Genomic DNA, 72,089 nt, shown 5'->3' on the forward strand with positions numbered 1-72,089 from the left:
GTTCCGACTTATATACTACCTGCAAAAGATATAAGACTTTTGGGAAAGTTTCAGCCCGATATCTTTAAAACTGAGAGACTAGTTTGCGTAGAAACGGACGGACAGACGGACAGACGGACAGACGGACATGGCTAGATCGACTCGTCTAGTCATGCTGATCAAGAATATATATACTTTATGGGGTCGGAAACGTCTCCTTCACTGCGTTGCAAACTTCTGACTGAAATCAATATACCCTCTGCAAGGGTATAAAATGTTATTTCCAAGGAAAGGAGGTAATATGTTAAAAAACACCAAAGATATAATTTTTATACCCTTGAAGAGAGTATAATGATTTCAGTCAGAAGTTTGCAACGCAGTGAAGGAGACGTTTCCGACCCCATAAAGTATATATATTCTTGATCAGCATCACTAGACGAGTCGATCTAGCCATGTCCGTCTGTCCGTCTGTCCGTCCGTTTCTACGCAAACTAGTCTCTCAGTTTTAATGCTATCGGGCTGAAACTTTCCCAAAAGTCTTATATCTTTTGCAGGTAGTATATAAGTCGGAACCAGCCGGATCGGACGTCTATATCTTATAGCTCCCATAGGAATAATCGAAAAAAAAATGTTAAAAAATTATATCTCTGGTGTTTTTTAACTTATTACTTCCTTTCCTTGGAAATAACATTATTTAATTAGTTTTGAATTTCGAATTAAATTTTATCAAATTCGGAAGACTATATCATATAGCTGCCATAGGAACGATCGTAAAATTGGTGGGAAAATAATATGAAAAAAATTATAGCTTCGGTGTTCCTTAACATATAACCTCCTACGCTTGGAAATAACATTTTTTAATTAGTTCTGAATTTCGAATAAAATTTTATCAAAATTGGACGACTATATCACATAGCTGCCATAGGAACGATCATAAAATTGGTGGGAAAATAATATGAAACAAATTATAGCTTCGGCGTTCCCTAACATATAACCTCCTACGCTTGGAAATAACATTTTTTAATTAGTTCTGAATTTCGAATAAAATTTTATCAAAATTGGACGACTATATCACATAGCTGCATTGGAACGATCGTAGAATCGGTGGGAAAATAACATGAAACAAATTATAACTTTGGTGTTTTTTAACATATAACCTCCTACGCTTGGAAATAACATTTTTTAATTCATTCTGAATTTCGAATTTAATTTTATCAAAATCGGACGACTATATCATATAGCTGCCAAAGGAACGATCGTAAAATTGGAAATAAATTTATTAATTAATTCTGAATTTAATTTTATCATAATCGGACGACTGTATCATATAGCTGCCATAGGGACGATTGGAAAATTGGTGGGAAAATAATATGAAACAAATTATAGCTTCAGTGTTTTTTTTTAACATAAAACCTCTTAAGCTTGGACATGACATTTTTTTTAATTAGTTTTGAATTTCGAATTAAGTTTTATCAAAATCGGACGACTACATCATAAAGCTGCTATAGGAACGATCGTAAAATTGGTGGGAAAATAATATGAAACAAATTATAGTATCGGTGTTCCTTAACATATAACCTCCTACGCTTGGAAATACATTTTTTTAATTAGTTCTGAATCTCGAATTAAATTTTATTAAAATCGGACGACTCTATCATACAGCTGCCATAGGAACGATCGTAAAATCGGTGGGAAAATAATATGAAACAAATTATAACTTCGGTGTTTTTTAACATATAACCTCCTACTCTTGGAAATAAAATTTTTTAATTCATTCTGAATTTCGAATTTAATTTTATCAAAATCGGACGACTATATCATATAGCTGCCATAGGGACGATCGGAAAATTGGTGGGAAAATAATAAGAAACAAATTATAGCTTCGGTGTTTTTTTATACCCTTGCAGAGGGTATAATGATTTCAGTCAGAAGTTTGCAACGCAGTGATGGAGACGTTTCCGACCCCATAAAGTATATATATTCTTGATCAGCATCACTAGACGAGTCGAACTAGCCATGTCCGTCTGTCCGTCTGTCCATCCGTTTCTACGCAAACTAGTCTCTCAGTTTTAAAGCTATCGGGCTGAAACTTTCCCAAAAGTCTTATATTTCTTGCAGGTAGTATATAAGTCGGAACCAGCCGGATCGGACAACTATATCTTATAGCTCCCATAGGAATAATCGGAAAAAAAATGTTAAAAAATTATATCTTTGGTGTTTTTTAACTTATTACCTCCTTTCCTTGGAAATAACATTTTTTAATTAGTTTTGAATTTCGAATTAAATTTTATCAAAATCGGATGACTATATCATATAGCTGCCATAGGAGCGATCGTAAAATTGGTAAGAAAATAATATGAAACAAATTATAGCTTCGGTGTTCCTTAACATACAACCTCCTACGCTTGGAAATAACATTTTTAATTAGTTCTGAATTTCGAATTAAATTTTATCAAAATCGGACGACTATATCATATAGCTGCCATAGGAACGATCGGAAAATTGGTAGGAAAATAATATGAAACAAATTATAGCTTCGGTGTTTTTTGACATATTATCTTATATGATTGGGAATATCATTTTTTGTGTTTTTAAATTTAATAAATATAGCTGCAAGGGTATATAAGCTTCGGCTTGCCGAAGCTAACTTCCTTTCTTGTTTTACATATTTTTTCCTATAAGATATAGTTGTCGGATCCGGCTGGTTCCGACTTATATACTACCTGCAAAAGATATAAGACTTTTGGGAAAGTTTCAGTCCGATAGCTTTAACACTGAGAGACTAGTTTGCGTAGAAACGGACGGACAGACGGACATGGCTAGATCGACTCGTCTAGTGATGCTGATCAGGAATATATATACTTTATGGGATCGGAAACGTCTCCTTCACTGCGTTGCAAACTTTTGACTGAAATCATTATACCCTCTGCAAGGGTATAAAATGTTATTTCCAAGCATAGGAGGTTATATGTTAAAAAACACCGAAGCTATAATTTGTTTCTTATTATTTTCCCACCAATTTTACGATCTTTCCTATGGCAGCTATATGATATAGTCTTCCGATTTTGATAAAATTGAATTCGAAATTCAAAACTAATTTGAGAATGTTATTTCCAAGCGTAGGAGGTTATATGTTAAGGAACACCGAAGCTATAATATGTTTCATATTATTTTCCCACCAATTTTTCGATCGTTCCTATGGCAGCTATATGATATAGTCTTCCAATTTTGATAAAATTTAATTCGAAATTCAAAACTAATTAAAAATTTTATTTCCAAGGAAAAGAGGTTAAAAAACCCCAAAGATATAATTTTTTAAATTCTTTTTTCCGATTATTCTTATGGGAACTATAAGATATAGTTGTCCGATCCGGCTGGTTCCGACTTATATACTACCTGCAAAAAAAATAAGACCTTTGGGAAAGTTTCAGCCCGATAGCATTAAAACTGAGAGACTGGTTTGCGTAGAAACTGACGGACAGACGGACAGACGGACGTGGCTAGATCGACTCGTTTAGTGATGCTGATCAAGAATATATATACTTTATACGTCTCCTTCACTGCGTTGCAAACTTCTGACTGAAATCATTATACCCTCTGCAAGGGTATAAAAACACCGAAGATATAATTTGTTTCATATTATTTTCCCACCAATTTTCCGATCGTTCCTATGGCAGCTAAATGATATAGTCGTCCGATTTTGATAAAATTAAATTCTAAACTCAGAATGAATTAAAAAATGTTATTTCCAAGGAAAAGAGGTTAAAAAACACCAAAGATATAATTTTTTAAATTTTTTTTTCCGATTATTCTTATGGGAACTATAAGATATAGTTGTCCGATCCGGCTGGTTCCGACTTATATTCTACCTGAAAAAAATATAAGACCTTTGGGAAAGTTTCAGCCCGATAGCATTAAAACTGACAGACTAGTTTGCGTAGAAACGGACGGACAGACGGACAGACGGACATGGCTAGATCGACTCGTCTAGTGATGCTGATCAAGAATATATATACTTTATGGGGTCGGAAACGGCTCCTTCACTGCGTTGCAAACTTCTGACTGAAATCATTATACCCTCTGCAAGGGTATAAAAAACCGAAGATATAATTTGTTCCATATTATTTTCCCACCAATTTTCCGATCGTTCCTATGGCAGCTAAATGATAAAGTCGTCCGATTTTGATAAAATTAAATTCGAAACTCAGAATGGATTAAAAAATGTTATTTCCAAGCGTAGGAGGTTGTATGTTAAGGAACACCGAAGCTATAATTTGTTTCATATTATTTTCCCACCAATTTTACGATCGTTCCTATGGCAGCTATATGATAAAGTCGTCCGATTTTGATAAAATTAAATTCGAAATTCAAAACTAATTAAAAAATGTTATTTCCAAGGAAAAGAGGTTAAAAAACACCAAAGATATAATTTTTTAAATTTTTTTTTCCGATTATTCTTATGGGAACTATAAGATATAGTTGTCCGATCCGGCTGGTTCCGACTTATATACTACCTGAAAAAAATATAAGACCTTTGGGAAAGTTTCAGCCCGATAGCATTAAAACTGAGAGACTAGTTTGCGTAGAAACGGACGGACAGACGGACAGACGGACATGGCTAGATCGACTCGTTTAGTGATGCTGATCAAGAATATATATACTTTATACGTCTCCTTCACTGCGTTGCAAACTTCTGACTGAAATCATTATACCCTCTGCAGGGGTATAAAACCACCGAAGATATAATTTGTTTCATATTATTTTCCCACCAATTTTCCGATCGTTCCTATGGCAGCTAAATGATATAGTCGTCCGATTTTGATAAAATTAAATTCGAAACTCAGAATGAATTAAAAAATGTTATTTCCAAGCGTAGGAGGTTGTATGTTAAGGAACACCGATGCTATAATTTGTTTCATATTATTTTCCCACCAATTTTACGATCGTTCCTATGGCAGCTATATGATAAAGTCGTCCGATTTTGATAAAATTAAATTCGAAATTCAAAACTAATTAAAAAATGTTATTTCCAAGAAAAGGGGGTAAAATGTTAAAAAAAAAAACACCAAAGAAATAATTTTTTTACATATTTTTTTCGATTATTCCCATGGGAGCTATAAGATATTGTTTTCCGATCCGGCTGGTTCCGACTTATATACTACCTGCAAAAGATATAAGACTTTTGGAAAAGTTTCAGCCCGATAGCTTTAAAACTGAGAGACTAGTTTGCGTAGAAACGGACGGACAGACGGACAGACGGACATGGCTAGATCGACTCGTCTAGTGATGCTGATCAAGAATATATATACTTTATGGGGTCGGAAACGTCTCCTTCACTGCGTTGCACACTTCTGACTGAAATCATTATACCCTCTGCAAGGGTATAAAATGTTATTTCCAAGCGTAGTAGGTTATATGTTAAAAAACACCGAAGCTATAATTTATTTCATATTATTTTCCCACCGATTTTACGATCGTTCCTATGGCAGCTATATGATATAGTCGTCCGATTTTGATAAAATTAAATTCAAAATTCAGAACTAAATAAAAATGTTATTTCCAAGCGTAGGAGGTTATATGTTAAGGAACACCGAAACTATAATGTGTTTCATATTATTTTTCCACCGATTTAACGATCGTTCCTATGGCAGCTATATGATATAGTCGTCCGATTTTGATAAAATGTAATTCGAAACTCAGAACTAATTACAAAATGTTATTTCCAGGCGTAGGAGGTTATGTGTTAAGGAACACCGAAGCTATAATTTGTTTCATATTATTTTCCCACCAATTTTACTATCGTTCCTATGGAAGCTATGTGATATAGTCGTCCAATTTTGATAAAATTTTATTCGAAATTCAGAACTAATTAACAAATGTTATTTCCAAGCGTAGGAGGTTATATGTTAAGGAACACCGAAGCTATAATTTGTTTCATATTATTTTCCCACCAATTTTACGATCGCTCCTATGGCAGCTATATGATATAGTCATCCGATTTTGATTAAATTAAATTCGAAATTCAGAACTAATTAACAAATGTTATTTCCAAGCGTAGGAGGTTATATGTTAAGGAACACCGAAGCTATAATTTATTTCATATTATTTTCCCACCGATTTTACGATCGTTCCTATGGCAGCTATATGATATAGTCGTCCGATTTTGATAAAATTAAATTCAAAATTCAGAACTAAATAAAAATTGTATTTCCAAGCGTAGGAGGTTATATGTTAAGGGACACCGAAGCTATAATGTGTTTCATATTATTTTTCCACCGATTTTACGATCGTTCCTATGGCAGCTACATGATATAGTCGTCCGATTTTGATAAAATGTAATTCGAAACTCAGAACTAATTAAAAAAAGTTATTTCCAGGCGTAGGAGGTTATATGTTAAGGAACACCGAAGCTATAATTTGTTTTATATTATTTTCCTATGGCAGCTATATGATATATTCGTCCGATTTTGATAAAATTAAATTCGAAATTCAGAACTGATTAAAAAATGTTATTTCCAAGCGTAGGAGGTTATATGTTAAGGAACACCGAAGCTATAATTTGTTTCATATTATTTTCCCACCGATTTTACGATCGTTCCTATATCAGCCATATGATATAGTCGTCCGATTTTGATAAAATTAAATTCAAAATTCAGAACTAATTAAAAAATGTTATTTCCAAGCGTAGGAGGTTATATGTTAAGGAACACCGAAGCTATAATGTGTTTCATATTATTTTCCCACCGATTTTACGATCGTTCCTATAGCAGCTATATGATATAGTCGTCCGATTTTGATAAAATTTTATTCGAAATTCAGAACTAATTAAAAATGTTATTTCCAAGCATAGGAGGTTATATGTTAAGGAACACCGAAGCTATAATTTGTTTCATAATATTTTCCCACCAATTTTACGATCGTTCCTATGGCAGCTATATGATATAGTCGTCCGATTTTGATAAAATTTAATTCGAAATTCAAAACTAATTAAAAAATGTTATTTCCAAGGAAAAGAGGTTAAAAAACAACAAGGATATAATTTTAAAAATTTTTTTTTCCGAATATTCCTATGGGAGCTATAAGATATAGTTGTCCGATCCGGCTGATTCCAACTTATATACTACCTGCAAAAGATATAAGACCTTTGGGAAAGTTTCAGCCCGATATCATTAAAACTGAGAGACAAGTTTGCGTAGAAACGGACGGACAGACGGACAGACGGACATGGCTAGATCGACTCGTCTAGTGATGCTGATCAAGAATATATATACTTTATGGGGTCGGGAACGTCTCCTTCACTGCGTTGCACACTTCTGACTGAAATCATTATACCCTCTGCAAGGGTATAAAATGTTATTTCCAAGCGTAGTAGGTTATATGTTAAAAAACACCGAAGCTATAATTTATTTCATATTATTTTCCCACCGACTTTACGATCGTTCCTATGGCAGCTATATGATATAGTCGTCCGATTTTGATAAAATTAAATTCAAAATTCAGAACTAAATAAAAATGTTATTTCCAAGCGTAGGAGGTTATATGTTAAGGAACACCGAAGCTATAGTGTGTTTCATATTATTTTTCCACCGATTTTACGATCGTTCCTATGGCAGCTACATGATATAGTCGTCCGATTTTGATAAAATGTAATTCGAAACTCAGAACTAATTAAAAAATGTTATTTCCAGGCGTAGGAGGTTATATGTTAAGGAACACCGAAGCTATAATTTGTTTTATATTATTTTCCTATGGCAGCTATATGATATATTCGTCCGATTTTGATAAAATTAAATTCGAAATTCAGAACTGATTAAAAAATGTTATTTCCAAGCGTAGGAGGTTATATGTTAAGGAACACCGAAGCTATAATTTGTTTCATATTATTTTCCCACCGATTTTACGATCGTTCCTATATCAGCCATATGATATAGTCGTCCGATTTTGATAAAATTAAATTCAAAATTCAGAACAAATTAAAAAATGTTATTTCCAAGCGTAGGAGGTTATATGTTAAGGAACACCGAAGCTATAATGTGTTTCATATTATTTTCCCACCGATTTTACGATCGTTCCTATAGCAGCTATATGATATAGTCGTCCGATTTTGATAAAATTTTATTCGAAATTCAGAACTAATTAAAAATGTTATTTCCAAGCATAGGAGGTTATATGTTAAGGAACACCGAAGCTATAATTTGTTTCATATTATTTTCCCACCAATTTTACGATCGCTCCTATGGCAGCTATATGATATAGTCATCCGATTTTGATAAAATTTAATTCGAAATTCAGAACTAATTAACAAATGTTATTTCCAAGCGTAGGAGGTTATATGTTAAGGAACACCGAAGCTATAATTTATTTCATATTATTTTCCCACCGATTTTACGATCGTTCCTATGGCAGCTATATGATATAGTCGTCCGATTTTGATAAAATTAAATTCAAAATTCAGAACTAAATAAAAATTGTATTTCCAAGCGTAGGAGGTTATATGTTAAGGGACACCGAAGCTATAATGTGTTTCATATTATTTTTCCACCGATTTTACGATCGTTCCTATGGCAGCTACATGATATAGTCGTCCGATTTTGATAAAATGTAATTCGAAACTCAGAACTTATTAAAAAAAGTTATTTCCAGGCGTAGGAGGTTATATGTTAAGGAACACCGAAGCTATAATTTGTTTTATATTATTTTCCTATGGCAGCTATATGATATATTCGTCCGATTTTGATAAAATTAAATTCGAAATTCAGAACTGATTAAAAAATGTTATTTCCAAGCGTAGGAGGTTATATGTTAAGGAACACCGAAGCTATAATTTGTTTCATATTATTTTCCCACCGATTTTACGATCGTTCCTATATCAGCCATATGATATAGTCGTCCGATTTTGATAAAATTAAATTCAAAATTCAGAACTAATTAAAAAATGTTATTTCCAAGCGTAGGAGGTTATATGTTAAGGAACACCGAAGCTATAATGTGTTTCATATTATTTTCCCACCGATTTTACGATCGTTCCTATAGCAGCTATATGATATAGTCGTCCGATTTTGATAAAATTTTATTCGAAATTCAGAACTAATTAAAAATGTTATTTCCAAGCATAGGAGGTTATATGTTAAGGAACACCGAAGCTATAATTTGTTTCATAATATTTTCCCACCAATTTTACGATCGTTCCTATGGCAGCTATATGATATAGTCGTCCGATTTTGATAAAATTTAATTCGAAATTCAAAACTAATTAAAAAATGTTATTTCCAAGGAAAAGAGGTTAAAAAACAACAAGGATATAATTTAAAAAATTTTTTTTTCCGATTATTCCTATGGGAGCTATAAGATATAGTTGTCCGATCCGGCTGATTCCAACTTATATACTACCTGCAAAAGATATAAGACCTTTGGGAAAGTTTCAGCCCGATATCATTAAAACTGAGAGACAAGTTTGCGTAGAAACGGACGGACAGACGGACAGACGGACATGGCTAGATCGACTCGTCTAGTGATGCTGATCAAGAATATATATACTTTATGGGGTCGGGAACGTCTCCTTCACTGCGTTGCACACTTCTGACTGAAATCATTATACCCTCTGCAAGGGTATAAAATGTTATTTCCAAGCGTAGTAGGTTATATGTTAAAAAACACCGAAGCTATAATTTATTTCATATTATTTTCCCACCGACTTTACGATCGTTCCTATGGCAGCTATATGATATAGTCGTCCGATTTTGATAAAATTAAATTCAAAATTCAGAACTAAATAAAAATGTTATTTCCAAGCGTAGGAGGTTATATGTTAAGGAACACCGAAGCTATAATGTGTTTCATATTATTTTTCCACCGATTTTACGATCGTTCCTATGGCAGCTACATGATGTAGTCGTCCGATTTTGATAAAATGTAATTCGAAACTCAGAACTAATTAAAAAATGTTATTTCCAGGCGTAGGAGGTTATATGTTAAGGAACACCGAAGCTATAATTTGTTTTATATTATTTTCCTATGGCAGCTATATGATATATTCGTCCGATTTTGATAAAATTAAATTCGAAATTCAGAACTGATTAAAAAATGTTATTTCCAAGCGTAGGAGGTTATATGTTAAGGAACACCGAAGCTATAATTTGTTTCATATTATTTTCCCACCGATTTTACGATCGTTCCTATATCAGCCATATGATATAGTCGTCCGATTTTGATAAAATTAAATTCAAAATTCAGAACTAATTAAAAAATGTTATTTCCAAGCGTAGGAGGTTATATGTTAAGAAACACCGAAGCTATAATGTGTTTCATATTATTTTCCCACCGATTTTACGATCGTTCCTATAGCAGCTATATGATATAGTCGTCCGATTTTGATAAAATTTTATTCGAAATTCAGAACTAATTAAAAATGTTATTTCCAAGCATAGGAGGTTATATGTTAAGGAACACCGAAGCTATAATTTGTTTCATAATATTTTCCCACCAATTTTACGATCGTTCCTATGGCAGCTATATGATATAGTCGTCCGATTTTGATAAAATTTAATTCGAAATTCAAAACTAATTAAAAAATGTTATTTCCAAGGAAAAGAGGTTAAAAAACAACAAGGATATAATTTAAAAAATTTTTTTTTCCGATTATTCCTATGGGAGCTATAAGATATAGTTGTCCGATCCGGCTGATTCCAACTTATATACTACCTGCAAAAGATATAAGACCTTTGGGAAAGTTTCAGCCCGATAGCATTAAAACTGAGAGACAAGTTTGCGTAGAAACGGACGGACAGACGGACAGACGGACATGGCTAGATCGACTCGTCTAGTGATGCTGATCAAGAATATATATACTTTATGGGGTCGGAAACGTCTCCTTCACTGCGTTGCACACTTCTGACTGAAATCATTATACCCTCTGCAAGGGTATAAAATGTTATTTCCAAGCGTAGTAGGTTATATGTTAAAAAACACCGAAGCTATAATTTATTTCATATTATTTTCCCACCGACTATGGCAGCTATATGATATAGTCATCCGATTTTGATTAAATTAAATTCGAAATTCAGAACTAATTAACAAATGTTATTTCCAAGCGTAGGAGGTTATATGTTAAGGAACACCGAAGCTATAATTTATTTCATATTATTTTCCCACCGATTTTACGATCGTTCCTATGGCAGCTATATGATATAGTCGTCCGATTTTGATAAAATTAAATTCAAAATTCAGAACTAAATAAAAATTTTATTTCCAAGCGTACGAGGTTATATGTTAAGGGACACCGAAGCTATAATGTGTTTCATATAATTTTTTCACCGATTTTACGATCGTTCCTATGGCAGCTATGTGATATAGTCGTCCAATTTTGATAAAATTTTATTCGAAATTCAGAACTAATTAACAAATGTTATTTCCAAGCGTAGGAGGTTATATGTTAAGGAACACCGAAGCTATAATTTATTTCATATTATTTTCCCACCGATTTTACGATCGTTCCTATGGCAGCTATATGATATAGTCGTCCGATTTTGATAAAATTAAATTCAAAATTCAGAACTAAATAAAAATTTTATTTCCAAGCGTAGGAGGTTATATGTTAAGGAACACCGAAGCTATAATGTGTTTCATATTATTTTTCCACCGATTTTACGATCGTTCCTATGGCAGCTATATGATATAGTCGTCCGATTTTGATAATATGTAATTCGAAACTCAGAACTAATTAAAAAATGTTATTTCCAGGCGTAGGAGGTTATATGTTAAGGAACACCGAAGCTATAATTTGTTTTATATTATTTTCCTATGGCAGCTATATGATATATTCGTCCGATTTTGATAAAATTAAATTCGAAATTCAGAACTGATTAAAAAATGTATTTCCAAGCGTAGGAGGTTATATGTTAAGGAACACCGAAGCTATAATTTGTTTCATAATATTTTCCCACCAATTTTACGATCGTTCCTATGGCAGCTATATGATATAGTCGTCCGATTTTAATAAAATTTAATTCGAAATTCAAAACTAATTAAAAAATGTTATTTCCAAGGAAAAGAGGTTAAAAAACAACAAGGATATAATTTTAAAAATTTTTTTTTCCGATTATTCCTATGGGAGCTATAAGATATAGTTGTCCGATCCGGCTGATTCCAACTTATATACTACCTGCAAAAGATATAAGACCTTTGGGAAAGTTTCAGCCCGATAGCATTAAAACTGAGAGACAAGTTTGCGTAGAAACGGACGGACAGACGGACAGACGGACATGGCTAGATCGACTCGTCTAGTGATGCTGATCAAGAATATATATACTTTATGGGGTCGGAAACGTCTCCTTCACTGCGTTGCACACTTCTGACTGAAATCATTATACCCTCTTCAAGGGTATAAAATGTTATTTCCAAGCGTAGTAGGTTATATGTTAAACAACACCGAAGCTATAATTTATTTCATATTATTTTCCCACCGACTTTACGATCGTTCCTATGGCAGCTATATGATATAGTCGTCCGATTTTGATAAAATTAAATTCAAAACTCAGAACTAAATAAAAATGTTATTTCCAAGCGTAGGAGGTTATATATTAAGGAACACCGAAGCTATAATGTGTTTCATATTATTTTTCCACCGATTTTACGATCGTTCCTATGGCAGCTTTATGATATAGTCGTCCGATTTTGATAAAATTTTATTCGAAATTCAGAACTAATTAAAAATGTTATTTCCAAGCATAGGAGGTTATATGTTAAGGAACACCGAAGCTATAATTTGTTTCATAATATTTTCCCACCAATTTTACGATCGTTCCTATGGCAGCTATATGATATAGTCGTCCGATTTTGATAAAATTTAATTCGAAATTCAAAACTAATTAAAAAATGTTATTTCCAAGGGAAAGAGGTTAAAAAACAACAAAGATATAATTTTTAAAATTTTTTTTCCGATTATTCCTATGGGAGCTATAAGATATAGTTGTCCGATCCGGCTGATTCCAACTTATATACTACCTGCAAAAGATATAAGACCTTTGGGAAAGTTTCAGCCCGATAGCATTAAAACTGAGAGACAAGTTTGCGTAGAAACGGACGGACAGACGGACATGGCTAGATCGACTCGTTTAGTGATGCTGATCAAGAATATATATACTTTATGGGGTCGGAAACGTCTCCTTCACTGCGTTGCAAACTTCTGACTGAAATCATTATACCCTCTGCAAGGGTATAAAATGTTATTTCCAAGCGTAGGAGGTTATATGTTAAAAAACACCGAAGTTATAATTTGTTTCATATTATTTTCCCACCGATTTTTCGATCGTTCCTATGGCAGCTATATGATATAGTCGTCCGATTTTGATAAAATTAAATTCGAAATTCAGAACTAAATAAAAATTTTATTTCCAAGCGTAGGAGGTTATATGTTAAGGAACACCGAAGCTATAATGTGTTTCATATTATTTTCCCACCGATTTTACGATCGTTCCTATGGCAGCTATATGATATAGTCGTCCGATTTTGATAAAATTTAATTCGAAACTCAGAACTAATCAAAAAATGTTATTTCCAAGCGTAGGAGGTTATATGTTAAGGAACACCGAAGCTATAATTTGTTTTATATTATTTTCCTATGGCAGCTATATGATATAGTCGTCCGATTTTGATAAAATTAAATTCGAAATTCAGAACTGATTAAAAAATGTTATTTCCAAGTGTAGGAGGTCATATGTTAAGGAACACCGAAGCTATAATTTGTTTCATAATATTTTCCCACCAATTTTACGATCGTTCGTATGGCAGCTATATGATATAGTCTTCTGATTTTGATAAAATTTAATTCGAAATTCAAAACTAGTTAAAAAATGTTATTTCCAAAGAAAGGAGGTAATATATTAAAAAACACCAAAGATATAATTTTTTTACATTTTTTTTCCTATGGCAGCTATATGATAAAGTCGTCCGATTTTGAAAAAATTAAATTCGAAATTCAAAACTAATTAAAAAAGGTTATTTCCAAGGAAAGGGGGTAATATGTTAAGAAACACCAAAGATATAGTTTTTTTTACATTTTTTTTTCGATTATTCCTATGGGAGCTATAAGATATAGTTTTCCGATCCGGCTGGTTCCGACTTATATACTTCCTGCAAAAGACATACGACTTTTGGGAAAGTTTAGCCCAATAGCTTTTAAACTGAGAGACTAGTTTGCGTAGAAACGGACGGACAGACAGACATGGCTAGATCGACTCGTCTAGTGATGCTGATCAAGAATATATGTACTTTATGGGGTCGGAAACGTCTCCTTCAGTGCGTTGCAAACTTCTGACTGAAATCATTATACATATTTCATATTATTTTCCCACCAATTTTCCGATCGTTCCTATGGCAGCTATATGATATAGTCTTCCGATTTTGATAAAATTTAATTCGAAATTCAAAACTAATTAAAAAATGTTATTTCCAAGCGTAGGAGGTTATATGTTAAGGAACACCGAAGCTATAATTTGATTTATATTATTTTCCTATGGCAGCTATATGATATAGTCGTCCGATTTTGATAAAGTTAAATTCGAAATTCAGAACTGATTAAAAAATGTTATTTCCAAGCGTAGGAGGTTATATGTTAAGGAACACCGAAGCTATAATTTGTTTCATATTATTTTCCCACCAATTTTACGATCGTTCTTTTCGCAGCTATATGATATAGTCGTCCGATTTTGATAAAATTAAATTCGAAATTCAGAACTAATTAAAAAATGTTATTTCCAAGCGTAGGAGGTTATATGTTAAGGAACACCGAAGCTATAATTTGTTTCATATTATTTTCCCACCAATTTTACGATCGTTCCTATGCACAATGGTCGGGCTTGTATGGAGCCGCGGCCATAAATACTTCTAGACGTGCTATCGGCATGAAACATATATATAAACATATTGTAAAAAATTGACCGGATCGTACCACTATATCTTGTCGCTTCCATAGCGCAGTGGTCGGGCATGTATGGAGCGAGCGGCCAAAAATACTTATAGTGTAGATAAAAATTTAAATTTTTTTCTAAAATTCTATAAAAATATAATAAATAAAACAAAAAAAAAACAAAACGTTTATATTCCACCAACTATTGAAGTTACACCCCCTGCTATAAATCAGCATATCAAAACTTTAGACAGAATAATAATTTTGCTATTATTGTATTATTCTAAAAGATCAAAAACATGTTTATTAAAAACAGACTTCGTTTTAGGTGGTAACTTTCGGTGTCCTGTTATAAACGGATCCGATGAAAGGAGTAGACGATTGAGTAGGTCTTCATTTGTTGCTTCTCGGGACGTTTTTCTTGCATGCTGCAGACGAAATTTTTTTATGTCATTATTTCTTGCTCCTATAAATTAAATAAAGTGTAATATAAATTTAAATTATAAATTTGTATAAAATATGAACTCAAATGAAATCACAAAACAACACAACAAAACGCACGAAGACGAAGACAGAGACAGAGATAGACGCCACAAAAAACACAGTTACACAAACGAAAAAAATGCTCGAAAACGGCGAGACCACGTGGTTCTTTTCAAGCTTACGCAGCGACTAGCAAAAACTAGCAGCTGAAATTTTCTCTAAATAATCTGTAAATATTCGTTTATATTTTATTATAAGTTTGATCATTAACTTCGATTAACTTCACAACTAAAAGTCTTAGTGAAACTTTAACTTACAAACAAATTTTATACAAAAGTTGACAAATATTAACTTAATTATTAAAAATAAACATAACAATCTTAGTACATGAATATAATTTAAAATAATAGTTAAAACCTCTATTTGAAATATTAAATACTTCCATTTTGCATCAAATTTTTTTTTAATTGTTTTTATTTATTGTTGCACAAGCTCACTTGAAACGTCGCGACGCGTCGCTCACACTGCAGCACAATAAAATGTTTTGCTCTATGTTTTACACTTATTATTGAAGAGGACAGATGGAGCAAATCAAAAATAAAAGCAGAGTAAACAATTTTGAGGTGTTATGAGACAGTACTGACCTTTTTTTAGCAGTAATATTATCTTTTGTTTTTCTATTTTTGGCCTATGGGGGCGACCACTGTGCTATGGCAGCTATATGATATAGTCGTCCAATTTTGATAAAATTTTATTCGAAATTCAGAACTAATTAAAAAATGTTTTTTCCAAGCGTAGGAGGTTATATGTTAAGGAACACCGAAGCTATAATTTGTTTCATATTATTTTCCCACCAATTTTACGATCGCTACTATGGCAGCTATATGATATAGTCATCCGATTTTGATAAACTTAAATTCGAAATTCAGAACTAATTAAAAAATGTTATTTCCAAGGAAAGGAGGTAATATGTTAAAAAACACCAAAGATATAATTTTTTTACATTTTTTTTCCCGATTATTCCTATGGGAGCTATAAGATATAGTTGTCCGATCCGGCTGGTTCCGACTTATATACTACCTGCAAGAGACATAAGACTTTTGGGAAAGTTTCAGCCCAATAGCTTTTAAACTGAGAGACTAGTTTGCGTAGAAACGGACGGACAGACGGACAGACGGACATGGCTAGATCGACTCGTGTAGTGATGCTGATCAAGAATATATATACTTTATGGGGTCGGAAACGTCTCCTTCAGTGCGTTGCAAACTTCTGACTGAAATCATTATACCCTCTGCAAGGGTATAAAAACAGCGAAGCTATAATTTGTTTCATATTATTTTCCCACCAATTTTCCGATCGTTCCTATGGCAGCTATATGATATAGTCTTCCGATTTTGATAAAATTTTATTCCAAATTCAAAACTAATTAAAAAATGTTATTTCCAAGCGTAGGAGGTTATATGTTAAGGAACACCGAAGCTATAATTTGTTTCATATTATGTTTCCACCAATTTTACGATCGTTCCTATGGCAGCTATATGATATAGTCACATTCACCGACTACCAGTCATCGAGTGCGGACGTCTTTATTCTTTCTCATCGTTGATCTTCTGAACCTGTGCTCATAATTTCCATTTCTGCGCTAAGAGATGGAAATCTATTGATGCTAGTTACCACCAAACCAGTGGCCGACAAATTCCTCCGTACCACCCACTTACCTGGCTTTTGCGACGTCGAATTCAATTACCACGAATCTCTTAACTTTGTGAAGGGAACAATATACGCACCATGCCTAAACAACATCCCAGAAGAAGAAATTGTGAAAGAGCTACGAGCCCAAAACGTGCATTCGGTATTCAAGTTTACCAAAACCATCGACAACGCCACCAAACCCTCGGGAGTGATTCTGGTCACTTTTGATCTCTACAATCTTCCCAGTACGCTGGACATCTCTTGGTACAGTGTCAAAGTAAGGGAATACATACCAAACCCAATGCGGTGCAAAAACTGCCAGAGGATCGGACATACAGCTAGACACTGTGATGATCCAACCATGTGCTCCACCTGCAATCTTGCCCCTCACCCACCCGCGCCCTGCTCACGCACCGAGTGCGCGAACTGCTCAGGCCAACACCCCGCCTCCTCACCTGCTTGCCCAGCGTATCAACAGCAAAGAGACCTACTAAAAATTAAAACAACAAAAAAATGCAGCATGCGTGAAGCTAGAATTATTCAAAAACAACAACTACAACAATCATCATCGACAATCATTCACTCGGCTTCCTTCGCGAAGGTTGCTTCCTCTCAACCGACTTCGGTAACGGCTTCGAAACCGAAGCAAGACTCTCTGCAAGCAGAAGACAACAACAAACCATCAACCAGCAAGCAAAGCACAACCAATGTAACACAAAAAGCAAATGTAACCCCCTCCCCCACCTCTCCTCCAACGCCCTTGCCGGGCTCCCCCCATTTCCCCCCACTACCCCAAATCACCACCGTCATCACGAACGCAAGATAAAAACCCCATGATCAAAGACCGACTAAAAAAATCTGGCGCTATCATTAACGAAGCGCAACGGTTTCTAAAAACTTTAGATTCGGACCACAGTAATTCTACAAATGAAAATATGTCCACAGACTCCGAGTTTAGCCAAGCAAAAAACCTTTCTGACTCTGAATCTCAAATGGAACAAGATCTCTAAAAGCGCCCCCAGTACCCTCCTTTTTTTTTTTTTTTTTTCTTATTTAAATAAATGCCTTTAAAAATCACCCAATGGAATATAAATGGATTTATAAACAATTACAACCAACTGTCTCTACTCATTAATGACAATTCGCCCGACTTTATATGCCTACAGGAAACCCATCTGCCTAACGATTCAAAAAGCTTTGTTTGCCCTAAGGCCTATTTAGCTTATTTCTGTAACCTTCCCCATAACACGTCAACCAAACAAGGTATTGGAGTGCTCATTAAAAGACACATCCCCCATACCCACAAACAGATTACATCAAACATATTATGCTCAGCACTCCAGCTTGATCTGGACCGGCCCATTACCATAATAAATATGTACATCCCACCTTGCCAGAGTTTCAGGAGTACCGACATTGTTGACTGTTTAAACCATATATCCGGACCCTTCATAGTGTTGGGCGACTTCAACTCTTGGAGCCCGCTATGGGGATCGCCAAAATCCAACTCCCGGGGGAAAGCCCTGGAGCGTACAATTGCTGACCTAAATTTAATCACACTTAATGACGGCTCCGCCACTCACCTCTCGACCCACAATACTCTTACTCACGTAGATATCTCCCTGATATCCCCACAACTTGCGCACATATGCGACTGGTCTATCGCTTCTAATTTGTATGGCAGCGATCACTTCCCAATCACTACGTTGGTATCAATCCGTTTCAGTGCTGATAAATCCCCACCGTTACCAAAGTACAAAACCGACTTGGCCAATTGGGAGAGTTTTAAAACAAAATGCACGAGTATCTCATTGACATGGAAAACTGGTAGCCTTAACAGCCAAATTGCCCAAATTACTAAATGTATAAGGGCGGCGGCAAACTGCAGCATCCCACAAACTAAAAGCATTCCACACAAGGCCAAAGTCCCCTGGTGGAACCACTCTCTCCAGGAGCTTAGGGACGAAAAACAAGATCTTTTTCACAAGTACAAATCGGACCTTACAATTCCGAATCTTTTACTCTACAAAAGAGCCAACGCTTGCTTTAGAAAAGCTGTACTAGCTGCCAAACGCACCTGCTTTCAAAATTTCACTTCCCGAATCTCACCTTTCACTACCCCCAAAAAGATATGGTCCGATGTCAAGCGCCTAGCTGGGGTACCCCCCACCCCCAGAAAATATTTAAAAACGGAAACTGGTCTTCTTACCTGTCCGAAGAAAATTGCAGAGCAATTTGGATATTGTTGGTCAAAGTACTCGGCCGACCACAACTTCTCTCAGCAGTACTGTCAATCTAAGCAAACCTATTTAAACCACACCTACCAACCCATTTCTACATCTCTTTCCGCGAGGCAACTTGACTTAAATTTTACAAAACTGGAATTAGAAATCGCAATTCAAACGGCAACGGCTTTGACAGAATTTCGGATCCCATCTTAAAAACCTACCACCAGCTGTTAAAGATAAACTTTTAGAGGTCCTTAACGCAATGCTCCAAACAGGATCCTATCCACATACCTGGAAGTCAGCCACGATAATCCCTATACCCAAACCAAACAAAACTAACCCAGAAATCAATAGCTTCCGTCCCATTTCACTTCTCTCTTGCCTAGGAAAAACAGTCGAGAAAATGATTGCACGCAGGCTCATGTGGTTTACCACCCAAAAAAGCCGTATCTCTCACTACCAGGTTGCATTCAAAAAGAGTCACAGTACTATGGATGCTCTCTTGAGATTCCAACACTTCGCGTCGAAGGCCCTTTCTACAAAAAATCACGTATCCATTCTGGCTACGGATTTTGAAAAGGCTTTCGATCGCGTGGGGTTACACTCAGTGTTATACCAACTCGTACTCTGGGGCGTTGGTCCAAGACTTTATAACCTTATAAAAGCCTTTATGACCAACAGAACTTTCAGGGTCCGAGTCAATAACTCAACATCAAATCTACATAAGCTCCACAATGGCATTCCTCAGGGTTCCCCTCTTTCGGTGGTACTCTTTATGATTGCTTTTGAGCAAATATCTTCAATTTTTAACAGACACAAAGACATTTCCATTTCATTGTATGCTGATGACGCATTTATTTACACCAACAAGAAAGATCTCAATTCCGTTAAAGATACCTTCTCAAAAATTCTGGACGAACTGGAACAGTGGGGCGCTTCATCTGGGGCATCTCTTTCCATTGGAAAATGTCAGGTCCTACTTATTTGCCGAAAACAAAATTGCAACTTTCCCGAAATTGTATTTAAAAACAAAGTCATTCAACAAACTAATCATTTAAAAATCTTAGGAATTACCTTCGACTCTAGGCTTACATTTAAAGAACACTGCCTAAGACTTAGAAAGCAGTTAGAATCTCGTCTCAATATAATTAAATTTTTAAGCTCAAAATACTCTCATGTACATATAAATACTTTAATTAACATAACAAGGGCATTAATACTCTCAAAAATAGATTACGGGCTCCCGATATTCGGCTGGATTGCAGCCTCCAATATCAAGAGTATTCAACCACCATACCACGCAGCTGTACGCAGATCTATCTACGCCTTTCCGACCTCTCCGACCAAGTGCACTCTAGCGGAGTCCGGACTACCCAGCATCACCAACAGGATAAAAGAAACTACAACCCGACTCATACCTAAATTATATACCACTCCAAATCGGTTATTAGCTGACGACTTCAAAAACATATTTAAAGAAAGAAGGAGATACAAATATCCTTCTACTCTCCGGATTTGCGCCAACTTTAGCAAGAAATTGGACCTACCCCCACCAAAACAGATTTAGATCGTCCGGGCCATCTCCACCCTGGTCTCGGAACCAACCTAACATCAACACCAAACTGCGTATCTCCACAAAAAGTCATACTCCCAGCTCAGTTCATCGCACCCGCTTTCAAAACGAAAAAGAACTCCTCGGTGAAAAACATTGGCTGTTTACCGACGGATCCAAAACTTTGGAATCAACCACTTTCGCAGTCATCGACGCTAACAACACCATCATAGCAGGAGGGGCGCTCCCCCTCTACAATTCAATATTCGTGGCAGAAGCTACGGCTATATTACTAGCCTGCCGCTTTGCCACCAGTAAAAACGGAGAGTTTGTTGTCTGCACTGACAGTCTGTCGTCACTCCTGGCAATAAATAACCCCGAGTATCGCGATCCCACCATAAGAGAGATACAAAGATTAACAAAAGAACATCCGAAAAAAATAACACTCTTTTGGGTCCCAAGCCATCAAGGCATAAAGGGTAACGAAGACGCGGACCAGGCAGCCCACAACATTGGCCTCTCACCAACATTCGTTTTCACTCCAATAAACAGCAAGGACATACACAAGCTAATAGATCGCAACTTGGAAAACCAAAAGATGGAGGAATGGTCCACTTTCACCCATAGATACTGCAAATTTAATCCCACTTGTACAAAAATACCTCTCCCAGCGGCAATCGGGAGACGACAATGCAGTACCTTTATCCGGCTTCGTATAGGACACACCAAACACACACACGAACACCTATTAAAAGGCATCAACAATCCGATCTGCAGTCTCTGGGGAGGAATCCCAAACACCGACCACCTTTTAGACAATTGCCCTGGACTGGCCAATATTAGAGCCCACCTGTTCGGCACACAGCCCCCTTCCCAAATCCTCGATTGCCCATCCGTAGAAAATATTAAAAAAAATTTACGAGTTTATAAGTAACTCAAAGCTAGCAATATAATAACAAACTAAGCCCATAAAAAAACCGCAAGTACAGATTTAAACGCAGCAGATTAGTTACAGTCAGAGTCGAAGGCCTCCGCAGCCAGTGCTCGGAAATTTAGTATTAAGTTTAACATTGTATGATAAGGGGAAAATAATATGAAACAAATTATAACTTCAGTGTTTTTTAACATATAACCTCCTACACTTGGAAATAACATTTTTTAATTCATTCTGAATTTCGAATTTAATTTTATCAAAATCGGACGACTATAGCATATAGCTGCCATAGGGACGATCGGAAAATTGGTGGGAAAATAATAAGAAACAAATTATAGCTTCGGTGTTTTTTTTTCAACATATAACCTCCAACGCTTGGAAATAACATTTAGTTAGTTCTGAATTTCGAATTTAATTTTATCAAAATCGGACGACTATATCATATAGCTGCCATAGGAACGATCGGAAAATTGGTAGGAAAATAATATGAAACAAATTATAGCTTCGGTGTTTTTTGACATATTATCTTATACCATTGGGAATATCATTTTTTGTGTTTTTAAATTTAATACATATAGTTGCAAGGGTATATAAGCTTCGGCTTGCCGAAGCTAACTTCCTTTCTTGTTTAACATATTTTTTCCCGATTATTCCTATGGGAGCTATAAGATATAGTTGTCGGATCCGGCTGGTTCCGACTTATATACTACCTGCAAAAGATATAAGACTTTTGGGAAAGTTTCAGTCCGATAGCTTTAACACTGAGAGACTAGTTTGCGTAGAAACGGACGGACAGACGGACATGGCTAGATCGACTCGTCTAGTGATGCTGATCAAGAATATATATACTTTATGGGATCGGAAACGTCTCCTTCACTGCGTTGCAAACTTCTGACTGAATTCATTATACCCTCTGCAAGGGTATAAAATGTTATTTCGAAGCGTAGGAGGTTATATGTTAAAAAACACCGAAGCTATAATTTGTTTCATATTATTTTCCCACCGATTTTACGATCGTTCCTATGGCAGCTATATGATATAGTCGTCCGATTTTGATAAAATTAAATTCGAAATTCAGAACTAATTAAAAAATGTTATTTCCAAGCGTAGGAGGTTATATGTTAAGGAACACCGAAGCTATAATGTGTTTCATATTATTTTCCCACCGATTTTACGATCGTTCCTATGGCAGCTATATGATATAGTCGTCCGATTTTGATAAAATGTAATTCGAAATTCAGAACTAATTAAAAAATGTTATTTCCAAGCGTAGGAGGTTATATGTTAAGGAACACCGAAGCTATAATTTGTTTCATATTATTTTCCCACCAATTTTACGATCGTTCCTATGGCAGCTATATGATATAGTCTTCCGATTTTGATAAAATTGAATTCGAAATTCAGAACTAATTTAAAAATGTTATTTCCAAGCGTAGGAGGTTATATGTTAAGGAACACCGTAGCTATAATATGTTTCATATTATTTTCCCACCAATTTTTCGATCGTTCCTATGGCAGCTATATGATATAGTCTTCCGATTTTGATAAAATTGAATCCGGCTGGTTCCGACTTATATACTACCTGCAAAAAATATAAGACCTTTGGGAAAGTTTCAGCCCGATAGCATTAAAACTGAGAGACTAGTTTGCGTAGAAACGGACGGACAGACGGACAGACGGACATGGCTAGATCGACTCGTTTAGTGATGCTGATCAAGAATATAAATACTTTATACGTCTCCTTCACTGCGTTGCAAACTTCTGACTGAAATCATTATACCCTCTGCAAGGGTATAAAAACACCGAAGATATAATTTGTTTCATATTATTTTCCCACCAATTTTCCGATCGTTCCTATGGCAGCTAAATGATAAAGTCGTCCGATTTTGATAAAATTAAATTCGAAACTCAGAATGAATTAAAAAATGTTATTTCCAAGCGTAGGAGGTTGTATGTTAAGGAACACCGAAGCTATAATTTGTTTCATATTATTTTCCCACCAATTTTACGATCGTTCCTATGGCAGCTATATGATAAAGTCGTCCGATTTTGATAAAATTAAATTCGAAATTCAAAACTAATTAAAAAATGTTATTTCCAAGGAAAGGGGGTGAAATGTTAAAAAACACCAGAGATATAATTTTCTTACATTTTTTTTTCGATTATTCCTATGGCAGCTATAAGATATAGTTTTCCGATCCGGCTGGTTCCGACTTATATACTACCTGCAAAAGATATAAGACTTTTGGAAAAGTTTCAGCCCGATAGCTTTAAAACTGAGAGACTAGTTTGCGTAGAAACGGACGGACAGACGGACATGGCTAGATCGACTCGTCTAGTGATGCTGATCAAGAATATATATACTTTATGGGGTCGGAAACGTCTTCTTCACTGCGTTGCAAACTTCTGACTGAAATCATTATACCCTCTGCAAGGGTATAAAATGTTATTTCCAAGCGTAGGAGGTTATATGTTAAAAAACACCGAAGCTATAATTTGTTTCATATTATTTTCCCACCGATTTTACGATCGTTCCAATGGCAGCTATATGATATAGTCGTCAGATTTTGATCAAATTAAATTCAAAATTCAGAACTAAATAAAAATTTTATTTCCAAGCGTAGAAGGTTATATGTTAAGGAACACCGAAGCTATAATGTGTTTCATATTATTTTTCCACCGATTTTACGATAGTTCCTATGGCAGCTATATGATATAGTCGTCCAATTTTGATAAAATGTAATTCGAAACTCAGAACTAATTAAAAAATGTTATTTCCAGGCGTTGGAGGTTATATGTTAAGGAACACCGAAGCTATAATTTGTTTTATATTATTTTCTTATGGCAGCTATATGATATAGTCGTCCGATTTTGATAAAATTAAATTCGAAATTCAGAACTGATTAAAAAATGTTATTTCCAAGCGTAGGAGGTTATATGTTAAGGAACACCGAAGCTATAATTTTTTTCATATTATTTTCCCACCGATTTTACGATCGTTCCTATATCAGCTATATGATATAGTCGTCCGATTTTGATAAAATTAAATTCAAAATTCAGAACTAATTAAAAAATGTTATTTCCAAGCGTAGGAGGTTATATGTTAAGGAACACCGAAGCTATAATGTGTTTCATATTATTTTCCCACCGATTTTACGATCGTTCCTATGGCAGCTATATGATATAGTCGTCCGATTTTGATAAAATTTTATTCGAAACTCAGAACTAATTAAAAAATGTTATTTCCAAGCGTAGGAGGTTATATGTTAAGGAACACCGAAGCTATAATTTGTTTCATATTATTTTCCCACCGATTTTACGATCGTTCCTATGGCAGCTATATGATATAGTCGTCCAATTTTGATAAAATTTTATTCGAAATTCAGAACTAATTAAAAAATGTTTTTTCCAAGCGTAGGAGGTTATATGTTAAGGAACACCGAAGCTATAATTTGTTTCATATTATTTTCCCACCAATTTTACGATCGCTCCTATGGCAGCTATATGATATAGTCATCCGATTTTGATAAACTTAAATTCGAAATTCAGAACTAATTAAAAAATGTTATTTCCAAGGAAAGGAGGTAATATGTTAAAAAACACCAAAGATATAATTTTTTTACATTTTTTTTCCCGATTATTCCTATGGGAGCTATAAGATATAGTTGTCCGATCCGGCTGATTCCGACTTATATACTACCTGCAAAAGACATAAGACTTTTGGGAAAGTTTCAGCCCAATAGCTTTTAAACTGAGAGACTAGTTTGCGTAGAAACGGACGGACAGACGGACATGGCTAGATCGACTCGTCTAGTGATGCTGATCAAGAATATATATACTTTATGGGGTCGGAAACGTCTCCTTCAGTGCGTTGCAAACTTCTGACTGAAATCATTATACCCTCTGCAAGGGTATAAAAACACCGAAGCTATAATTTGTTTCATATTATTTTCCCACCAATTTTCCGATCGTTCCTATGGCAGCTATATGATATAGTCTTCCGATTTTGATAAAATTTTATTCCAAATTCAAAACTAATTAAAAAATGTTATTTCCAAGCGTAGGAGGTTATATGTTAAGGAACACCGAAGCTATAATTTGTTTCATATTATGTTCCCACCAATTTTACGATCGTTCCTATGGCCACCAAACCAGTGGCCGACAAATTCCTCCGTACCACCCACTTACCGGGCTTTTGCGACGTCGAATTCAATTACCACGAATCTCTTAACTTTGTGAAGGGAACAATATACGCACCATGCCTAAACAACATCCCAGAAGAAGAAATTGTGAAAGAGCTACGAGCCCAAAACGTGCATTCGGTATTCAAGTTTACCAAAACCATCGACAACGCCACCAAACCCTCGGGAGTGATTCTGGTCACTTTTGATCTCTACAATCTTCCCAGTACGCTGGACATCTCTTGGTACAGTGTCAAAGTAAGGGAATACATACCAAACCCAATGCGGTGCAAAAACTGCCAGAGGATCGGACATACAGCTAGACACTGTGATGATCCAACCATGTGCTCCACCTGCAATCTTGCCCCTCACCCATCCGCGCCCTGCTCACGCACCGAGTGCGCGAACTGCTCAGGCCAACACCCCGCCTCCTCACCTGCTTGCCCAGCGTATCAACAGCAAAGAGACCTACTAAAAATTAAAACAACAAAAAAATGCAGCATGCGTGAAGCTAGAATTATTCAAAAACAACAACTACAACAATCATCATCGACAATCATTCACTCGGCTTCCTTCGCGAAGGTTGCTTCCTCTCAACCGACTTCGGTAACGGCTTCGAAACCGAAGCAAGACTCTCTGCAAGCAGAAGACAACAACAAACCATCAACCAGCAAGCAAAGCACAACCAATGTAACACAAAAAGCAAATGTAACCCCCTCCCCCACCTCTCCTCCAACGCCCTTGCCGGGCTCCCCCCATTTCCCCCTTTCCCCCCACTACCCCAAATCACCACCGTCACCACGAACGCAAGATAAAAACCCCATGATCAAAGACCGACTAAAAAAATCTCGCGCTATCATTAACGAAGCGCAACGGTTTCTAAAAACTTTAGATTCGGACCACAGTAATTCTACAAATGAAAATATGTCCACAGACTCCGAGTTTAGCCAAGCAAAAAACCTTTCTGACTCTGAATCTCAAATGGAACAATATCTCTAAAAGCGCCCCCAGTACCCTCCTTTTTTTTTTTTTTTTCTTATTTAAATAAATGCCTTTAAAAATCACCCAATGGAATATAAATGGATTTATAAACAATTACAACCAACTGTCTCTACTCATTAATGACAATTCGCCCGACTTTATATGCCTACAGGAAACCCATCTGCCTAACGATTCAAAAAGCTTTGTTTGCCCTAAGGCCTATTTAGCTTATTTCTGTAACCTTCCCCATAACACGTCAACCAAACAAGGTATTGGAGTGCTCATTAAAAGACACATCCCCCATACCCACAAACAGATTACATCAAACATATTATGCTCAGCACTCCAGCTTGATCTGGACCGGCCCATTACCATAATAAATATGTACATCCCACCTTGCCAGAGTTTCAGGAGTACCGACATTGTTGACTGTTTAAACCATATATCCGGACCCTTCATAGTGTTGGGCGACTTCAACTCTTGGAGCCCGCTATGGGGATCGCCAAAATCCAACTCCCGGGGGAAAGCCCTGGAGCGTACAATTGCTGACCTAAATTTAATCACACTTAATGACGGCTCCGCCACTCACCTCTCGACCCACAATACTCTTACTCACGTAGATATCTCCCTGATATCCCCACAACTTGCGCACATATGCGACTGGTCTATCGCTTCTAATTTGTATGGCAGCGATCACTTCCCAATCACTACGTTGGTATCAATCCGTTTCAGTGCTGATAAATCCCCACCGTTACCAAAGTACAAAACCGACTTGGCCAATTGGGAGAGTTTTAAAACAAAATGCACGAGTATCTCATTGACATGGAAAACTGGTAGCCTTAACAGTCAAATTGCCCAAATTACTAAATGTATAAGGGCGGCGGCAAACTGCAGCATTCCACACAAGGCCAAAGTCCCCTGGTGGAACCACTCTCTCCAGGAGCTTAGGGACGAAAAACAAGATCTTTTTCACAAGTACAAATCGGACCTTACAATTCCGAATCTTTTACTCTACAAAAGAGCCAACGCTTGCTTTAGAAAAGCTGTACTAGCTGCCAAACGCACCTGCTTTCAAAATTTCACTTCCCGAATCTCACCTTTCACTACCCCCAAAAAGATATGGTCCGATGGTAAGCGCCTAGCTGGGGTACCCCCCACCGCCATAAAATATTTAAAAACAGAAACTGGTCTTCTTACCTGTCCGAAGAAAATTGCAGAGCAATTTGGATATTGTTGGTCAAAGTACTCGGCCGACCACAACTTCTCTCAGCAGTACTGTCAATCTAAGCAAACCTATTTAAACCACACCTACCAACCCATTTCTACATCTCTTTTCGCGAGGCAACTTGACTTAAATTTTACAAAACTGGAATTAGAAATCGCAATTCAAACGGCAACGGCTTTGACAGAATTTCGTATCCCATCTTAAAAACCTACCACCAGCTGTTAAAGATAAACTTTTAGAGGTCCTTAACGCAATGCTCCAAACAGGGTCCTATCCACATACCTGGAAGTCAGCCACGATTATCCCTTTACCCAAACCAAACAAAACTAACCCAGAAATCAATAGCTTCCGTCCCATTTCACTTCTCTCTTGCCTAGGAAAAACAGTCGAGAAAATGATTGCACGCAGGCTCATGTGGTTTACCACCCAAAAAAGCCGTATCTCTCACTACCAGGTTGCATTCAAAAAGAGTCACAGTACTATGGATGCTCTCTTGAGATTCCAACACTTCGCGTCGAAGGCCCTTTCTACAAAAAATAACGTATCCATTCTGGCTACGGATTTTGAAAAGGCTTTCGATCGCGTGGGGTTACACTCAGTGTTATACCAACTCGTACTCTGGGGCGTTGGTCCAAGACTTTATAACCTTATAAAAGCCTTTATGACCAACAGAACTTTCAGGGTCCGAGTCAATAACTCAACATCAAATCTACATAAGCTCCACAATGGCATTCCTCAGGGTTCCCCTCTTTCGGTGGTACTCTTTATGATTGCTTTTGAGCAAATATCTTCAATTTTTAACAGACACAAAGACATTTCCATTTCATTGTATGCTGATGACGCATTTATTTACACCAACAAGAAAGATCTCAATTCCGTTAAAGATACCTTCTCAAAAATTCTGGACGAACTGGAACAGTGGGGCGCTTCATCTGGGGCATCTCTTTCCATTGGAAAATGTCAGGTCCTACATATTTGCCGAAAACAAAATTGCAACTTTCCCGAAATTGTATTTAAAAACAAAGTCATTCAACAAACTAATCATTTAAAAATCTTAGGAATTACCTTCGACTCTAGGCTTACATTTAAAGAACACTGCCTAAGACTTAGAAAGCAGTTAGAATCTCGTCTCAATATAATTAAATTTTTAAGCTCAAAATACTCTCATGTACATATAAATACTTTAATTAACATAACAAGGGCATTAATACTCTCAAAAATAGATTACGGGCTCCCGATATTCGGCTGGATTGCAGCCTCCAATATCAAGAGTATTTAACCACCATACCACACAGCTGTACGCAGATCTATCTACGCCTTTCCGACCTCTCCGACCAAGTGCACTCTAGCGGAGTCCGGACTACCCAGCATCACCAACAGGATAAAAGAAACTACAACCCGACTCATACCTAAATTATATACCACTCCAAATCGGTTATTAGCTGACGACTTCAAAAACATATTTAAAGAAAGAAGGAGATACAAATATCCTTCTACTCTCCGGATTTGCGCCAACTTTAGCAAGAAATTGGACCTACCCCCACCAAACAGATTTAGATCGTCCGGGCCATCTCCACCCTGGTCTCGGAACCAACCTAACATCAACACCAAACTGCGTATCTCCACAAAAAGTCATACTCCCAGCTCAGTTCATCGCACCCGCTTTCAAAACGAAAAAGAACTCCTCGGTGAAAAACATTGGCTGTTTACCGACGGATCCAAAACTTTGGAATCAACCACTTTCGCAGTCATCGACGCTAACAACACCATCATAGCGGGAGGGGCGCTCCCCCTCTACAATTCAATATTCGTGGCAGAAGCTACGGCTATATTACTAGCCTGCCGCTTTGCCACCAGTAAAAACGGAGAGTTTGTTGTCTGCACTGACAGTCTGTCGTCACTCCTGGCAATAAATAACCCCGAGTATCGCGATCCCACCATAAGAGAGATACAAAGATTAACAAAAGAACATCCGAAAAAAATAACACTCTTTTGGGTCCCAAGCCATCAAGGCATAAAGGGTAACGAAGACGCGGACCAGGCAGCCCACAACATTGGCCTCTCACCAACATTCGTTTTCACTCCAATAAACAGCAAGGACATACACAAGCTAATAGATCGCAACTTGGAAAACCAAAAGATGGAGGAATGGTCCACTTTCACCCATAGATACTGCAAATTTAATCCCACTTGTACAAAAATACCTCTCCCAGCGGCAATCGGGAGACGACAATGCAGTACCTTTATCCGGCTTCGTATAGGACACACCAAACACACACACGAACACCTATTAAAAGGCATCAACAATCCGATCTGCAGTCTCTGGGGAGGAATCCCAAACACCGACCACCTTTTAGACAATTGCCCTGGACTGGCCAATATTAGAGCCCACCTGTTCGGCACACAGCCCCCTTCCCAAATCCTCGATTGCCCATCCGTAGAAAATATTAAAAAAATTTACGAGTTTATAAGTAACTCAAAGCTAGCAATATAATAACAAACTAAGCCCATAAAAAAACCGCAAGTACAGATTTAAACGCAGCAGATTAGTTACAGTCAGAGTCGAAGGCCTCCGCAGCCAGTGCTCGGAAATTTAGTATTAAGTTTAACATTGTATGATAAGGGGAAAATAATATGAAACAAATTATAACTTCAGTGTTTTTTAACATATAACCTCCTACGCTTGGAAATAACATTTTTTAATTCATTCTGAATTTCGAATTTAATTTTATCAAAATCGGACGACTATAGCATATAGCTGCCATAGGGACGATCGGAAAATTGGTGGGAAAATAATAAGAAACAAATTATAGCTTCGGTGTTTTTTTTTTAACATAAAACCTCTTAAGCTTGGAAATTACATTTTTTTTAATTAGTTTTGAATTTCGAATTAAGTTTTATCAAAATCGGACGACTACATCATATAGCTGCTATAGGAACGATCGGAAAATTGGTGGAAAAATAATAGGAAACATATTATAGATTCGGTGTTTTTCAACATATAACCTCCAACGCTTGGAAATAATATTTTTTAGTTAGTTCTGAATTTCGAATTTAATTTTATCAAAATCGGACGACTATATCATATAGCTGCCATAGGAACGATCGGAAAATTGGTAGGAAAATAATATGAAACAAATTATAGCTTCGGTGTTTTTTTTACATATTATCTTATACCATTGGGAATATCATTTCTTGTGTTTTTAAATTTAATACATATAGTTGCAAGGGTATATAAGCTTCGGCTTGCCGAAGCTAACTTCCTTTCTTGTTTAACATATTTTTTCCCGATTATTCCTATGGGAGCTATAAGATATAGTTGTCGGATCCGGCTGGTTCCGACTTATATACTACCTGCAAAAGATATAAGACTTTTGGGAAAGTTTCAGTCCGATAGCTTTAACACTGAGAGACTAGTTTGCGTAGAAACGGACGGACAGACGGACATGGCTAGATCGACTCGTCTAGTGATGCTGATCAAGAATATATATACTTTATGGGATCGGAAACGTCTCCTTCACTGCGTTGCAAACTTCTGACTGAAATCATTATACCCTCTGCAAGGGTATAAAATGTTATTTCGAAGCGTAGGAGGTTATATGTTAAAAAACACCGAAGCTATAATTTGTTTCATATTATTTTCCTACCGATTTTACGATCGTTCCTATGGCAGCTATATGATATAGTCGTCCGATTTTGATAAAATGTAATTCGAAATTCAGAACTAATTAAAAAATGTGATTTCCAAGCGTAGGAGGTTATATGTGAAGGAACACCGAAGCTATAATTTGTTTCATATTATTTTCCCACCAATTTTACGATCGTTCCTATGGCAGCTATATGATATAGTCTTCCGATTTTGATAAAATTGAATTCGAAATTCAGAACTAATTTAAAAATGTTATTTCCAAGCGTAGGAGGTTATATGTTAAGGAACACCGTAGCTATAATTTGTTTCATATTATTTTCCCACCAATTTTTCGATCGTTCCTATGGCAGCTATATGATATAGTCTTCCGATTTTGATAAAATTGAATTCGAAATTCAAAACTAATTAAAAAATGTTATTTCCAAGGAAAAGAGGTTAAAAAACCCCAAAGATATAAGTTTTTAAATTTTTTTTCCGATTATTTTTATGGGAACTATAAGATATAGTTGTCCGATCCGGCTGGTTCCGACTTATATACTACCTGCAAAAAATATAAGACCTTTGGGAAAGTTTCAGCCCGATAGCATTAAAACTGAGAGACTAGTTTGCGTAGAAACGGACGGACAGACGGACATGGCTAGATCGACTCGTTTAGTGATGCTGATCAAGAATATATATACTTTATACGTCTCCTTCACTGCGTTGCAAACTTCTGACTGAAATCATTATACCCTCTGCAAGGGTATAAAAACACCGAAGATATAATTTGTTTCATATTATTTTCCCACCAATTTTCCGATCGTTCCTATGGCAGCTAAATGATATAGTCGTCCGATTTTGATAAAATTAAATTCGAAACTCAGAACTAATTAAAAAATGTAATTTCCAAGCGTAGTAGGTTGTATGTTAAGGAACACCGAAGCTATAATTTGTTTCATATTATTTTCCCACCAATTTTACGATCGTTCCTATGGCAGCTATATGATAAAGTCGTCCGATTTTGATAAAATTAAATTCCAAATTCAAAACTAATTAAAAAATGTTATTTCCAAGGAAAGGGGATGAAATGTTAAAAAACACCAAAGATATAATTTTCTTACATTTTTTTTTCGATTATTCCTATGGGAGCTATAAGATACAGTTTTCCGATCCGGCTGGTTCCGACTTATACAAGGGTGGTCAAAAGTATTTTCACAAAAAAAAAGTTAAATATGTTCATAATTTGAACTTACATCTTGTTAACTTTGGCATCAATGGAAAGGTAATTTAAATGCCGTTTGAATGATACAATACATTTTTTAACACATTCAGTACTTATTGAAAAGGACGAATTTGTGTGAAAATGTCCTTTTTGAACTTTTTTCCTCGATTTGAAAACTTAAATTTTTTAATGCAAAAAGTTTCTTCAAACAAAAATAATAGTAACTGCAAAAAGAATTTTTCAAAAATAATTTTGCTTATATTTGTTATGATTTTTTGAAAATGCTTAGAAACATGCATTTTGGCCATATTTTTCTCTTTTTCATACAAATTTTTTCCGACAGTGTCACCTTTAAAAAATCATAAAAAATATAAGCAAAATGATTTTTGAAAAATTCTTTTTGCAGTTACTATTATTTTTGTTTGAAGAAACTTTTTGCATCAAAAAATTTAAGTTTTCAAGTCGAGGAAAAAAGTTCAAAAAGGACATTTTCACACAAATTCGTCCTTTTCAATAAGTACTGAATGTGTTAAGAAATGTATTTTATCATTCAAACGGCATTTAAATTACCTTTCCATTGATGCCAAAGTTAACAAGATGTAAGTTCAAATTATGAATATATTTAACTTTTTTTTTGTGAAAATACTTTTGACCACCCTTGTATACTACCTGCACAAGATTTAAGACTTTTGGAAAAGTTTCAGCCCGATAGCTTTAAAACTGAGAGACTAGTTTGCGTAGAAACGGACGGACAGACGGACATGGCTAGATCGACTCGTCTAGTGATGCTGATCAAGAATATATATACTTTATGGGGTCGGAAACGTCTTCTTCACTGCGTTGCAAACTTCTGACTGAAATCATTATACCCTCTGCAAGGGTATAAAATGTTATTTCCAAGCGTAGGAGGTTATATGTTAAAAAACACCGAAGCTATAATTTGTTTCATATTATTTTCCCACCGATTTTACGATCGTTCCTATGGCAGCTATATGATATAGTCGTCCGATTTTGATAAAATTAAATTCAAAATTCAGAACTAAATAAAAATTTTATTTCCAAGCGTAGAAGGTTATATGTTAAGGAACACCGAAGCTATAATGTGTTTCATATTATTTTTCCACCGATTTTACGATCGTTCCTATGGCAGCTATATGATATAGTCGTCCAATTTTGATAAAATTTTATTCGAAATTCAGAACTAATTAAAAAATGTTATTTCCAAGCGTAGGAGGTTATATGTTAAGGAACACCGAAGCTATAATTTTTTTCATATTATTTTCCCACCGATTTTACGATCGTTCCTATATCAGCTATATGATATAGTCGTCCGATTTTGATAAAATTAAATTCAAAATTCAGAACTAATTAAAAAATGTTATTTCCAAGCGTAGGAGGTTATATGTTAAGGAACACCGAAGCTATAATGTGTTTCATATTATTTTCCCACCGATTTTACGATAGTTCCTATGGCAGCTATATGATATAGCCGTCCGATTTTGATAAAATTTTATTCGAAATTCAGAACTAATTAAAAAATGTTATTTCCAAGCGTAGGAGGTTATATGTTAAGGAACACCGAAGCTATAATTTGTTTCATATTATTTTCCCACCGATTTTACGATCGTTCCTATGGCAGCTATATGATATAGTCGTACGATTTTGATAAAATAAAATTCGAAATTCAGAACTAATTAAAAAATGTTATTTCCAAGCGTAGGAGGTTATATGTTAAGGAACACCGAAGCTATAATTTGTTTCATATTATTTTCCCACCAACTTTACGATCGTTCCTATGGCAGCTATATGATATAGTCTTCCGATTTTGATAAAATTTAATTCGAAATTCAAAACTAATTAAAAAATGTTATTTCCAAAGAATGGAGGTAATATGTTAAAAAACACCAATGATATTATTTTTTTTACATATTTTTCCCGATTATTCCTATGGGAGCTATAAGATATAGTTGTCCGATCCGGCTGGTTCCGACTTATATACTACCTGCAAGAGATATAAGACATTTGGGAAAGTTTCAGCCCGATAGCTTTAAAACTGAGAGACTAGTTTGCGTAGAAACGGACGGACAGACGGACATGGCTAGATCGACTCGTCTAGTGATGCTGATCAAGAATATATATACTTTATGGGATCGGAAACGTCTCCTTCACTGCGTTGCAAACTTCTGACTGAAATCATTATACCCTCTGCAAGGGTATAAAATGTTATTTCCAAGCGTAGGAGGTTATATGTTAAAAAACACCGAAGCTATAATTTGTTTCATATTATTTTCACACCGATTTTACGATCGTTCCTATATCAGCTATATGATATAGTCGTCCGATTTTGATAAAATTAAATTAAAAATTTAGAACTAATTAAAATATGTTATTTCCAAGCGTAGGAGGTTATATGTTAAGGGACACCGAAGCTATAATGTGTTTCATATTATTTTCCCACCGATTTTACGATCGTTCCTATGGCAGCTATATGATATAGTCGTCCGATTTTGATAAAATTTTATTCGAAACTCAGAACTAATTAAAAAAGTTTATTTCCAAGCGTAGGGGGTTATATGTTAAAAAACACCGAAGTTATAATTTGTTTCATATTATTTTCCCACCGATTTTACGATCGTTCCTATGGCAGCTATATGATATAGTCGTCCGATTTTGATAAAATTAAATTCGAAATTCAGAACTAAATAAAAATTGTATTTCCAAGCGTAGGAGGTTATATGTTAAGGAACACCGAAGCTATAATGTGTTTCATATTATTTTCCCACCGATTTTACGATCGTTCCTATGGCAGCTATATGATATAGTCGTCCGATTTTGATAAAATTTAATTCGAAACTCAGAACTAATTAAAAAATGTTATTTCCAAGCGTAGGAGGTTATATGTTAAGGAACACCGAAGCTATAATTTGTTTTATATTATTTTCCCACCGATTTTACGATAGTTCCTATGGCAGCTATATGATATAGCCGTCCGATTTTGATAAAATTTTATTCGAAATTCAGAACTAATTAAAAAATGTTATTTCCAAGCGTAGGAGGTTATATGTTAAGGAACACCGAAGCTATAATTTGTTTCATATTATTTTCCCACCGATTTTACGATCGTTCCTATGGCAGCTATATGATATAGTCGTACGATTTTGATAAAATAAAATTCGAAATTCAGAACTAATTAAAAAATGTTATTTCCAAGCGTAGGAGGTTATATGTTAAGGAACACCGAAGCTATAATTTGTTTCATATTATTTTCCCACCAACTTTACGATCGTTCCTATGGCAGCTATATGATATAGTCTTCCGATTTTGATAAAATTTAATTCGAAATTCAAAACTAATTAAAAAATGTTATTTCCAAAGAATGGAGGTAATATGTTAAAAAACACCAATGATATTATTTTTTTTACATATTTTTCCCGATTATTCCTATGGGAGCTATAAGATATAGTTGTCCGATCCGGCTGGTTCCGACTTATATACTACCTGCAAGAGATATAAGACATTTGGGAAAGTTTCAGCCCGATAGCTTTAAAACTGAGAGACTAGTTTGCGTAGAAACGGACGGACAGACGGACATGGCTAGATCGACTCGTCTAGTGATGCTGATCAAGAATATATATACTTTATGGGATCGGAAACGTCTCCTTCACTGCGTTGCAAACTTCTGACTGAAATCATTATACCCTCTGCAAGGGTATAAAATGTTATTTCCAAGCGTAGGAGGTTATATGTTAAAAAACACCGAAGCTATAATTTGTTTCATATTATTTTCACACCGATTTTACGATCGTTCCTATATCAGCTATATGATATAGTCGTCCGATTTTGATAAAATTAAATTAAAAATTTAGAACTAATTAAAATATGTTATTTCCAAGCGTAGGAGGTTATATGTTAAGGGACACCGAAGCTATAATGTGTTTCATATTATTTTCCCACCGATTTTACGATCGTTCCTATGGCAGCTATATGATATAGTCGTCCGATTTTGATAAAATTTTATTCGAAACTCAGAACTAATTAAAAAAGTTTATTTCCAAGCGTAGGGGGTTATATGTTAAAAAACACCGAAGTTATAATTTGTTTCATATTATTTTCCCACCGATTTTACGATCGTTCCTATGGCAGCTATATGATATAGTCGTCCGATTTTGATAAAATTAAATTCGAAATTCAGAACTAAATAAAAATTGTATTTCCAAGCGTAGGAGGTTATATGTTAAGGAACACCGAAGCTATAATGTGTTTCATATTATTTTCCCACCGATTTTACGATCGTTCCTATGGCAGCTATATGATATAGTCGTCCGATTTTGATAAAATTTAATTCGAAACTCAGAACTAATTAAAAAATGTTATTTCCAAGCGTAGGAGGTTATATGTTAAGGAACACCGAAGCTATAATTTGTTTTATATTATTTTCCTATGGCAGCTATATGATATAGTCGTCCAATTTTGATAAAATTAAATTCAAAATTCAGAACTGATTAAAAAATGTTATTTCCAAGCGTAGGAGGTTATATGTTAAGGAACACCGAAGCTATAATTTGTTTCATATTATTTTCCCACCAATTTTACGATCGTTCCTATGGCAGCTATATGATATAGTCGACCGATTTTGATAAAATTAAATTCGAAATTCAGAACTAATTAGAAAATGTTATTTCCAAGCGTAGGAAGTTATATGTTAAAAAACATCGATGCTATAATTTGTTTCATATTATTTTCCCACCAATTTTACGATCGTTCATTTGGCAGCTATATGATATAGTCTTCCGATTTTGACAAAATTGATTTCGAAATTCAAAACTAATTAAAAAATGTTATTTCCAAGCTTAGGAGGTTATATGTTAAGGAACACCGAAGCTATAATTTGTTTCATATTATTTTCCCACCAATTTTACGATCGTTCCTATGGCAGCTATATGATATAGTCGTCCGATTTTGATAAAATTTAATTCGAAACTCAGAACTAATTAAAAAATGTTATTTCCAAGCGTAGGAGGTTATATGTTAAGGAACACCGAAGCTATAATTTGTTTCATATTATTTTCCCACCAATTTTACGATCGTTCCTATGGCAGCTATATGATATGGTCTTCCGATTTTGATAAAATTCAATTCGAAATTCAGAACTAATTAAAAAATGTTATTTCCAAGCGTAGGAGGTTATATGTTAAGGAACACCGAAGCTATAATTTGTTTCATATTATTTTCCCACCAATTTTACGATCGTTCTTTTGGCAGCTATATGATATAGTCGTCCGATTTTGATAAAATTAAATTCGAAACTCAGAACTAATTAAAAAATGTTATTTCCAAGCGTAGGAGGTTATATGTTAAGGAACACCGAAGCTATAATTTGTTTCATATTATTTTCCCACCAATTTTACGATCGTTCTTTTGGCAGCTATATGATATAGTCGTCCGATTTTGATAAAATTAAATTCGAAATTCAGAACTAATTAAAAAAAGTTAATTCCAAGCGTAGGAGGTTATATGTTAAAAAACACCGAAGCTATAATTTGTTTCATTTTATTTTCCCACCAATTTTACGTTCGTTCCTATGGCAGCTATATGATATATTCGCCGGCGGTAGACAGATTTAAGCGTTATGGGCGTTAGGGTGGGCGTGGCATATTTTTTATTGGGTCAATCGATAGGTATTGACGAGACCAATACAGTTCAGTTAAAATTTTGTACCTAGCATGAAAATTGTGGGCGCCACAGGTTTGAGCGGTTTGTGGGCGTTCGAGTGGGCGTGGCTACTTATCGATTGACCCAAAAAAAAATTTGCCACGCCCACCCTAACGCCCATAACGCTTAAATCTGTCTACCGCCGGTAGGTGGCGCATTTCAGTCTTGCTTTGCTGCTTGCTTATTTTCATTTCCCTTTGATCCCTTTAGCTGAGTAACGGGTATCTGATAGTCGAGGCACTCGACTATAGCGTTCTTTCTTGTTTTTTTTTATTAAATAAGCTTAAATATATACAGGAATAAAAGTGGTAGAAGAGGTAGAAAAGTTCCGATCCCGCGGGACTGCCGCAAAGCTATAATTCGCGGGACGGATGGCGGTCAGGTTGCCGTTCGTCCTTATGACTCGATGCGTCGACTCCGTTCTCGACGCCTAAGATCCTTCAGGATGCCAGCGGCCATGTTGGCTATCGCGTCCCACTTGCTTTGATCTTCCAGCATGCAGCTGATCACGTTGTCCGCTGTCAGGTTACAAACGGTTGTCGTTTCAGCTTCGGCTCGGTTCCTAGCGTATAGGGGGCAGATGAATAGCGCGTGCTCCGCGTCTTCGATGCTTCCTGTGCCGCAGTGGTCGCAGCAGGGGTTTGGCTCGTGCTTAAACCTATTCAGGTATTCCTTAAAGCATCAGTGCCCGGAGATCATCTGCATGAGGTAGAAGTCTACCTGTCCGTGTCGTCTCTGCAGCCAGGGGGTTAGACTGGGAATTAGCCAGTTCGTCCACCGCCCTGTGGTCGCATTGTTCCACCTCCTTTGCCATGCCTCGATCGTGTTACTGCGCTGGGTCCCGCTTCCTGTGCTCCCAGCTCTTCGTTCTGCCGCCAGCAGGTCTATCGGTATAGTACCGGCTACCACTAGCGCGGCTTCCTCAGATACCGTGCAGAAGCTGCTTGTGATGCGCAGTGCGCAGCGTCTGTAGACAGCTTTGCACTGGCGGCTGTATGATGCGGTCTTCATAGCTTCAGCCCATATGGGTGCTTTGGCTGCTGCATACGATAGGTGCGTCTTAAACGATAACCTGTGGTCGATCAGTACTCCAAGATACTTGATTGAGGCGCTTGTTTCTAATGGAGTTGATCCGACTCGTATTGTGGCCTTCTCCACAGTCTTCCTGCTGCTTATGAGCACTGCCTCCGTTTTGTGCTCGGCGACTGCTAACCTGTTGTCTGCGAGCCAGCACATAAGGGTGTCTATCGAGAGGCTGCATCTATCCGTGATCTCATCGAAGATTTTCGCTACCGTTACCAGCGCTATGTCGTCCGCAAATCCCACAACTCTGCATCCTTCGGGTAGTACCTGCCTTAGGATCCCGTCGTACATGACGTTCCACAGTATCGGGCCCAGGACTGAGCCTTGAGGTACTCCTCCTGTCACCAGGTACTCGTGCTCTCCGGCATCAGAGGAATATGTGAGCACTCTGTCCTTGAAGTAGTCCGCTACGAGGTCGATCAGGTAGTTCGAGATTCCCATGCGATGAAGTGCCTGCAGGACAAGGTTACAGTTGGCAGAGTTGAAGGCATTCTTGACGTCCAGGGTGCAGACGAGGCAGTACTCTTTTGAGCCACCTAGCCACCTTTCTCCTTCGATTGCGTTAGCAGCCAGTTGGGTGACCGTTTGGATCGCGTCAATAGTGCTTCTTTTTCTCCGGAAGCCAAACTGGTGGTCCGATAACGCTCTAAGTTGGTCGAGTTCTTTTTCGAGGTGGGTGCAGATTATGCGCTCGAATATCTTCCCCGTTATATTCAGCATACATAGGGGTCTGTATGAGGATGCGTCGTCGTTCAACTTGCCCGGTTTTGGGATAAGCGCCAACCTTTGACGCTTCCAACCTATGGGGAAGGTTCGTTGGGTGAGACACATGTTGTACATCTCCGTGAATATACCAGGGAAGTTTGCTACCAGTGTGTGCAGTGCAGCATTGGGAATGCCGTCGGGGCCAGGGGCTTTTTCGACTTTGGTTTTCCTTAGCGCAGCCAGGACTTCGGATTCGCTGGTGAGAACAGTATCGCCTTCCCCGGTAGCTTGCCAGGTAAGGGGCGGCTAGGTGGGGAACAGGGTGGACACTATTTGGCCAAGCTGTAAGTGGCCGGTAGGGGTCCGCTGTCTGTTGAGCTTACCCATGACCATCCTGTATGCTGACCCGAATGGTTCTGCATCCGCCGCTTCGCACAGCTCCAGGAAGCATCTGGCCTTGCTAGCTTTAATCGCATTCTTCAGCACCTTTTTCTTGGCTCTGTAGGTTGTTTCTCTTAGCTCCTGGTTTCCGCGTCGTAGGACCTTAACCATTCAGTTTATCGTGCATGGCTCTCCGGTATTCAGGGCACGCACTGCTGAGGGTCGAGTGTTCGGCCTCTCCTCCAGATTTTCCGCTTCTTGTGCAGATGATGCATTTTGGTTTGCCCTGGGTACAAGTTTTATACTTGTGGCCATCCTTGCCACATCTGAAGCAGGATTGCTGCGTGTTTTTGGCTGTTTCCTCTGACGCTGGGCATGTGGCAGACATGTGGCCTAATCCCATGCATTTGTAGCATCGCCTGGGCTCCACTTTCTGTCTTATGCGGCAGACTACCCATCCAACCCTGATTTTCCTCTTGTCGAGGGTCTGAGGTGGACCGTCGCCGTTTGGGTTCCGCCATACGCCTTTCGCATCCTAGGTGCAGCGCCCGCCGGGATGTCGCACTCCTCCTCAGCGTAAACTGCCTGTAGTACCTCCTCGCAGGTGGTCATTAGGTCTAGGTCGCGGATTTCCACTTGCACCGTGTCCTCCAGCATAGCCACTTCGGCTTTGCCGCTGAAGGCCGACTTGATGGCTGTATGCAGTTTCTGCGTGGCTGGGTCTGAGGATTTCTGCATCTTGAGTAGCAGACTCCCATTGGCTGTCCTGCGTATGCCTTGCACACCATCCTTAAGCCCCTGAAGGGTAGGCTCGGTTTTGACCAGCTTGAGCATGTCTGCGTACGTCCCTTTGCTGCATTTGATTAGGATAGCGTCAGAGCGCTAATTCCTGCGCTTCGCGGTGCGGCTCACGTGGTCTTCGCCTTCCCCAATACTCGCTGCAATCTCGTGGGGCTTCTTGGTTTTACGTATCACCTGCTGCCAGGGCAGGTATCTTGGCGGGACCCTGCCAGGGTTCCCCGCGCCAGTATGCGTTCGCTCTATGCCTTCTTGCCGTGGGGCAAAGAGCGATGGTGTTGTCTGCTGGGTTGCGCTGGCGGTCTGACCCCTGGCTCGGGATTCATCCAGCGTCGCACTGATCTCGCTTTGCAGCTTCTTCATTGCATGCAATGAGTCGATCGTGGCCTGTGTGACATGGCGGACGACCTTCTTGTTGTTGCTTTTTGTGTCCGTGAACTTTGCGATCATTTCATCGAGCATCTTGCCCAGCTCATCGGTGAGAGCTGCGGCGCTTTTCTGCACCCGCTGCTTCTTGTGGGCTCCATCGATCGCCTCTTCAGGGCTGGTTGGTTCCCGACTTCTCTTCGGGGTGGTTTGTTCCTCCTCGTTGTTGTCGAAGTTGAACACTGGCCCGGTCACTTTGGGAGGCGCTGACACTGGGTGGGCATCGGGAGCTATCCCCGTTGGCGAGAGCTGCACCTTCTGTTTCATCATCTGAAACCTGGCGCCGCTATCGCGGTGGAGTTGGAAATTGGCCGGTAACTTGGCTTTTTGCGCATCCACCCCTGTAGGCAGTGTCAAAGGTGGTTTTATTTTATTTGAATTTCCCGGGCAACCGACTTCGTAAAAGCTCGCCGCTTAGCCGCTGTATAGCTCAGCGGGAAAGCTCGCTGTTAAGCTCGCTGTTAAGCCCGCTGTTAAGCTCGCTGTTAGAAACGGCGCTGTCCAGCACTGCGATCAGCTGATCGATGTTGTTTGTTTGTGCCGGAAAAACCGCGCGTGTGCGGCTTGTGGAAGCTGTGAGCAGAACCACATATATGTGGCGCTTTGGAGTGGAGCGTTGCTGTGTGGGTGCGGGAGAGTGAGGATCCCCCCTTCTGACCACCAAGTTTGGCCACCCTTTGCAAGCGTAGCAGTGTGGTTTGTTGGCTGGGTAGAACCTTCCTGTCGCGTCTGTGGTACGTACCTGCAGCCTGAGGTGTCCCGCACTAATCAAACGCACTTTTAGGTATTAAACACGATTTACAACGACCAAAAAATTAATATATTGGCGATCGATGTTCAGGTCCACTTAACTGGGTAAGTGTTGCAGAGAGGGCGGTTTGTGGGCGTAAAAGTGGGCGTGGCAAACTTTTTTTTTTATCAATCGATAGGTATTGATGAGAACAATACATTTCAGTTTAAATTTTTATTCTAGCATCAAAACTGTAGGATCATCAGTTTTGGGCGGTTTGTGGGCGTAAGAGTGGGCGTGGCACTCTACTGAAACAAACTTGCGCTGCGTAAGAAGCTCAGGAATCTGCACGCCAAATCTCAATAGCGTAGCTCTCATAGTTTCCGAGATCTCAGCGTTCATCCGGACAGACGGACATGGCTAGATCGACTCGGCTAGTGATCCTGATCAAGAATATATATACTTTATGGGGTCGGAAACGCTTCCTTCTGCCTGTTACATACTTTTCGACGAATCTAGAATACCCTTTTACTCTACGAGTAACGGGTATAAAAACACCGAAGCTATAATGTGTTTTATATTATTTTCCCACCGATTTTACGATCGTTCCTATGGCAGCTATATGATATAGTCGTCCGATTTTGATAAAATTTAATTGAAAATTCAGAACTAATTAAAAAATGTTATTTCCAAGCGTAGGAGGTTATATGTTAAGGAACACCGAAGCTATAATTTGTTTCATATTATTTTCCCACCAATTTTACGATCGTTCCTATGGCAGCTATATGATATAGTCTTCCGATTTTGATAAAATTTAATTCGAAATTCAAAACTAATTAAGAAATGTTTTATTTATTTATTTATTCTCAGGCTAAAAGGCAATTGAGAAATTACCTATAGCCTATGCTTTTCATTGTAGCTATAGCTACTGTGGCCTTAAGCTACGTTTGTTATATACAATTTACATTTTTACATATAGACTATGTCTAGGTTTTAAATTACATGGTATAACTTTATTGCCTTTAAGAAATTCATGGAAGCTATGATATTGGGGGTGTTGGGGGTAAGGAGTTCTGACGGGTTTGAAGGTAGGAATTTGTTTCTTTCTGATAGAAAGAGAGGACATTTTAGGATAATGTGCTTGATGGTGATCGATGTGTTGCAGCGTTCACATTGCGGTGCTGCTTGTTTGTTTATTATGTGTTCGTGCGTGAGCTTTGAGTGTCCCAGCCTTAGTCTTGAAAACTTAATCAAGTCTTGGCGATTAATATCGTTTGCTTTAATGTTGTAATTTTTTAAAGATAGTTTGTTGGGGTTTATAAGTTTATAGTGGTCTGAAGTATTTTCCCATAGAGATGCGAATTGTTTTTTGAATTTCTGTTTGATAAATAATTGTGTGTCCTTGTAGTTGTAATTGTTTTCGTAGAGGTGTGGAAATAAGTGAGCTTCCTTGGCAGCTGCGTCAGCTGTGTCGTTTCCAGTTATGTTTGTGTGTCCTGGGATCCACAATAATTTTATGTACGACTGATGGCTGTTGAGAATATCTCTGATTCGAGCGGTGTAGAAGGATTGGTTGCTTATGTTGGCTATTGATTGCAGTGACGATAGTGAGTCCGAGCAAATGACGAATCTCTTCTTTTGTGATACAGCGTAATCACACGCTGCATAAATAGCTGCCACTTCTGCGGTGAAGATAGAGCTATGTGCTGGTAGGAGTGCTGTTTTAATGATGCGTGTGTCCGTAGTGATGCTATAAGATACTCCGTGCCCAGATTTGGATCCATCTGTGTATATGAATGCGTAGTTATTGTAGAGTTCTTTAAGGGAGAGGAATTTTGTTTGGAAAACAGTTGTAGGAGTGTTCGATTTAGTTGTGTAATGTAGTGTTAAGTCTATTTTATCTTCTGAGAAGGACCATGGGGGATGTTTCTGTTTCCTTAATTTAACTGAAGTGCAGTTTATTCCATTTTCGAGAACGAATTCTGACGCTTTATGTAGGATTGAAGGTATTCTGGGTGTTCTTTTGGCGTTCTTTATCTTTTGGAGGACGGTTTGAAGTGGCGTATTTTTGGCGAATGAGAAAACCTTACAAATCCGCGCAGTGGTCAGCTCAATTCTAATCTCGATAGGTGTAATATCGGATTCAATCAGAAGGTTATTGATTGGAGTTGTGCGTGGTGCTCCAAAAGCAAGTCTTAAAGCTGCATGGTAGATAGTTTTGAGTTTTCTTAGACAAGAGAGAGGGCAATTCCCATAAAATGGGAGACAGTAGTCAATCTTGGACATAACAAGAGCGTTTATTGTATTTATTAAAGATCTGGTGTCGCAGTTGTATCTACGATTGCCTAACCATTTAATTATGTTGAGTCTTTTTGATAGTTCTACTGCCAGAGTGTCTATGTGATCTTTCCACCTGTATCTACTTGATATGGTAAGGCCAAGGATTTTAAGGGAATTAGCTTGGTTAAGAGGGTATGCTTGTGATGTGATTGTAAAATTACACCTATGTTTCCGGCAGATATGCAGATGTTTACATTTTTGCACAGAGAGTTTCGCTCCTGAGTAGTCACACCAGCTTAATATGTCTGTGAATAGGCTGTTTATAGACATTGTGTTTACATTTTTATTAATTTTCTTCAGTATAGTGAAGTCGTCTGCATAGGAAAAGAATTTGAATCCCCTATGGATTTCAATGGTGCGGCATAGTTTGTTGTACGATATTAAAAAGAGAATTACGGACAGTGGTGAACCTTGAGGGATCCCATTGTACAGTGGTCTGTCTTCAGAAAAAGTGTTGCTCACTTTGACTTTTATCTTGCGATTGGTTAGGAAGTTTTTTACGTAATTCAACAATTTTGGTCCGATTCTCCATCTCTGTAACTCGTCTATTATTGCGTGAATTCCTATTTTGTCGTAAGCTTTTTCGAAGTCGAGACTAATAATTGAAATGTGGCTTCTGGTTGATAGGGCTGCGGTAGTCTGGTAGTCTAACAGAGTTAGGCATTCAGATACGGACATGCCCTTTCGAAAACCGAGCTGTCGACTATCGAGGAGTTTGCAGTTTAATGCAAGCCACCAGAGTCGGTTTGCTATGATTTTGTCTAGCACCTTCGAAAGACAAGGGTTGAGCGATATGGGACGATACGAGGTTACAGATGTTTTGGGAGTATTGGGTTTATGGATCGGTATTATAATACTGTTTTTAAATTGCTGAGGGATGTGGCTGTCTAGGATTTTGTTGTATAAATTTATTAACCGACTTGTTAATGGCTGACTGAAGTTTTTAATCATTGGGTATGAAATGCGATCAAGACCGGGTGTCTTTCCATTGAGGCTGTTTAGAGCTGCTTTGAACTCAATCAATGTGATTTTAGATTCTACTGAGATTGCTTCCGGTGATGGATTGTGGGATAAATTCATTGAGTAGACTCTGTTCTTATTAGTTTGGAATAAATCGGTAAATTTAGAGTCCGAAGACGATTCTGACCAGTGAGTGACGAGGACTTGGGCTATGGATTCTGAATTTATAATGTTTATAGATGGATCTGAGGGGGATGTTAAGCAATGTATATCATTTCTGGTTTTTCTTCCGCAGAATGTATTGATGTTTGCCCAGATTTTTGAGGGAGTTGAATTCGGGTTTATTTCTGCAGTAAACTTTTGCAGAGAGCTGCGTTTTGCTTGTTTCAGTTCTCTTCTAAACAAAGCCTTGTTTTTCTTGAACTGTATGATGTTTTCGAGAGATATACTTCTTCTTAGCAAGTACCACGATTGGTTTTTATTGGTTCTAAGTTGTTCGAGGGATGTGTTCCACCAAGGGACGGTTTTCTTTTTATTAAATGCTGGGTTTGATTGCGGGATTGCTGTACTTGCGCTTTGATGGGTTATTTTTATAATGTTGGCGGCTTCTTGATTTATTTGGCTGCTTGGTGGCCTTTTGTTGTGGAAAATATCTGTGAGTGATGTGAAGAGGGGCCAGTTTGCGGATTCAAGTTTGTATCTGGGGATCTTGTAGCTTTTACTGGAATTTTCATTATCAAAAAGATTAATATGGATGGGAAAATGATCACTACCGAAGAGTTCATGATCGGTTTTCCATTTGGTCTGAGTGGCGAGGTTCGGGGTAATTATTGTTAGGTCCACATGTGTCATTGTATGGTGAGTTGAGAAATGGGTTGGGGAGCCATCGTTTAGGGTAATTAGGTTAGATTGTGAAATGTATTTAAAAATCGTACATCCCTTTCTATTATTGTTAGGCGATCCCCAGCTTTGGTGCCAGCTGTTGAAGTCACCTGCTATGATGGTATTTTCATTGGGATTACCATACATATTTTCCAAATTTCGTAGTTCAAAATTCTTGTTTGGGGCAATGTAAGTGGATATGAGTCGAAGCTTTTGTTTGGAGTGAATAATAACTCCTACAGATTCGAAATCGTTGTTAAGATTAACTTGTTCGTTTTGAATTGAGTTGTGGATTAGAATTCCTACTCCACCGTGGGAGTTGTTTGATGTGTTTTTATGTATGAATGTGAAGTTGATAGGGATGGGAATGTTATTAAGGGAATGTAAATGGGTTTCTTGCAGGCAGATGGCTTTTGGGTTATAACAATTAAGTAATAATTGTAGTTGGTCGTAATTGTTTATGTAACCGTTACAGTTCCATTGCAGGATTAATACCATTGTGATTATTTAAATAGTTTTTTTTTTTTTTTTTTTTTTAAATATCTACTCAAAGTTCTTCCTCAGAGCTGTTGTGATTGGCTAGTCTACTTAATTCGTTGGCTAATTTGGTAGTATTTATAGGCTTTGATTTGTCTGATTTATCTTTGGCTTTGAGAGAAGGTTTTGATGTTAGGTTTGTCTTACTATTATTTTGGCTTCTAAGCTTACGGTCGGATTCAGTCATCTTCTTCTTTGGGAGGGTCGTAGTGGAATCTGATGAAATCTCAGTCTCCATTTCTTCAATGACGGTGCGTTTGGACGAAGTGGTGGGTTGGTGATCCATGATGTCGGTGTATGACCTTAACTGACGGTTGGTGCTTGTGCTGGTAGGTGCTTGGGTGCTGGCAGTCTTTTGGGCTTCGCTTACAGTGGTCGTAGGTTGATTGGTGGACGTTATCTTGGAGTACGGAGTAGTTTGATGGATGTGGCGCATATTATATATTCTTGTGGCGGTTTTGTGGTCAACTTTTTGTAGGGTTTTTATTGTTGTTATTTCTTTTTGTTTTATAAAGGCGGGGCATGTTTTATCTAGTGGGCTGTGATTGAATTGGTTGTTTATATCATACTTGCAGTTTATGCAAAACTTAGGTTTGTCGCATTCGGTGTCCTCTGTGGTGTGTGCTTCTGCGGAACAGTTGGAGCAGGTTTTGGGGCTTCTGCAGAATTTGGTCGGGTGTCCAAACTTCAGGCAGTTACGGCATTTCAGTGGGCGTGGAATATGTGGTCGAACTCTAACTCTCTCGTATCCTATCATCAAGGTTTCGGGTAGAGTTGTTGATCCAAAAGTGACGGTTATGAGTCCTGATTCTTGTAGGATATTGTTCTTCATGATACGTATTTTTTCAATGTTGGTTACCTTTTGCGACTTAAGCTCGTTTAGAATATCCAATTCATCTATGTTGCGAAGTTCATTAGAGTAGATGACTCCTTTTGAGAAATTTAGAGTTTCATGCTCGGTTACGGAAACAGTGAAGTTGTGGAATTGCGTTAGCCTTAGTAATCTATATGCCTGGTTTGCGCCTTTGGTTTTAATTAATAAGGTTCCGTTTCTATTCTTGTTACAAGACTCCACTTCGCCACCGCAGGTGAAGTCAATGACCTTTTTAACCACGAATGGTGATACTTTTTCAAATGTCTCATTGTCCGTTCTGGTGATCGTGAGAAATTTCGGTTCGAATAGTGCTGTTCTTGTAGACAGAGGGGGGAAGTCTAAGTCCGGTGGTCGATGCATTGTTGTTGTGCCTGGGCTGCCGCCCGCTGCACAAGGCGCTTGTGCGCGTTTGTAACGGTTGCGATGTGATTTTTGTTATTGGGTTTTTTTTTTGAAATTTTCTTTGAGCACTTGTTTGTGTTTACAAAAATTGTTAGAATTTTGTATTTGTAACTGCTGGTACTCGCGGAGTTCTGCTGATAGCACGTCTTTACTCGATGAGGTTTGGACTGGTACCGATTTTGATAAAATTTAATTCGAAATTCAAGACTAATTAAGAAATGTTATTTCCAAAGAATGGAGGTAATATGTTAAAAAACACCGATATTATTTTTTTTACATATTTTTCCCGATTATTCCTATGGGAGCTATAAGATATACTTGTCCGATCCGGCTGGTTCCGTCTTATATACTACCTGCAAAAGATATAAGACCTTTGGGAAAATTTCAGCCCGATAGCTTTAAAACTGAGAGACGGACGGACAGACGGACATGGCTAGATCGACTCGTCTAGTGATGCTGATCAAGAATATATATACTTTATGGGGTCGGAAACGTCTCCTTCACTGCGTTGCAAACTTCTGACTGAAATCATTATACCCTCTGCAAGGGTATAAAAAAACACCGAAGCTATAATTTGTTTCATATTATTTTTCCACCAATTTTCCGATCGTCCCTATGGCAGCTATATGATATAGTCGTCCGATTATGATAAAATTAAATTCAGAACTAATTAAGAAATTTATTTCCAATTTTACGATCGTTCCTTTGGCAGCTATATGATATAGTCGTCCGATTTTGATAAAATTAATTTCGAAATTCAGAACTAATTAAAAAATGTTATTTCCAAGCGCATGAGGTTATATGTTGGGGAACACCGAAGCTATAATGTGTTTCATATTATTTTCCCACCGATTTTACGATCGTTCCTATGGCAGCTATATGATATAGTCGTCCGATTTTGATAAAATTAAATTCGAAATTCAGAACTAATTAAAAAATGTTATTTCCAAGCGCATGAGGTTATATGTTGGGGAACACCGAAGCTATAATGTGTTTCATATTATTTTCCCACCGATTTTACGATCGTTCCTATGGCAGCTATATGATGTAGTCGTCCGATTTTGATAAAATTTAATTTGAAATTCAGAACTAATTAAAAAATATTATTTCCAAGCGTAGGAGGTAATATGTAAAGGAACACCGAAGCTATAATTTGTTTTATATTATAAAAAATATTATTTTCAAGCGTAGGAGGTAATATGTAAAGGAACACCGAAGCTATAATTTGTTTCATATTATTTTCCCACCAATTTTACGATCGTTCCTATGGCAGCTATATTATATAGTCGTCCGATTTTGATAAAATTAAATTCGAAATTCAGAACTAATTAAAAAATGTTATTTCCAAGCGTAGGAGGTTATATGTTAAGGAACACCGAAGCTATAATTTGTTTCCAAGGAAAGGAGGTAATAAGTTAAAAAACACCAAAGATATAATTTTTTAACATTTTTTTTCCGATTATTCCTATGGGAGCTATAAGATATAGTTGTCCGATCCGGCTGGGAAAATTTCAGCCCGATAGCTTTAAAACTGAGAGACGGACGGACAGACGAACAGACGGACATGGCTAGATCGACTCGTCTAGTGATGCTGATCAAGAATATATATACTTTATGGGGTCGGAAACGTCTCCTTCACTGCGTTGCAAACTTCTGACTGAAATCATTATACCCTCTGCAAGGGTATAAAAAAACACCGAAGCTATAAATTGTTTCATATTATTTTCCCACCAATTTTCCGATCGTCCCTATGGCGGCTATATGATATAGTCGTCCGATTATGATAAAATTAAATTCAGAACTAATTAAGAAATTTATTTCCAATTTTACGATCGTTCCTTTGGCAGCTATATGATATAGTCGTCCGATTTTGATAAAATTAAATTCGAAATTCAGAATGAATTAAAAAATGTTATTTCCAAGCGTAGGAGGTTATATGTTTAAAAACACCGAAGTTATAATTTGTTTCATATTATTTTCCCACCGATTTTACGATCGTTCCTATGGCAGCTATATGATATAGTCGTCCGATTTTGATAAAATTAAATTCGAAATTCAGAACTAATTAAAAAATGTTGTTTCGAAGCGTATGAGGTTATATGTTAAGAAACACCGAAGCTATAATGTGTTTCATATTATTTTCCCACCGATTTTACGATCGTTCCTATGGCAGCTATATGATGTAGTCGTCCGATTTTGATAAAATTTAACTTGAAATTCAGAACTAATTAAAAAATGTTATTTCCAAGCGTAGGAGGTAATATGTAAAGGAACACCGAAGATATAATTTGTTTCATATTATTTTCCCACCAATTTTGCGATCGTTCCTATGGCAGCTATATTATATAGTCGTCCGATTTTGATAAAATTAAATTCGAAATTCAGAACTAATTAAAAAATGTTATTTCCAAGCGTAGGAGGTTATATGTTAAAAAACACCGAAGTTATAATTTGTTTCATATTATTTTCCCACCGATTTTACGATCGTTCCTATGGCAGCTATATGATATAGTCGTCCGATTTTGATAAAATTTAATTCGAAATTCAGAACTAATTTAAAAATGTTATTTCCAAGCGTAGGAGGTTTTATATTAAGGAATACCGAAGCTATAATTTGTTTCATATTATTTTCCCACCAATTTTACGATCGTTCCTATGGCAGCTATATGATATAGTCTTCCGATTTTGATAAAATTTAATTCCAAATTCAAAACTAATTAAAAAATGTTATTTCCAAGGAAAGAAAGTAATAAGTTAAAAAACACCACAGATATAATTTTTTAACATTTTTTTTCCGATTATTCCTATGGGAGCTTTAAGATATAGTTGTCCGATCCGGCTGGTTCCGACTTATTTACTACCTGCAAAAGATATAAGACTTTTGGGAAAATTTCAGCCAGTGAGGAGTCGTTTGACCCCTCACAAATAGCGCCCACAACATCGGCAGCCAGCGACAACAACATCGGCCGCCAGCGCCAACAACAACAGCAGCTAGCAGCTACAACATCGCCAGCGCCAACAGCATCGGTCACCAGCGCCAACAACAACGCCAGTTAGCGCCAACAACATCGCCAGCCAGCAGTTACAACATCGCCAGCGCCAGCAACCTCAGCAGCCAGCGACAACAACAACAGCAGCTAACAACAAAACAAAACCCTCGCGCATAACTTTGTAAAAACTTTTTACAGTTCACTTAATATGTAAGCTTAACCAATAATTGTAAGATTTGTTAAGATGTTAAGATTTTATATTAGTACCCAAGAATTATCTTAAGCTAAGCTTTCCCCCTCCGCTCTCGCATCAGCAGTAGCCACACACACACACACCAGGAGAGCAACGAAATATTCACCACGATAGGTGCAGCGCCGCACAGGAGCAAGCGAGAGAGGACATGCGATCGAGGAGAAAAACAACCCCCGAAAATTGGCACGCGCCAAGGGAAGAGCGAGAGAAAAGGAGTACCGAAACTTCGACAAGTGGAAAAAACCCAGAGCAGCCGAAAACTTGAACAAAACGCGGCGGCAAAGCTTGACGAGGTGACTTTTGGAAAACGCGGCGCACGGGATCAGAAGTGTTAGCAGAGCAAATTTGTGTGGACAACAGGAGTCTTTTGCCTTCGGGCTGATGCCAAGTGACCCAGGAAGGAGTTTACCTAGACGACCTCGAGGAGAGTGTGCCGGCCCAGGACCAGCGGCGGAGCACCCGGAGTCACGCGTGTGTGTGTGCGTGAGAGCGAGACGGGTGAGTGAGTGGAGTGAACCGCATTTTGGCCAGCGAGAGTCCCGTGCAATGAGAAATTTCTCGAAGGCCTCGATGCGGCTTCGCCCAGAGTAGGCTAGAATTTATAAACCATGACCTAACCTAACCCGTTAATTGCGAGCACTGAGGAAAAAAACATGAACCAAGAATTTAAATTAAGAATATTTTCTTACATATCTGAACACAAAATTGCCGCTGCCATGTTGTTCTTTTTCCCTTTGAATACTTTGATTTCCGAGCTGACTACACCGAGAGAAAGGGGTGGACCCAACTTTTGGAAACCTGTTGCTCATTAATTAAATAAAAATATTTCTCAGATATTAAAAAATCCAATCAAGCTGGCCACGCATAAATATGAATATTTCCAGACAAATGCCTAGATTTTAGGCCATAAATTCTGCCCTAGGGAAAAGTTGTCCCCATAATCGATCCCCTCTCTCTCGGCCTTCTCGTAGCGAATGCTATGAGCCGCTGACGCTTTTCACTCTGCTACAGACACCGAATAAACTGTTTCTCTCACTCCGTACCCCGGTGGCTGGCACTCTACATCTTACGCCAGCCAACCGATTTTCGTCTTAGACCTTTTTGTCCCATATCTTTACAAATATTTTCGGTAAAGAGACCCTGGCGGGACTGAGTATATCCCAGCCTACGAGACTTCTTTACAGAATGGCGCCCGAACAGGGACATGGGGTTTACGAAATTTTAGACGACCTAAATATGGCCTAAAGACCCATCTGTGTACAGAGAGTTTGAAAATTTTCGGTTCAGTCACTTAGAAGCGAAATTTTTAAGTCGGAACGTAAGGAGAGTCATATATCGAGGGACACAAAAATTTCTAGGGCAGGAAACAGGGAAATATATATAACTTATACAAAAGTATACCCACACACAGCGAGAAATTTCTAACGCACGCAGACACACATACATGTATTTCTAGGCAGAGCAAAGTACATAACCTAAAATCAGAGATTCTTTGTTCCAAGCTCACGTGGCCAGAAAATCAAGTGAGGACGAAACACATACAGGCAGATAATCGGAAAGAGAGAGAGAGCGAGAGCCCTCTAGGCTAGCCAACTCAGGTCACGAGAGTTTCGAAAGCACGAGGTAGGGAAAAGCTAACGTATACTCCCCACAGCGCAGCCATTTTGTTTTTTCGTTTTCACTCTCATCGTCGTCCCTCTCACACGAGCAGGAGTCGATCAAGTACAGGCAACGGGATCACATCGTTGGGGGCTTCTCATATAACCGTCGCCGAGTCAACACGTGCATCGGCAGCTCTCAAGAACATCGTCGTGGAAAAATTTAAAACTACATCGTCGTCGAACAAAATTCAATCACCGTCGAGAAAATTTAGGAATTAAATCGTCGTTTGACATCGGATTGTGGTCACCATCGTTGCACGTGGGAATTCAGTGAATTCTTGGTGACAAATAAAATAAAATTTTCAATGAAGATTTTAACCAGTTAGAACATTGTTTGACCCTCGTCCAAGAATTTTTCTCGTCCTATCGAAACTTTTCCTGTCGTTTGCCAGTTAACTATTATTTCACAGCAATATGGGGCGCGTTGGATTTCGTATCTCCGGAAGCGGGAATTGGAGGCGATTCTGAAGGAGTTTTCCTTGGAAGCAACCGGAACAGTTGAGGAAATGAGGAGCCGGCTGGCTGCTTTTAATAATCGGGGCGACCACGTGCTGGAGATAGCCGAGCGGCTACAGGAATGCGAGGCGGAAATTACAGCCGCCCTAACGGATAGGAAGCAGCGTTCACCGACTCCGAACCCACACCCACCGGGTCCAACACAGCTTCAGGTGCACTGGAAGGCAGAGGTGCCGCTGATGTAGTCGGAGACACGGAGATCCATCCGGTCAAGCGGGATATTTTTCCCAGGAAATCAGAGATGTCCGCAGCCACGCTAGCGGAAAAGCTGAAGAATTGGGGAATCACTTTTGACGGGACCACGGACCCCATAACCTTCATCCAACACCTCGAGGAACGAGCCACCGCATACGAAGTTGACATGGAGAAGATGACGCAGGCCATCCCTGGTCTTTTGACGGATACAGCTGAGCACTGATTTCGGACAAGCCAGCTGCTAGGAAAATCTTGGACGAACTTCAAGACGGCGTTTCTTGACTTCTTTCTGCCACCCAGGTACTTTCAGCGACTCGAGGATGAGATCCGCACCAGAGATCAGCGACGGGGAGAGACTTTCAAACAATACCTAGTCAACATCAGACTCATGATGCACAGAGCGGGGTATAATGCGGAGCAGGAGTTGGACCGGATCTATGAAAATCTCCAACCGGAGTATCAGATGTACGCAAGGAGGCACGACTTCACCACTTTGGAGCAACTTACCACTTTAGCGGTAAACTACGAGGTCACCCACGATCGGAGCACAGGAAGCCATGTCAGAATGTTGGCCGAACCACAACCAGCGCCTAGAAGGAACGAGTACGAGATCCCAGCGTATGCAGGAGCATCACCAATAGGTCAACAGAATTTCACACGACCGGCCAGACGACCACCCACCCCAGCCACAGTTTTACAATCAGTTCCTCGAGTGGGGAACAGGTCAATGGTGCCGAATTTCAGTCTTGCTTGCAGGAATTGTGCCCAGGAAGGTCACCGTTCAGCTACATGTCGCAATCCCAGAGTCCTCTTTTGTTGGGATTGTGGTCCCAGCCGGGAAACGAGAGGAGTCTTCGCCCCCTCGGGGAGCGGACGGAGACTGCCTACAGGAATCCCCGGAATTAGGAGAAATCTTACAGGTTCAGTCGAGCAGAATTATCGCGCAGGTGCAAATCGAGGGTCAGGAGTTTAACGCTACCATAGACACCGGAGCTAGCAGAAGCTTCGTGAGCGAACGAGTTGTTCAACGTGTAGGGACGCCACATAACGTACGGTCGGTACACTCTCATGTCAGCCTGGCGGAAGGCTCACGCAAGGAGATAACCAAGTCTCTGGTAGCCAAAGTCCGGTTGGACCAACGTTGGGTCACCTTTCCACTGCTAGTTTTCCCTTCGATCATGGAAGATGTGCTATTGGGCATAGACTTCCTCTGTGGCGTGTCTGCCACTCTCCAATGCGGCCGCGCTTCGGTGCAGCTGAACCCTCTCCTAATAAGCAGCCCCACTAACGACTTAGCTATGCCTCCTCTCTTGACAAATGCGTTCACTCCAGCAAACAACGATCCAGATAACGAGGTGCAAACCACCCCGACCAGCAGTATTTTAGGGTCTCGAGACGACAACGCCGTGCGAAATAATCCATTTCGACGGAATCATGCTACTGTTTCAGCGGAACCAGTAGAGGAAGGGCGAGCGCCTTCCCCAGTCAGACCAGGATACACGCCTGACACTGGAGGAGCACTAGCCGCAATCACCGCAAACGCCGAGCAAGAAGAATTAGAACCCTGGGTAAACAAATTCCTACAGGAGGAATTGGCCAAATTCGAAGGATTGACGGGAGTGTCAAATATCGCTGAGCATACGATCACGATGCGAGATGATAAGCCCATCAAACAGAGGTATTTTCCTAAGAATCCCGCTATGCAGAGGATTATCGATGAGCAGATCGACGAACTGCTACGCAACGACTGTATAGAGCCTTCACGGAGCCCCCACAGCGCCCCTATTTTACTCGTGGGCAAGAAATCTGGAGAGATGCGACTATGTGTAGATTTTCGACAACTAAATGCCCATTCTATTCCAGATGCATACCCGCTGCCAAGGATAACACACATCTTGGAGCGTCTGCGCCATGCCAAGTACATATCGACGCTCGATTTGAAGAGCGGATATTGGCAAATCCCTGTAGCCGAGTCCAGCCGCGAGTGCACAGCATTTACAGTCCCCGGGAGGGGCTTGTATCACTGGAAAGTGATGCCGTTTGGCCTCCACTCAGCACCAGCCACATTCCAGCGGGCGCTCGACAGCGTCATAGGACCGGACATGGAGCCCAACGCGTTTGCGTATTTGGATGACATCATCATCATCGGCCGCACTCTGGAGGAGCATGTGCAGCATCTACAAGAAGTATTTCGACGGCTACGAAAGGGGAACCTTCGTCTCAACGCGAAGAAATGCAGTTTCTTTAAGCGCAGCCTGGTGTACTTGGGACACGTCATCAGTGAGGAGGGAATTCACACGGATCCCGACAAGATTTCGGCAGTACGGCGACTGAGTCCGCCCACCACATGCAAGGAGTTGAGGAGATGTCTAGGGATCGCGTCATGGTACAGGAGATTTGTACCCAACTTTGCCAGCGTAGTGCAGCCCATGTCTTTGCTACTCAAGAAAGGAAAGAAATGGCAATGGGAGCAGGAGCAGCAAGATGCGTTCGAGGAACTCAAAAGAAAACTCACGGAGGCGCTGGTTCTCGCCTGCCCCGACTTCAACGAGAAGTTTGTGTTGCAAACAGACGCCAGCGACATCGGCCTAGGAGCAGTTTTAACGCAGAAAATCCAGGGAGAAGAACGAGTCATCGCATTCGCCAGCAGACGCCTCATCGCCGCCGAGGAAAACTAGTCCGCCACGGAAAAGGAGTGTCTGGCTATCATATGGGCCATCAGGAAACTCAGATGCTACTTGGAAGGTTATCGATTTGAGGTGATAACGGACCACCTCGCCTTGAAGTGGCTCAACTCGATTGATAATCCCACCGGCCGCATAGCGCGCTGGGCGTTGGAACTGCAGCAGTACCAGTTTGACGTCACCTATCGACGCGGGAGCCAGAACATTGTTGCAGATGCACTTTCTCGACAGCCTTTGGAAGTACTTCAGATGATCCAGGAGGATAAGCCGGGATGCACATGGTACCAGCGGATGCTGAAACTTGTTCAGGACAGGCCTGAAGATTACCCGGACTACGCGTACGAGAACCAACAGCTCTATCGGCATATCGGATCCCGACCAGCGAGTACTGTCGGAATGCCATGACCAGCCCACGGCAGGACATCTCGGAGTCAAGAAGACAACCACCCGGATCGCCCAGAGATATTACTGGCCACGTCTTTTCCGCGATATTGCCAGGTATGTCCGCAAGTGTGACACTTGCCAACGGTTCAAAGTCAGCCAAACCAAACCGGCGGGTAAAATGTTCACCAGACAAATTAACGAGCCGTTCGATACTGTCTGCGCCGATTTTATTGGGCCCCTTCCGCGATCCAAGAGTGGGAATACGATGCTGCTCGTATTCTTCGACGCCTTTTCGAAATGGGTTGAGTTGGTCCCCTTGAGAAAAGCTACTTCGGCGCATCTCGAAAAATCCTTTCGGGAGAGGATTTTGAATCACTTTGGTATTCCCCGAACATTTGTCTGCGATAATGGGACACAGTTTACAAGTCGTTCATTCAAAGCCTTCTGCAAGCAGGCGGGAATGGAGATCCAACATACAACACCTTATACTCCGCAGCAGAACCCGACAGAAAGGGCCAATCGCACCATTAAAACGATGGTCGCCCAGTATATCGAGGACAAGCAGACGACGTGGGACGAACTTCTGCCCGAACTGAATCTGGCAATTAATAGCAGCATCTCAGACTCAACCGGATTCAGTCCAGCGTTCATCGTCCAAGGCAGAGAGCCACGACTCCCAGGAGCCTTGTATGATGAAGTGACTCCAGGACCAAGCCAAGCGCCACGTTCACCCGAAGCGAAAGCGGAATTGCTACGGGACATTTTCAAGGTAGTACAGGAGAACACTCAGAGAGCTTCGTTGGAGCAGCGGAAGCATTACGATCTCAGGCGACGTGCGTGGAGACCGACCGTAGGATCGCTGGTCTTCATAAAACAGCATCATTTGTCCAGGGCAGCGGATAACTTTGCCGCTAAGCTAGCACCCAAGTACGAGGGCCCGTACAAAGTAATTAAGTTCTTTTCTCCCACCATAGTGCGCTTGCAACATACCCAGAGCAGGCAACGCAGAACGGCATCCCTTAGAGATTTAAAGGAGGCAGTCAACGAGCCGACTGGACGACAACGAAGACATTCAGATGGCGGAGCAAGTTTAGCGATCGATTGACGCTAAAAACCCGTAGCAGAGCAACAGCAAAAGCAGCATAGAAACCAAGGAATACCCGCATCAAGGCGGAAGCAGCAGAGAAACCAAGAAATACCCGCATCAAGGCGGAAGCAACGGAGAAGCATACACGAAGACATGTACACATCAAGACGAGAGCAGCAGAGAAACATCCAAGGATACCCGCAGACGGCGGAAGCATACACGATGATAGTAGCGCAGCAGCAGCGCCAGAAGCCCGTACGAAGACGGCACAATAGCAACGAACTTGCCACAAACAAGCCGGCGAGTAACACTCGATCTGGCCGAGGCGAGAGCCAACCAGGAACACTGCGACAGGAGCCAATGTTTGAGTCAGTGGGGCCACTTGCTGGAGGGTGCGCCTTCCCAACGTCCCACTTCCCTTGTGGGAACTCAACGCTCCCAGTGCCACTGCAGCGAACCATTTTCCCCATGATTACTAAACTAAACAATTAAAACCCAGTTAGTAATCGTTAAAACAAAGCACTAATACCCTTTTGTTCTCCCCTACAGACATGGCGTCGGACAACCCGTCCCACCTGTGGCGCATGACAACACGCAAGCCACGGCCACCCACATTTCTCAACGCCCCCCGAAGTAGGAGGGGGACAACGCCCACAACATCGGCAGCCAGCGACAACAACATCGGCCGCCAGCGCCAACAACAACAGCAGCTAGCAGCTACAACATCGCCAGCGCCAACAGCATCGGTCGCCAGCGCCAACAACAACGCCAGTTAGCGCCAACAACATCGCCAGCCAGCAGTTACAACATCGCCAGCGCCAGCGCCAGCAACCTCAGCAGCCAGCGACAACAACAACAGCAGCTAACAACAAAACAAAACCCTCGCGCATAACTTTGTAAAAACTTTTTACAGTTCACTTAATATGTAAGCTTAACCAATAATTGTAAGATTTGTTAAGATGTTAAGATTTTATATTAGTACCCAAGAATTATCTTAAGCTAAGCTTTCCCCCTCCGCTCTCGCATCAGCAGTAGCCACACACACACACACCAGGAGAGCAACGAAATATTCACCACGATAGGTGCAGCGCCGCACAGGAGCAAGCGAGAGAGGACATGCGATCGAGGAGAAAAACAACCCCCGAAAATTGGCACGCGCCAAGGGAAGAGCGAGAGAAAAGGAGTACCGAAACTTCGACAAGTGGAAAAAACCCAGAGCAGCCGAAAACTTGAACAAAACGCGGCGGCAAAGCTTGACGAGGTGACTTTTGGAAAACGCGGCGCACGGGATCAGAAGTGTTAGCAGAGCAAATTTGTGTGGACAACAGGAGTCTTTTGCCTTCGGGCTGATGCCAAGTGACCCAGGAAGGAGTTTACCTAGACGACCTCGAGGAGAGTGTGCCGGCCCAGGACCAGCGGCGGAGCACCCGGAGTCACGCGTGTGTGTGTGCGTGAGAGCGAGACGGGTGAGTGAGTGGAGTGAACCGCATTTTGGCCAGCGAGAGTCCCGTGCAATGAGAAATTTATCGAAGGCCTCGATGCGGCTTCGCCCAGAGTAGGCTAGAATTTATAAACCATGACCTAACCTAACCCGTTAATTGCGAGCACTGAGGAAAAAAACATGAACCAAGAATTTAAATTAAGAATATTTTCTTACATATCTGAACACAAAATTTGCCGCTGCCATGTTGTTCTTTTTCCCTTTGACTACTTTGATTTCTGATTTGATTTCCGAACTGACTACACCGAGAGAAAGGGGTGGACCCAACTTTTGGAAACCTGTTGCTCATTAATTAAATAAAAATATTTCTCAGATATTAAAAAATCCAATCAAGCTGGCCACGCATAAATATGAATATTTCCAGACAAATGCCTAGATTTTAGGCCATAAATTCTGCCCTAGGGAAAAGTTGTCCCCATAATCGATCCCCTCTCTCTCGGCCTTCTCGTAGCGAATGCTATGAGCCGCTGACGCTTTTCACTCTGCTACAGACACCGAATAAACTGTTTCTCTCACTCCGTACCCCGGTGGCTGGCACTCTACATCTCACGCCAGCCAACCGATTTTCGTCTTAGACCTTTTTGTCCCATATCTTTACAAATATTTTCGGTAAAGAGACCCTGGCGGGACTGAGTATATCCCAGCCTACGAGACTTCTTTACAAGCCCGATAGCTTTAAAACTGAAAGACGGACGGACAGACGGACAGACGGACATGGATAGATCGACTCGTCTAGTGATGCTGATCAAGAATATATATACTTTATGGGGTCGGAAACGTCTCCTTCACTGCGTTGCAAACTTCTGACTGAAATCATTATACACTCTGCAAGGGTATAAAAAAACACCGAAGCTATAATTTGTTTCATATTATTTTCCCACCAATTTTCCGATCGTCCCTATGGCAGCTATATGATATAGTCGTCCTATTATGATAAAATTAAATTCAGAACTAATTAAGAAATTTATTTCCAATTTTACGATCGTTCCTTTGGCAGCTATATGATATAGTCGTCCGATTTTGATAAAATTAAATACGAAATTCAGAATGAATTAAAAAATGTTATTTCCAAGCGTAGGAGGTTATATGTTAAAAAACACCGAAGTTATAATTTGTTTCATATTATTTTCCCACCGATTTTACGATCGTTCCTATGGCAGCTATATGATATAGTCGTCCGATTTTGATATGGCAGCTATATGATGTAGTTGTCCGATTTTGATAAAATTTAATTCGAAATTCAGAACTAATTAAAAAATGTTATTTCCAAGCGTAGGAGGTAATATGTAAAGGAACACCGAAGCTATAATTTGTTTCATATTATTTTCCCACCAATTTTGCGATCGTTCCTATGTCAGCTATATTATATAGTCGTCCGATTTTGATAAAATTAAATTCGAAATTCAGAACTAATTAAAAAATGTTATTTCCAAGCGTAGGAGGTTATATGTTAATGAATACCGAAGCTATACTTTGTTTCAAGTTATTTTCCCACCAATTTTTCGATCGTTCCTATGGCAGCTATATGATATAGTCTTCCGATTTTGATAAAATTTAATTCGAAATTCAAAACTAATTAAAAAATGTTATTTCCAAGGAAAGGAGGTAATATGTTAAAAAACACCAAAGATATAATTTTTTTACATTTTTTTTCCCGATTATTCCTATGGGAGCTATAAGATATAGTTGTCCGATCCGGCTGGTTCCGACTTATATACTACCTGCAAAATGTATAAGACTTTTGGGATAGTTTCAGCCCAATAGCTTTTAAACTGAGAGACTAGTTTGCGTAGAAACGGACGGACAGACGGACATGGCTACATCGACTTGTCTAGTGATGCTGATCAAGAATATATATACTTTATGGGATCGGAAACGTCTCCATCACTGCGTTGCAAACTTCTGACTGAAATCATTATACCCTCTGCATGGGTATGAAATGTTATTTCCAAGCGTAGGAGGTTATATGTTAAACAAGAAAAGAAGTTAGCTTCGGCAAGCCGAAGCTTATATACCCTTGCAGCTATAATTATTAAATTTAAAAACACAAAAAATGATATTCCCAACAGTATAAGATAATCTGTCAAAAAACACCGAAGCTATAATTTGTTTCATATTATTCTCCTACCAATTTTCCGATCGTTCCTATGGCAGCTATTTGATATAGTCGTCCGATTTTGATAAAATTAAATTCGAAATTCAGAACTAATTAAAAAATGTTATTTCCAAGCGTTGGAGGTAATATGTAAAGCAACACCGAAGCTATAATTTGTTTCATATTATTTTCCCACCGATTTTACGATCGTTCCTATGGCAGCTATATGATATAGTCGTCCGATTTTGATAAAATTTAATTTGAAATTCAGAACTAATTAAAAAATGTTATTTCCAAGCGTAGGAGGTAATATGTAAAGCAACACCGAAGCTATAATTTGATTCATATTATTTTCCCACCAATTTTACGATCGTTCCTATGGCAGCTATATGATAAAGTCGTCCGATTTTGATAAAATTAAATTCGAAATTCAGAACTAATTAAAAAATGTTATTTCCAAGCGTAGGAGGTTATTTGTTAAGGAACACCGAAGCTATAATTGGTTTCATATTATTTTCCCACCAATTTTTCGATCGTTCCTATGGCAGCTATATGATATAGTCTTCCGATTTTGATAAAACTTAATTCGAAATTCAAAACTAATTAAAAAATGTTATTTCCAAGGAAAGGAGGTAATATGTTAAAAAACACCAAAGATATAATTTTTATACCCTTGCAGAGGGTATAATGATTTCAGTCAGAAGCTTGCAACGCAGGGAAGGAGACGTTTCCGACCCCATAAAGAATATATATTCTTGATCAGCATCACTAGACGAGTCGATCTAGCCATGTCCGTCTGTCAGTCTGTCCGTCCGATTCTACGCAAACTAGTCTCTCAGTTTTAAAGCTATCGGGCTGAAACTTTCCAAAAAGTCTTATATCTTTTGCAGGTAGTATATAAGTCGGAACCAGCCGGATCGGACAACTATATCTTATAGCTCCCATAGGAATAATCGGAAAAAAAATGTTAAAAAATTATATCTTTGGTGTTTTTTAACTTATTACCTCCTTTCCTTGGAAACAAATTATAGCTTCGGTGTTCCTTAACATATAACCTCCTACGCTTGGAAATAACATTTTTTAATTAGTTCTGAATTTCGAATTAAATTTTATCAAAATCGGACGACTATATCATATAGCTGCCATAGGAACGATCGAAAAATCGGTGGGAAAAAAATATGAAAAAAACTATAGCTTCGGTGTTTATTAACATATAACCTCCTACGCTTGGAAATAACATTTTTTAATTAGTTCTGTATTTCGAATTTAATTTTATCAAAATCGGACGACTATATCATATAGCTGCCATAGGAACGATCGGAAAATTGGTAGGAAAATAATATGAAACAAATTATAGCTTCGGTGTTTTTTGACATATTATCTTATACCATTGGGAATATCATTTTTTGTGTTTTTAAATTTAATAATTATAGCTGCAAGGGTATATAAGCTTCGGCTTGCCGAAGCTAACTTCCTTTCTTGTTTAACATATAACCTCCTACGCTTGGAAATAACATTTTTTAATTCATTCTGAATTTCGAATTTAATTTGATCAAAATCGGACGACTATATCATATAGCTGCCAAAGGAACGATCGTAAAATTGGAAATAAATTTTTTAATTAGTTCTGAATTTAATTTTATCATAATCGGACGACTATATCATATAGCTGCCATAGGGACGATCGGAAAATTGGTGGGAAAATAATATGAAACATATTATAGCTTCGGTGTTTTTTTTTAACATAAAACCTCTTAGGCTTGGACATGACATTTTTTTTTTATCAAAACCGGAAGACAATATCATATAGCTGCCATAGGAACGATCGGAAAATTGGTAGGAAAATAATATGAAACAAACTATAGCTTCGGTGTTTTTTAACATATAACCTCCTACGCTTGGAAATAACATTTTTTAATTAGTTCTGAATTTCGAATTTAATTTTATCAAAATCGGACGACTATATCATATAGCTGCCATAGGAACGATCGGAAAATTGGTAGGAAAATAATATGAAACAAATTATAGCTTCGGTGTTTTTTGACATATTATCTTATACTATTGGGAATATCATTTTTTGTGTTTTTAAATTTAATAATTATAGCTGCAAGGCTATATAAGCTTCGGCTTGCCGAAGCTAACTTCCTTTCTTGTTTAACATATAACCTCCTACGCTTGGAAATAACATTTTTTAATTCATTCTGAATTTCGAATTTAATTTTATCAAAATCGGACGACTATATCATATAGCTGCCAAAGGAACGATCGTAAAATTGGAAATAAATTTTTTAATTAGTTCTGAATTTAATTTTATCATAATCGGACGACTGTATCATATAGCTGCCATAGGGACGATCGGAAAATTGGTGGAAAAATAATATGAAACAAATTATAGCCTCGGTGTTTTTTTACACCCTTGCAGAGGGTATAATGATTTCAGTCAGAAGTTTGCAACGCAGTGAAGGAGACGTTTCCGACCCCATAAAGTATATATATTCTTGATCAGCATCACTAGACGAGTCGATCTAGCCATGTCCGTCTGTCCGTCTGTCCGTCCGTTTCTACGCAAACTAGTCTCTCAGTTTTAAAGCTATCGGGCTGAAACTTTCCCAAAAGTCTTATATCTTTTGCAGGTAGTATATAAGTCGGAACCAGCCGGATCGGACAACTATATCTTATAGCTCCCATAGGAATAATCGGAAAAAAAAATGTTAAACAAGAAAGGAAGTTAGCTTCGGCAAGCCGAAGCTTATATACCCTTGCAGCTATAATTATTAAATTTAAAAACACAAAAAATGATATTCCCAATGGTATAAGATAATATGTCAAAAAACACCGAAGCTATAATTTGTTTCATATTATTTTCCTACCAATTTTCCGATCGTTCCTATGGCAGCTATATGATATAGTCGTCCGATTTTGATAAAATTAAATTCGAAATTCAGAACTAATTAAAAAATCTTATTTCCAAGCGTAGGAGGTTATATGTTAAAAAACACCGAAGCTATAATTTGTTTCATATTATTTTCCTACCAATTTTCCGATCGTTCCTATGGCAGCTATATGATATAGTCGTCCGATTTTGATAAAATTAAATTCGAAATTCAGAACTAATTAAAAAATGTTATTTCCAAGCGTTGGAGGTTATATGTTGAAAAACACTGAAGCTATAATTTGTTTCATTTTATTTTTCCAAAAATTTTCCGATCGTTCCTATGGCAGCTATATGATATAGTCGTCCGATTTTGATAAAATTAAATTCGAAATTCAGAACTAATTAAAAAATCTTATTTCCAAGCTTAGGAGGTTATATGCTAAAAAACACCAAAGATATAATTTTTTTAAATTTTTTTGTCCGATTAGCTATAAGATATAGTTGTCCGATCCGGCTGGTTCCGACTTATATACTACCTGCAAAAGATATAAGACTTTTGGGAAAGTTTCAGCCCGATAGCTTTAAAACTGAGAGACTAGTTTGCGTAGAAACGGACGGACAGACGGACATGGCTAGATCGACTCGTCTAGTGATGCTGATCAAGAATATATATACTTTATGGGGTCGGAAAAGTCTCCTTCACTGCGTTGCAAACTTCTGACTGAAATCAATATACCCTCTGCAAGGGTATAAAAATTATATCTGTGGTGTTTTTTAACTTATTACCTTCTTTCCTTGGAAATAACATTTTTTAATTAGTTTTGACTTTCGAATTAAATTTTATCAAAATCGGAAGACTATATCATATAGCTGCCATAGGAACGATCGTAAAATTGGTGGGAAAATAATATGAAACAAATTATAGCTTCGGTATTCCTTAATATAAAACCTCCTACGCTTGGAAATATCATTTTTTAATTAGTTCTGAATTTTGAATTAAATTTTATCAAAATCGGACGACTATATCATATAGCTGCCATAGGAACGATCGTAAAATCGGTGGGAAAATAATATGAAACAAATTATAACTTCGGTGTTTTTTAACATATAACCTCCTACGCTTGGAAATAACATTTTTTAATTCATTCTGAATTTCAAATTTAATTTTATCAAAATCGGACGACTATATCATATAGCTGCCAAAGGAACGATCGTAAAATTGGAAATAAATTTTTTAATTAGTTCTGAATTTAATTTTATCATAATCGGACGACTATATCATATAGCTGCCATAGGGACGATCGGAAAATTGGTGGGAAAATAATATGAAACAAATTATAGCTTCGGTGTTTTTTTTTAACATAAAACCTCTTAAGCTTGGACATGACATTTTTTAAATTAGTTTTGAATTTCGAATTAAGTTTTATCAAAATCGGAAGACTATATCATATAGCTGCCATAGGAACGATCATAAAATTGGTGGGAAAATAATATGAAACAAATTATAGCTTCGGTGTTCCTTAACATATAACCTCCTACGCTTGGAAATAACATTTTTTAATTAGTTCTGAATTTCGAATTAAATTTTAAATTCGAATTTAATTTTATCAAAATCGGACGACTATATCATATAGCTGCCAAAGGAACGATCGTAAAATTGGAAACAAATTTTTTAATTAGTTCTGAATTTAATTTAATCATAATCGGACGACTATATCATATAGCTGCCATAGGGACGATCGGAAAATTGGTGGGAAAATAAAATGAAACAAATTATAGCTTCGGTGTTTTTTTTTAACATAAAACCTCTTAAGCTTGGACATGACATTTTTTTTAATTAGTTTTGAATTTCGAATTAAGTTTTATCAAAACCGGACGACTACATCATAAAGCTGCTATAGGAACGATCGTAAAATTGGTGGGAAAATAATAAAAAACAAATTATAGCTTCGGGGTTTTTTTTTTAACATAAAACCTCTTAAGCTTGGAAATGACATTTTTTTAAATTAGTTTTGAATTTCGAAATAAGTTTTATCAAAATCGGACGACTACATCATATAGCTGCTATAGGAACGTTCGGAAAATTGGTGGAAAAATAATAGGAAACATATTATAGATTCGGTGTTTTTCAACATATAACCTCCAACGCTTGCAAATAACATTTTTTAGTTAGTTCTGAATTTCGAATTTAATTTCATCAAAATCGGACGACTATATCATATAGCTGCCAAACGAACGATCGTAAAATTGGAAATAAATTTTTTAATTAGTTCTGAATTTAATTTTATCATAATCGGACGACTGTATCATATAGCTGCCATAGGGACGATCGGAAAATTGGTGCAAAAATAATATGAAACAATTTATAGCTTCGGTGTTTTTTTATACCCTTGCAGAGGGTATAATGATTTCAGTCAGAAGTTTGCAACGCAGTGAAGGAGACGTTTCCGACCCCATAAAGTACATATATTCTTGATCAGCATCACTAGACGAGTCGATCTAGCCATGTCCGTCTGTCCGTCCGTTTCGACGCAAACTAGCCTCTCAGTTTTAAAGCTATCGGGCTGAAACTTTCCCAAAAGTCTTATATCTTTTGCAGGTAGTATATAAGTCGGAACCAGCCGGATCGGACAACTATATCTTATAGCTCCCATAGGAATAATCGGAAAAAAAATGTTAAAAAATTATATCTGTGGTGTTTTTTAACTTATTACCTTCTTTCCTTGGAAATAACATTTTTTAATTAGTTTTGAATTTCGAATTAAATTTTATCAAAATCGGAAGACTATATCATATAGCTGCCATAGGAACGATCGTAAAATTGGTGGGAAAATAATATGAAACAAATTATAGCTTCGGTATTCCTTAATATAAAACCTCCTACGCTTGGAAATAACATTTTTTAATTAGTTCTGAATTTCGAATTAAATTTTATTAAAATCGGACGACTATATCATATAGCTGCCATAGGAACGATCGTAAAATCGGTGGGAAAATAATAAGAAACAAATTATAGCTTCGGGGTTTTTTTTTAACATAAAACCTCTTAAGCTTGGAAATGAAATTTTTTTTAATTAGTTTTGAATTTCGAATTAAGTTTTATCAAAATCGGACGACTACATCATATAGCTGCTATAGGAACGTTCGGAAAATTGGTGGAAAAATAATAGGAAACATATTATAGATTCGGTGTTTTTCAACATATAACCTCCAACGCTTGCAAATAACATTTTTTAGTTAGTTCTGAATTTCGAATTTAATTTCATCAAAATCGGACGACTATATCATATAGCTGCCAAAGGAACGATCGTAAAATTGGAAATAAATTTTTTAATTAGTTTTGAATTTAATTTTATCATAATCGGACGACTGTATCATATAGCTGCCATAGGGACGATCGGAAAATTGGTGGGAAAATAATATGAAACAAATTATAGCCTCGGGGTTTTTTTTTAACATAAAACCTCTTAAGCTTGGACATGACATTTTTTTTTTTTAGTTTTGAATTTCAAATTAAATTTTATTAAAATCGGACGACTATATCATATAGCTGCTATAGGAACGATCGTAAAATAGGTGGGAAAATAATATGAAACAAATTATAACTTCGGTGTTTTTTAACATATAACCTCCTACGCTTGGAAATAACATTTTTTAATTCATTCTGAATTTCGAATTTAATTTTATCAAAATCGGACGACTATATCATATAGCTGCCATAGGGACGATCGGAAAATTGGTGGGAAAATAATATGAAACAAATTATAGCTTCGGTGTTTTTTTTTAACATAAAACCTCTTAAGCTTGGACATGACATTTTTTTAAATTAGTTTTGAATTTCGAATTAAGTTTTATCAAAATCGGACGACTACATCATAAAGCTGCTATAGGAACGATCCTAAAATTGGTGGGAAAATAATATGAAACAAATTATAGTATCGGTGTTCCTTATCATATAACCTCCTACGCTTGGAAATAAAATTTTTTAATTAGTTCTGAATTTCAAATTAAATTTTATTAAAATCGGACGACTATATCATATGGCTGCCATAGGAACGATCGTAAAATCGGTGAGAAAATAATAAGAAACAATTTATAGCTTCGGGGTTTTTTTTAACATAAAACCTCTTAAGCTTAGAAATGACATTTTTTTAAATTAGTTTTGAATTTCGAATTAAGTTTTATCAAAATCGGACGACTACATCATATAGCTGCTATAGGAACGTTCGGAAAATTGGTGGAAAAATAATAGGAAACATATTATAGATTCGGTGTTTTTCAACATATAACCTCCAACGCTTGAAAATAACATTTTTTAGTTAGTTCTGAATTTCGAATTTAATTTTATCAAAATCGGACGACTATATCATATAGCTGCCATAAAAACGATCGGAAAATTGGTAGGAAAATAATATGAAACAAATTACAGCTTCGGTGTTTTTTGACATATTATCTTATACCATTGGGAATATCATTTTTTGTGTTTTTAAATTTAATAAATATAGCTGCAAGTGTATATAAGCTTCGGCTTGCCGAAGCTAACTTCCTTTCTTGTTTTTAATTAGTTTTGAATTTCGAATTAAGTCTTATCAAAATCGGACGACTACATCATAAAGCTGCTATAGGTACGATCGTAAAATTGGTGGGAAAATAATATGAAACAAATTATAGTATCGGTGTTCCTTAACATATAACCTCCTACGCTTGGAAATAAAATTTTTTAATTAGTTCTGAATTTCGAATTAAATTTTATTAAAATCGGACGACTATATCATATAGCTGCCATAGGGACGATCGGAAAATCGGTGGGAAAATAATATGAAACAAATTATAGCTTCGGTGTTTTTTTTAACATAAAACCTCTTAAGCTTGGAAATGACATATTTATTAATTAGTTTTGAATTTCGAATTAAGTTTTATCATATCGGACGACTACATCAAATAGCTGCTATAGGAACGATCGGAAAATTTGTGGAAAAATAATAGGAAACATATTATAGATTCGGTGTTTTTCAACATATAACCTCCAACGCTTGGAAATAACATTTTTTAGTTAGTTACATCGGAAAATTGGTAGGAAAATAATATGAAACAAATTATAGCTTCGGTGTTTTTTGACATATTATCTTATATCATTGGGAATATCATTTTTTGTGTTTTTAAATTTAATTAATATAGCTGCAAGGGTATATAAGCTTCGGCTTGCCGAAGCTAACTTCCTTTCTTGCTTTAACATAAAACCTCTTAAGCTTGGACATGACTTTTTTTTTAATTAGTTTTGAATTTCGAATTTAGTTTTATCAAAATCGGAAGACTACATCATAAAGCTGCCATAGGAACGATCGTAAAATTGGTGGGAAAATAATAATAACATTTTTTAATTAGTTTTGAATTTCGAATTCAATTTTATGAAAATCGGAAGACTATATCATATAGCTGCCATAGGAACGATCGTAAAATTGGTGGGAAAATAATATGAAACAAATTATATCTTCGGTGTTCCTTAACATATAACATACTACGCTTGGAAATAACATTTATCATTTAGTTCTGAATTTCGAATTAAATTTTATCTAAATTGGACGACTATATCATATAGCTGCCATAGGAACGATCGGAAAATCGGTGGGAAAATAATATGAAACAAATTATAACTTCGGTGTTTTTTAACATATAACCTCCTACGCTTGGAAATAATATTTTTTAATTCATTCTGAATTTAATTTTATCAAAATCGGACGACTATATCATATAGCTGCCAAAGGAACGATCGTAAAATTGGAAATTGGAAATTGGAAATTGGAAATAATCAGACGACTATATCATATAGCTGCCATAGGGACGATCGGAAAATTGGTGGGAAAATAATATGGAACAAATTATAGCTTCGGTGTTTTTTTTAACATAAAACCTCTTAAGCTTGGACATGACATTTTTATACCCTTGCAAAGGGTATAATGATTTCAGTCAGAAGTTTGCAACGCAGTGAAAGAGACGTTTCCGACCCCATAAAGTATATATATTCTTGATCAGCATCACTAGACGAGTCGATCTAGCCATGTCCGTCTGTCCGTCTGTCCGTCCGTTTCTACGCAAACTAGTCTCTCAGTTTTAAAGCTATCGGGCTGAAACTTTCCCAAAAGTCTTATATATTTTGCAGGTATATATAAGTCGGAACCAGCCGTATTGGACAACTATATCTTATAGCTCCCATAGGAATAATCGGCCAAAAAAATTAAAAAAATTATATCTTTGGTGTTTTTCAACATATAACCTCCAACGCTTGGAAATAACATTTTTTAATTAGTTCTGAATTTCGAATTTAATTTTATCAAAATCGGACGACTATATCATATAGCTGCCATAGGAACGATCGGAAAATTGGTAGGAAAATAATATGAAACAAACTATAGCTTCGGTGTTTTTTAACATATAACCTCCTACGCTTGGAAATAACATTTTTTAATTAGTTCTGAATTTCGAATATAATTTTATCAAAATCGGACGACTATATCATATAGCTGCCATAGGAACGATCGGAAAATTGGTAGGAAAATAATATGAAACAAATTATAGCTTCGGTGTTTTTTGACATATTATCTTATACTATTGGGAATATCATTTTTTGTGTTTTTAAATTTAATAATTATAGCTGCAAGGGTATATAAGCTTCGGCTTGCCGAAGCTAACTTCCTTTCTTGTTTTTAATAAGTTTTGAATTTCGAATTAAGTTTTATCAAAATCGGACGACTACATCCTAAAGCTGCTATAGGAACGATCGTAAAATTGGTGGGAAAATAATATGAAACAAATTATAGTATCGGTGTTCCTTAACATATAACCTCCTACGCTTGGAAATAAAATTTTTTAATTAGTTCTGAATTTCGAATTAATCTTTATTAAAATCGGACGACTATATCATATAGCTGCCATAGGAACGATCGTAAAATCGGTGGGAAAATAATATGAAACAAATTATAACTTCGGTGTTTTTTAACATATAACCTC

At 37.8% G+C, this 72,089-nt stretch overlaps 1 long non-coding RNA gene across 1 annotated transcript; it reads left to right on the forward strand.

Annotated features, from left to right (window-relative positions):
* Positions 1-42,670: 42,670 nt before the first annotated feature.
* On the forward strand, positions 42,671-52,932 carry LOC119559126. The gene is made up of 3 exons (XR_005220683.1): positions 42,671-42,849; positions 42,900-42,970; positions 51,737-52,932. It is a non-coding gene; the product is annotated as an uncharacterized LOC119559126 (long non-coding RNA).
* Positions 52,933-72,089: the final 19,157 nt, after the last annotated feature.

The sequence above is a fragment of the Drosophila subpulchrella genome, unplaced genomic scaffold, assembly GCF_014743375.2.
Source record: "Drosophila subpulchrella strain 33 F10 #4 breed RU33 unplaced genomic scaffold, RU_Dsub_v1.1 Primary Assembly Seq177, whole genome shotgun sequence".
Classification (NCBI taxonomy): Eukaryota; Metazoa; Arthropoda; class Insecta; order Diptera; family Drosophilidae; genus Drosophila; species Drosophila subpulchrella.